Source organism: Sorex araneus, chromosome X (genome assembly GCF_027595985.1).
Source record: "Sorex araneus isolate mSorAra2 chromosome X, mSorAra2.pri, whole genome shotgun sequence".
In the NCBI taxonomy this organism is placed as follows: Eukaryota; Metazoa; Chordata; class Mammalia; order Eulipotyphla; family Soricidae; genus Sorex; species Sorex araneus.
The window spans coordinates 203,763,069-203,818,680 of NC_073313.1; the positions used below are offsets into that span (position 1 = coordinate 203,763,069).

The window sequence follows — 55,612 nt, forward strand, 5'->3', positions numbered from 1 at the left end:
ACTCGGCCAACCTGGGTTCGATTCCCAGCATCCCATATGGTCCTCTGAGCACCGCCAGGAGTAACGCCTGTGTGTCACCAGGTGAGACCCAAAAAGCAAAAAAATAAAGTTGGCTAATCACTATCACTGTCATCCCTGCTCGATTTGCTTGAGCGGGCACCAGTAACATCTTCAAGGTGAGACCTAAAATTAATATATTAACGTGTCAATTATAGCTGTTTTAAATAAAAGGTGACAAACCAAACATCGGTTTTGCCATATGATTTTAACTTTGTAAAATTTGTGCAGTGCATTTTTAACAAAGTTTTTAATTAAAAGAAGTAGGGGCTTGGGGCCGAAGCCATAGCACAGCGGGTAGGGTGTTTGCCTTGCGCGCAGCGGACCTGGGTTTGATCCCCGGCATCCCATATGGTCCCTCAAGCATCTCCAGGAGTAATCCCTGAGCATCGCTGGGTATGACCAAAATAGAAAAAAAAAAGGTAGGGGCTGGATATTAAAGGCTTATGCGGCCCACCCTGTTTCAGTCCCAGCAACTCATGAGCTCCTGAGCTCAGAGCCAGAAATAGCCCATGTGCACTGCCAGGTATGCTCCAAGCCATTGCCACTATCCCCTCCACCCCCCCCAAAAAAAAAAATGGGGGTGTGCAGTTTGTAAAAAGTAAATGTATCAGGTTTGTCATAGAACTACATATGGAAGAGGGGCTGGAGTGATAGCACAGCGGATAGGGCGTTTGCCTTGCACGCGGCCAACCCAGGTTCGATTCCCAGCATCCCATATGGTCCCCTGAGCACCGCCAGGAGTAATTCCTGAGTGCAGAGCCAGGAGTAACCTCTGTGCGTCGCCAGGTGTGACCCAAAAAGAAAAAAAAAAACTACATATGGAAGAATTATTTCAAGTGCCTCTAAAACATGATAATTTTCATACACTAGTAAAATATTAGCTAATTGCATACAACTCGTCAGAAATCACAAAATAGTACTAAATTACATAATCATTTTATTTATTTTTTTAATATGGAACGCTTCACGAATTTGCGTGTCATCCTTGCGCAGGGGCCATGCTAATCTCTGTATCGTTCCAATTTTAGTATATGTGCTGCCGAAGCGAGCACTACATAATCATTTTAAAAATAATTGAAAATGTTAAGCATCGAATAAGGTAACATACATAAATTTCTGCTGGAAAATGCTTTGGAATATTATTCATGATACCTGATACAACAGGGATGAGCCTTGAAAATATTGAATGAAGTAAGCTAAAAGTCCAAATCCATACCCCCAGTATGAATCTATTTCTCTGAACTCTCACAAACAGACAAATCCATCGAGGCAAAGTAGGCTAGTGGTTTCCATGGCTATGATGAGAGGAAGAAATGAGTGACACTTAAATAGGTGCAGGATTTTTATTTGGCACAATGGGAAGGTGGTGGAAAGGTTATGTGATTTTCCACAATAAAAGTGCCAGTGAAAACTTTTAAATGGGTAAAACCACACGTTGTATATAATATATTTATCTGTTGCTGCTTTGGAGCCATACTTGGTACTCAGAGGCTACTCCTGGTTCAGTGCCTGTGGGGTCACTCCCAGTGGTGCTGGGACTAAAACCTGGCCTCCGTGAATAGTATACACTTAGGGTCTTTGAGCTCCCTCCCACCTTTCAGTGTATTTTATTAAGGAGAGGGCTGGTGAGATAGAATAGCAGATAGGATGGTAGAGCTTTGCATGCCCCAGCTGACACTGGTTCAAATCAACAACATCACACATTGTCCCCCGAACACCACCAGAAGTGACCCCTGAGCTCAGAGCCAAGAGTAAACCCTTAGCAGCACAGAAATGCACCCCCCACACCAAAAAAATAAACAGAATCTGAATTAACTTTGGGTGGTGAAGAATCAGAACAGACATTATAATAATGAGCAGCTTTATTAACAAATTATAAGCATATAATCCTCTTACACTTGTAGATCATATGTTAGCTACAAATTAGTCTTCTGAATCTTAAAAATAAACTTGTTCTACCATATAAAACCTAGCCTTCCTTTGGATTTTTTAAAATTATATTTTGAGCCCTGAGAGTTATAAAAAGGGAGCTGAACTCCAGTAGCATCATTTGCCTGATAGCTGGGTCTTAATCCAGCTCTGTCTGCAAGAATTGGTCCATGGCCACCTCCAGATCCTTCTTGTACAGCTTTTACAAGAGGGTAAATATATTTATTTGTTGATTCAGCCTCAGATTTAATTACTTCTCTGGCATAATTCTGAAATTCTTTCTCCTTTTCATTCATAAGAGCATTAGTATCTTGCCAGTACTCTATTTCTGCTTGTTTTGCTAGTTTTGATTTCAACTTATTTTTGGCCTATTTGGGAAAGAAAGGAAAATTTTATGTTAGTAAACAAGTTAAACTTCTTAAGTACACAAAATGGTTAAGATTCTAAATATCTTTTTCTAAACTTAATGATCGTGTACAAGCTCTGACTTCAAAATATATCTCAGAAATTCCCACACTTGGTACCAGCTAGGCTCAGGGTCACTCACCACTCACTGACGCTGCCCTTAATGGCCAAATATGATACTACTTCCAAGAAACAATAGAACAAAACAGTTCAAGCATGACATTTAGATAAAAATCAACCAAACTGACCAAGTCTGTTTTTATAATTTATAAGATACTGATTTTGGCTAAAAAGAAAAAGTATTTTAGGGAAATAAGATATAGTTTTCATGATAAGTTTATCATGAAAAGTTCTCTGAAGACTTCATTACTGCATCAGAAGGAATACCAAATCAACACTTTTTCACTTCTTGTATTTAAAAATTTAGGCAATAATCATTACAATCATAGGAAGTGAGACAACAGTCATGTGCATGCTAACGAAAGTATACAAGCAGTACATCAGGGAACGTCCTGCCAAAATGTGCACTTGAAACTGACAAGAACCACATGAAATACAGGAATTAACTAGGTACCCAACCAGCAAAAACTCAGTAATAATTCTAAAAGATAAGAAACAGATTCTTTTAAATACTTTGTAAGAATTAACGAATAAAAGATTATTAATCAAATTGAGAAGGCAGACCTTATTTGATCCTGATTCAAACAGCAAATTTTAAAATTACATTCATGAGGCACTTTGGGAGAAATTAAAATGTTAATTGAATGTTTATTATGGATGTGATGATGGAATTTTGATAGTTAATTTCAGTAGTTTTTGAAAGATAATGCAAAATTATATTTGGGATTTGCTTCAAACTAATAGGCCACATCTTTCTATAATGATTCCATTGAGCCTGGACATTTCTCCTCAGAAAACAATTTTGTTTATGCAAATATTTTATATTTTAATTTGCATATTTTTTGTGGTACCAGGGATTGAACCCAGGGCCTTACACATGCAAGCCAAGTACTCTGACACTGAGCCACATCACCTAAGAAAACAAATTTATTATTAAAAATTATTAAAAGGTCTGAAGATACAGTTCACAGAAGTGGAGTACAGACTCGGCATATTTGAGGGCCCAACTTGGTATATAGAACCACGTGGCTCCCTTGACCATGGGTATCGCCCTGGTTGGTGCTAGCACTACCAGCACAGTATTGTCAGGCCGGCCCAGCACTGTTGGCCGGAGGATTGCCAGGAGTGGTCCAGGACACCCCCACCCCACCCCACCCAGCACCAAGAGCAGTAGTAGGTGACCACGTGCAAACAATTACCTGAGAAGTGGATGGTATTTTTGTTTGTTTTCCTGAGAGACTGCTATTAGTAAGAAGTGCAAGTTTAACCTTCCAGCTCAGGTGGTGATACAGATTAGATAGTGATGGCAGATTCCATTTGGGTATAGTGACAAAGCAACTAGAAATTTAAGAAATTTCTAGAAGTGAGAGCATTAGAAAGGATAATCAAGTCATTGTCTGTAGAAATCCTTTGCTTAATTTCGACACACTGACACAGGTGACCTGAGGGGAGCTCAGTAAGAGGTAAAAAGTTAAAAAGGAAATGGTGAATTTGATGTTCTTTGGAATAACATCTTTAACTCACAAGTGCATGTGCAATGGGGTTTTAAAAATCATTACTGGTTTAGGGTGCATGGACTTCAACTATGCCCACATTAGTGGTTGACTATCAAATGCTGACCCATACAGTCAAGAACCCTATGTAACCAGGAATTATAAAAAATATGCATTGAGATTATCAGAGACTTCCTAATATGGTAAAGAGGAATTTATAGCTTAATTCCTCGGAAAGCAATTTCTAGTAAAAGAAGCAGCAACAATTCTTAGGACAAAACAGATTCTACAACATATTCAATACAATGTCAGGTTTTTAACAAAAACCTGCTAAGTAACAGGAAAGTATTCTATTTTTAATTTTTTTTCTTTTTGGGTCACACCCGGCGATGCTCAGGTGTTACTCCTGGCTCTGCAGTCAGGAATTACTCCTGGCAGTGCTCAGGGTACCATATGGGATGCTGGGAACCGAACCTGGGTCGGTCGTGTGCAAGGCAAACACCCTACCCACTGTGCCATCGCTCCAGCCCCCAGGAAAGTATTCTAATGCTGTTCTCAGAGGGAAAATAAGTTCAATGGGAAAAAAGATCACTGAGTAGAACCATATATTGAATGATCAGATTTCAGAACAGCTATTCTGAATATATTCAATGAGTTAAAAGAAATGTTCTCAGAATGAGTGAATAGGGAATCTAAACAAAGTAAGTTTAAAGGAGAAGCCAATGACAGTTGTAAATATGAAAATTCAGTAATTGAAATGAAAAAGTGTACTAAGAGTAAGTTCAACATTAGAATAAGGATTTGAAGGTATATCAATAGAAATGATCTCCCCTGAATACTGGATAACCTTACTCCTATTCATAATATTAAGAAATATAGAAAGGGAGGGGCCAGAGAGGTAGAACAGGCGGTAGGCACCCCATAGGTCTGATCCCCAGTAACCCATATGGTCCTCGCAGCACAGATCCTGGAGGAACCCCTGAGCACTGCCGGGTATGGCCCAAAACCAAAAAAACAAAAGGAACATAGCAAGAGAGTAGACTATGACCAATGAACCCTGCCTGAGATTCTATAAACAGGACTGAGGCGGCCAGGAGAAAGTGGAGGGAAAAGAGCCTTGCATTCGTGGTGTGCAGGGGAATAGTGCACTCTGCCGGTGGGTGTGGGGTACTAACATATCAATAAAAAGTTTTTAAAAAGAAATTGCTCCACCTGAATGGGGAAAAAGATTGATGAAAAATAGAGCCTCAGGAATCTGTAGTGTAATATCAAATGTGTCCGTGTATATGTAAATATGGCCCCTGACAAAAACAAACTGCAAAGAGAAGCTGGAATTTGTTTTTGAAGAAATAAATGTCCAGTGGCTGGAGTGATAGTAAAGCAGGTAGGTGTCTGCCTTGCATGCGGCTGACCCAGGTTTGATTTCCAGCATTCCATATGGTCCCCCAAGTCCCTGAGTGCAGAGCCAGGAATAACCCCGGAGCATTGCAAGAAAGAGAAAGGGGGGTGTGTGGAAGGGAAAAGAGAGAGAAAATATGGAAGAAAAGAAAAAAAGGTCCAGATGTCCAGTTAGTTACAGCATAGCCTCACATGCATAAAACCACAGTGTGAAGGCCTGGTAGCACTAAGATAGAAATAGTGCAAAATTTCCCACATTTGTCTTTTATTAAGTCAAATGTCCAAGAAGTATCACAGTCTCCAGATAGGATAAACACAAGGAAAACACGTTTTTGCTAATCTGCTAAAAGCCAGAAATAGAGAAAATCTTAAAACCAGAAAGAGAAAAATGGCACCTCACACACAGGAAACCAACGATGTGATGAATATTTCTGATATTAAACAGTAAAGGCCAGTAGATCATGGAATAACATTCATTAAAAATGGTATCTAATGATTTTATATCCAGTAAGATGAAAGCAAAACGAAGACATTTCCAGAAAAATAAAGTGAAAGAAATTGTGCTATAAGACATGCTAAAGGAAATCTTAAGACTGGGCTAAAATAGACAAGAAGCAAAGAAAGTTGTTCAACATAATTCACTATTAAAGAAATGCAAGTGAAAACCACAATGAAATGCCACTTTACATCCATTAAGATAACTCCTGTAGAGAAAAACAGTAACAGGCCCCAAAACAAGTGAGGGGAATTTAAAGAAATGGGACAAATGTAGTCACTGTAGAATTGTGCATTGTCCTCTCAATAAATTGAATATAAGGGCCTGAACAATAGTACAGAGGTAGTAAGGTGTGAGGGTGTGCCTTGCACACAACTGGCTGGGTTTAGATCCCAGCATCCCCTAAGGTCCCCCAAGTCTGCTAGGAGTGATTTCTGAATGCAAAGCCAGGAGTTGTCCCTGAGCATCGCTGGAAAAAAATTGAATACAGATGTGCCCTGTGATCTAGCACTTCCACTCTGGGTATATAAACAAAAGACCTCAAAGCAGGAACTGGAAAATTCTGCATCTTCATGGCATATTTGTAGTAGTAAAGGATGGAAACCACCCAAATGTCTATTCATGTGTACATGATAAGCAAAGTTAAATACAGTATTTACAAACAGTGGAATATTATTCAGCCTCATTAAGGAAAAACACCTCTAATATTTGCAGACATTATGCTATGCTAAAAAAGACATACACAGGGGCTGGGGTGTGGCTCGGTGGCAGAGCACATGCCTCATATGTGGGACTTGGATTTAATCTGTAGGAACCCCCCTGAAGATAAGGCAAACATGAAAGGACAACTTTTGTATGATTCCACTAAAATGAAATACCTGGAAAAATCAAATCATTAGAGACAGAAAGTGATTACCAGGGCCAGGGAGGAAGGGAGAACAGAGTAAAGAGTACAGTTTCAGGATGAAAAAAGTTATGGAGATGGATAATTGTGAGAACTGCACATCAGCGTGAATGTATTTAACCCCCAAGAGCTGTACATTTAAAATAACTAAAACAATTTTAGGATGTGTACACTTAAGTCATGTTAAAAAAAATTGGTTGGCACCTTTTCCAGATGGAGCCCTGGTGACACTGAGCTTCTACTAACACAGCTCCAGTATGTGGGACTGCGATATCTCTCTAAACTATGTGGCCACTCATGCGGCCATGCGACCTTTCCTAATATACAGAAAGTACACTCAGGAATGGCTTCACCACCCCTGAGAGGCCATTATCCCAGAGGCACAGAAACCAATCTCGGAAGGCAGTGGTTGCTGGCAGATATACTCCTGGACTGTGAACTAAGCTACGGCCCCGTGCAGCCCGGGTGGGGGGGAAGGGTTTCCGTCCCTTGGCCTTTTCCCCTATGCGGCAGCATGGCGACCGCCACCAGAACAAATTGGAGAGGTAGGAGCTTGCAGTGATGGGTTGCGTGGGGAATCTTGCGATGGGGGGAGGGGGGGTTGCAGAACCAGCCCTGCCTCCTGCCCAAATGAGACCCCGAACAGTTGCCCATGAACAGCTCCTCCACTCCTGAACAGCCATGATCCCAGTGCCACAGAAACCAATCTCGGAATGCAGCGGCTGCTGGCATAAATACCTCTGGACTTAATATCAGAATCCCAAAACTGGGTGGCCGCTTTCGCGACCGTGCAACATCATCTGCTTTTTCTTACTGACAATAGAAAACATACGAACTAATGATGTCATTCCAACAGGTTTGACTGGTGGGGGAAAAACTCCAAATAATGATCGTGAGTTTTCTGTCAAAAATTGAATGTAATCAAAGTAAGGAGAGAGTAAAGTGAAAATCATCTGCCACACAGGCAGAAGGGGAGTGGGAGGGGGGTATGCTGGGGTTCTTGGTGGTGGAACATGTGCACTGGTGAAGGGATGGGTGTTTGAGCATAGTATGACTGAGACTTGATCCTAAAAGCCTTGTAACTGTTCTCACGGTGACTCGATTAAAAAAACTATTAAAAAATAAATAAAATAAATTTGTTGGGTCTTAGCAATAGTACAGCAGGGAAGCCATTTGCTTTGTGCACGGCCAACCTGGGTTCAATCCTTGGCATCCCATATGATCCCCAAGCACTGCCAGGAGTAATTCCTTCATGCAGAGCCAGGAGTGACCCACCCCTAAGGGTTGCTGGGTATGATCCGGAAAAGGCAAACTAAAACAAAATAAAAAATTGGTTAAAGCTAACAATGAAACAGAGGTAGGGTGCTTGCCTTGCATTTCGCTGACCCAGGTTTGATCCCAGCATCCTATACAGTCACCTGAGCACTGCCAGGATTGATTCCTGATCTCAGAGCCAGGGATAACCCCTAAGCACTGCTAGGTATTGCCCAAATGCCAATTAATTATTTAAAATTAACAATAAATACATAAAACAAAATTTCATTATCATCATCATCATCATCATCATCATCCCGTTGATCATTTTTCTCGAGCAGTCTCAGTAACGTCTCCATTTTCCCTAGCCCTGAGATTTTAGCAGCCTCTCTTTACTCATCCTTCCCAATGGTGCCGCATTGGAGGCTCTTTCAGGGTCAGGGGAATGAGACCCATCATTGTTACTGGTTTGGGCATATGAATACTCCATGGGGAGCTCGCATAGTATTTTTATCACGTGATAAATTAAAATTTATCAATTTTAATTGAGAAAACTGGCACTGCCACTGTGATCCTGGCACCACATCTGAGGACACAAACCTGGGACATGGCAACAACAACAAAACTACAAAGGGAAGGAAAGGAAGAAACACAATAAGTTTGCAATTTTTCAGTTAAGTTTTTAATTAACCCTGTTAGCTACTTGTCAAAAGGTCTGATACCACGGCACTACCACGTGCCAGTGAGGGGGCAGCCAGTGGAAACAAGGGAGTGGAGGCCTGTGTCCCTGCGTGCACTGCTGGTTGGAACAGGTAGTGGTACAGCTGTTTTGGAAAACAGGTTTTAGAAACATCTGGCTGGATCCCAGGGTGTTTTTTATTTCTCTTTGGGTCACACCTGGCAATGCACAGGGGTTACTCCTGGCTCTGCACTCAGGAATTACTCCTGGTGGTGCTCAGGGGACCATAGAGGGTGCTGGGAATCAAACCCGGGTAGGCCGCATGCAAGGCAAACGCCCTACCTGCTGTGCTATCACTCCAGCCCCTAGATCCCAGTTTTGCCAGACTATGCTTTGAAAACTGACACCCTCACTCACCCCAAAGCTGCTGACTATGTGACTCCCCAGGTAATATAATCCGTTTAGAATTTTAAAGAGAAGTAAAGTGCGATGAACATCATGACCTACCCACATGCATTTGTATTTTCCTTAATGTCTACTGAAGCACAGTCTACACTAAAGATAATTTGTTGTGAAAAGTGACAAATCTACCATGAGGACTCCAATACTGATAAAAATATAGACTAGTTTGTCATATTTTTAATATATCTTCTTGTGTCATAATCATAAAAACTATCTGACCTTCCTCAACCAAGGCAACTGCTTGGGAAAGAAATTTTTCATTACAGGAGTTCTTCATTACATTATTTAGTGTTGAATCAGGTTGAAACATTTAAAGATACTTACAATATGCTGAATATGGGCCTCTTGAATATCTCTACGTTCTTTGGCAGCTTTGAGTTTTTTCTCCTTTTCATGCTCATGGAAAATCTGATCTGCTTTCTTCATGGCTAGCATGTGTTCTTTATCCTCTATTTTTCTTAGTCTTTCTTGTTCCTCTTTATTTTTTATCTAGATGATCAAAAAGCAAAGAAGACTACTAAAACCAGTTTTCAGCAACAATGTTCCCTTATGATGCACACAGTTAGACAGGAGCAAGGCCAGCACAGTCCCAAGGGGCCAGTGTACTTTTTTTCCTATTTTCTAAAGATCAGGAAACACCTAATAAAAATGCAAGTAAAATGTTATTGGTCTTAAAAGGAAAATTACAGGAAGAGAAAAAAAATAACAAGGAAAATCTTTGAAAATATAACTGGCTAACAACATTTGTAAAACTTTTCAGTTGAGATGTTAGAACTACAGGGGCTGGAGCGATAGCACAGCGGGTAGGGCATTTGCCTTGCATGTCACCGACTCGGGTTCGAATCCCAGCATCCCATATGGTCCCCAAGCACCACCAGGAGTAATTCCTGAGTGCAGAGCCAGGAGTAACTCCTGTGCATCACCGGGTGTGACCCAAAAAGAAAAAAAAAAAAAAGAAATGTTAGAACTGCAGCCATGTAGATTAATTTTTTTGGCTTTTTGGGGCACACCCAGTGATACACAGGGGTTACTCCTGGCTCATGCACTCAGGAATTTACTCCTGGTAATGCTCGGGGGACCATATGGGATGCTGGGAATCGAACCCTGGTCAGCCGTGTGCAAGGCAAAGACACTACCCACTCCAGCCCCTCATGTAGATTACTATCGCTCCAGCCCCTCATGTAGATTACTTTTGAAGGACTAATATGGAAATGGGAAGCAGAGATACGGTTAAGCAGTAGAATACATGCTTTGTATCTGTGAGGCCCCAGGATTTGACCCCCAGCACAACAAACAAACAAAAACCCTGATATGGAAATACAGAAATATAACTTTCACTTGGTGTGTCTTAATAGTATTCAAATGGAAAGTATATTAAATGGGGGCCAGGGACATAAGTCAGAATCTAGGGCACATGTCTCACATGCACAGGGACTCTAGTTTAAATCCCAGCACCACATGGCCCCAGAGCACCACTGGGTGTGACCCACCCTGATTGCCCCCAACACCATCAAGCCTAGACATGAACTTAGAATTCCTATGGCCTCTGAGTGCTGCTTGGGCCCCTCCCCCTCAAAAGTATGTAGCATTGTAGCACTGTCGTCCCATTATTCATCGATTTGCTCGAGCGGGAAATATGCCCTCAAAAGTACACAAAGAAAAAACATTGTATTTAATATTATTATGAAATAAATTATTACTCTGCATTTATAAATATTTCATTTGACAGTCACATTTTATTTACTTATTTTTGCTTTTGGGATCACATCCGGCTATGCACAGGGGTTACTCCTGGCTCATACACTCAAGAATTACTCCCAGCGGTGCTCGGGGGACCGTGTGCGATGCTGGGAACCCAACCTGAGTTGGCCGAATACAAAGCAAACGCCCTACCCACTGTGCTATCGCTCCAGCCCACATTCACATCTTTTGTTAGAACTACAGAACTGTTTCCAAGACTGCAGAAAGATTATTTGTTCACTGTTTTTCAAATCTCTACTAATTTTTTGTGAGAAAGGTTTTTTGTGAGAAAGGGAGTGGAAACTCTAGGGGTAAGAGTTTAGGTTTCTGTTTTTTTGTTCATTGAATTGCTTACTGTAATGTCCCTATGTTCTGCAATCGCCTTTAATTCTGCTTCTCTTTGTTCCTGTTTTTCTCGTTCTCTTTTTTCCCATTCAGCGTCAGCTTCTGCAATATCTCTAGCAATAATCAAATCTTCATTGTCAAGTTTTTCCTTCATTCGTGCAACCAGGAAGTTATTTATTCTTTCTCTTCGTTCTTCTTCTAGCCTGTAACAAAATACCCATCACTTGTCAAATATTCATAGATTTATTGTGTAGCCAAGATAAATTAGTCAAGAAAGAATCTCATAGTCTTTTACAAAACTCAAAGAATCCCCATTGGTCCTTATATATGTTGAGTGACTTTTGTATTTTTGTGGTGCTTGGGGTCAATATATACTCCTATGCATATACTCCCAATGCATGTATAGGAGACCATCTAGTGCCAGGAATCATTCCTGCTGCTCCCATGCAAAGCATGCACTCCAGCCCACATATAGACACAAGCATGTGCAAAGCATGCACCCACAACCCTATATTGAATGTTTTAAGTAGATTGCTAAAGTGATTTGTTTTATATTTTAATCTTTATTGAAGTACCATGATTTATAATAATGTTAATGATGGATTCATGCATACATTATTCCAACCACACAGGTACCTCAGTGCCCACTTCCCTTCACCAAGGCCTCAAAGGTTCCTCTCATTCATTACTTTCCCCCTACCTTCAGCTCAGTTTTGTGGAGCAACTCTCCAGTTCTGTTTCTTTTGATATTTGTTGCACCCTTATTATGTATCTTTAAATCTCACCTATGTGAGAAATTGTTCTATCTGTCCCTTTCCTTACTAACTTCATTCAACATGATACCCTCCAGTTGCTTCCATGTAGCAGCAAATTGCGTGATTTTGTCCTTTCTTATAGCTGTATAGTATTCCATCATGCATATATACTGCAATTTCCTGAACTATTCAACCATAATTGGGCACTTGCATTGTTTCGATATCTTGGCCATTGTACTAAGCACTGCGATGAACACAGGGGCACACATATTCTTTCAAGTTAATGTTTTTGTGTTTTTGGAATAGATACTAAAAAGTGGTTTTGCTGGGTCATACAGGAGCTCTATTATTACTTTTTTTTGAGACATTTCCATATTATTTTTCAGAGGTTGAACCAGACAACATTTCAACCAACAGTGAATGAAGGTTTCTTTATCATTGACTAAATTTTGGAGGGCTTTTCTTTTTTTTGTTGTTATTGTTATTTTGTGGCAAAATCCAATAGTGCTTGAAGGCTACTCCTCACTTTGGACTTTTGACTATGTAGCATCAGGAATTGAACCTAGGTCTCCTATATGCAAAGCATGCAATTAATCTGCAAAGCGATTTCTCTGGCCCCTTAAGTGAAAAAATCTTTAAAAATATACTCTTAAATATATATATATATGTATATTTTACTCTTAATATATTTTATAACTCCAAAGGGAACTATACATGTAATATAATCTTGGGTGTGTACGTGTTAAATGTGAAAAAGTGTTAGTTGTATGTATGGAAATGAAGTGTTTACTTTCACATTTCACAATAAAAAATTTTAAAATACTTATTAGCTCCCTTTACTTACTGTGACATTGGAGACTTAGCTTATAAAGCAAATTAAGGATATTTCTTTAAATAAAACCTTAGAAATGCCTAGTAAAAATTATCAAATGCACACTTGAGAGATTTGACTGGTCTCTTTCTCTTTACTATATAAGAGTCTCAAGGTCCCTCTTAAGGCGAGAGCCAAGGATGGATGCCTAGCAATTCATCAATAATAACTATATATTTGTTGAAGGACATTTTTATTGGAAAAATTTGGCCCAAAACTTCTTTTAAAATTAATTTTAGTGGGGCTGGAGTGATAGCACAGCGGGTAGAGCACTTGCGAGACCCAGGTTTGATTCCCAGCATCCCATATGGTCCCCTGAGCACCGCCAGAAGTAATTCCTGAGTGCAGAGCCAGGAGTAACCCCTGTGCATCGCCGGGTGTGACCCAAAAGGCAAATAAAGTAAAATAATATAAAATAAAAATAAGTTGCAGATGACCCAGGTTCGATTCCTCTGCCCCTCTCATAGAGCCCAGCAAGCTACCAAGAGTATTCTGCCTGCATGGCAGAGACTGGTAAGCTACCCGTGGCGTATTCGATATGCCAAAAACAGTAACAAGTCTCACAATGGAGATGTTACTGGTGCCCGCTCAAGCAAATCAATGAACAATGGGACAACAGTGCTACAGTAGAAAATTCACTAATTTCTGGAGTGAATTGGCAAAGCAAGGTGAACAACACCATGAGAATGTTCATGGTAAGTGACCCTGAGGAAACCAGAATCAAATAGACAAAGGACATTTCTGCAAACAAACTAAACTAAACTAAACTAAACTAAGCAAAGGATGATAAATACCATGGAAAGTTAAAAAGTGATATGGGGGATGGGAAGGAAAAAAGGAAGTCTTCTAGAAAATATAACAATTTGTCTTTATTTTAGTACTCTAGAACTGCTATTGACTGGCTCCTATATGCCAAGTGCTATTCCAGGTCCTACATATCAGAGAACAAAACAAAAGCTTTTCATGGAGCTTTCACTGTAGCTGGGGTAAAAAGACTGATGACTGCTCTCTTCTTTCTGAAACTCGGCTCCCTGTCTGTTTCTCTGTTTTTTTCTCCAACTCAGTATACTATTCTTTGATTTTCACAATACCTTCTTTCTCCATGTGACTCTTAAACATAGACTTCCCTCAGGACTATACCACCTTCATTTCTTACCTACCCACTCGAGATTAGTTCACCCATATCCACAGCTTCTACTTACACATGAATGTGTTATAAAGCCATCACTACCCCATACCCTTCTTTTAGAGCAGAGATTCCAGTATCTCCAGCTATCTACCAGACAGATGCCCTAGTTATTCCAAGGGAATCCCAACTCACATGTCCCAAACTTAAATTAAACTTAAATTGTCCCATTCACATATAAAATAAGCCCTTAATTCTCAAAGCAACTCTCATTTCATTTCTGATGTATTTAGTGATGCCAGGGCTCAGACCCAGGACCACATACATAAAAATGAACTTCACTCTTAGTCTTGAGCTAAAGTCCCAACCATAACTTCTGATTTATAAAACACCACTTTAAGACAATAATTTTTTTTTAGTTACATGTACTGTTTTAAAGGCCTACCTTTGTTTTTCAATTTCTTTTTCTAACCCTACTTTTGCAAGATACTTTTTTGTTTTGATAAATCTTCTAATCTTTTCTTCTTCATCTTCTTGCTGCTGTTGTTCTAGAGCTTTAATGATATTTTTATCATTTATATGTTCCTGGAGGAGAGAATGTGTATCAATCACACACACACAAAAAATACCTTTCAGCATACAAGTATCTAATAAGAACTTGCCTAATGGACACAGCTTATTTATTTATTTTTTTATTTATTTATTGCACCCGGCAATGCACTGAGGTTACTCCTGGCTCTTCACTCAGGAATTACTACTGGCGGTGCTCAGGGGACCATATGGGATGCTGGGATTCGAACCCGGGTTGGTTGCATGCAAGGCAAATGCCCTACCCGTTGTGCTATCGCTCCAGCCCGCACAGCTTATTTTTCCCTTGGAAATTTATCCCCTTGAGATAATCCAAATGTGCATTGTTTTATGAATACATGCTTCATTTCACTTTCTTATAGTAACAAAAAATGAAAACTATCTCTAAATATACAATAATAGAGAACTGATTAAACTCTTACTGACACAGTAAGATATAAATAATATGTGAAAATATACATAGCATATTCCAGTTTTCTGGAGTAAATACCAAAGTTTTCTTTGGTGGGGTGGCCAAACCCAGCAATGCTCAAGGGTTACCCTTGGCTCGGCACTCAGGGATCACTCTTTGTGGTGCTCAGGGATCCCATATGAATGCCAAGGGTTGAATACAGGTACAAGGCAAGTGTACTACATGCTGTACTTTCTTTCCAGCCCCAGGAAACATACAAAATTTTAACAGTAGTTACCTCTGAGGTATGAGATTATGGGTGGCTTTTATATATTCTTAATGCTTTCTGTATTTCTTTTCAAAGATCTCATTTCTTTAGAAATAATGAGAAAAATCACATTAAGCAATACCATTTCATTAACCGTTGGACTAGTTTAGAGTTACATGAGATACAAATCAAAAGATATTTAAAAGATATACTTTATGTAAAATATCCTGCTAGGGTCAGCCTGGTGCCTGTCCAAGTATAGCCCCTGGCAGCCACTTCTTCCACAATCCAAAATTGCCACCATGTCCCTTATCAAACCTCACTGAGATATCATCTGCTGAAAATTTGGGTGTGTGGATTTTGTGACTGAAACCTCCAGGCTTACTCAGGGTCGGGATGAGCTACCTTCCCCCCATCTCCCTGTACTTCCAGTCACATCCACACTCAAAAGCTGCCAACCAGTTAAAAAAGCTACTCCAAAAAAATAATAATAAAAATAAATAAATAAATAAATAAATAAATGGGGGCTGGAGTGATAGCACAGTGGGTAGAGCGTTTGCCTTACACGCGGCCGACCCGGGTTCGATCTCCAGCATCCCATATGGTCTCCTGAACAGCTGCTGGGAGTAATTCCTGAGTGCAGAGCCAGGAGTAACCCCTGTGCATCGCCAGGTGTGACCCAAGAATCTAAATAAATAAATAAATAAATAAATAAATAAATAAAAAAGCTAGTCCAGCCTTACCTTCCCAATGGAAATACTTACCACACTGAGCAAACACGATGACCTTTTAGTACCTATATTGCAAAATATCATGCACAAAAGAAGAGAGAGAAAGAAGAAAAGTGCCATCGAGGGAGACTGAGGGTGGGAGGGGGAGGGGACATCATTGATGGGAAATACACTAGTAGAGGGTTGAGTGTTGGATTATTGTATGACTGAAACCCAATCATGAACAGTTTTGTAATGGTCTATATTATGGATATTTAATAAAAAAAAATTTTTTTAAGTCCTGCCTATTCTATACCCTATCTGCCTATTTCTAATTTTTTCCACTGAACTTAAATGCTGTAAAACTTGTTCTTTATCCAGATATTCTTTTTGTATATTTATACTAAAATGTATAAATATATGTCTTGATTAAGTGCTTAATTATTTTTTAAAGAAAAATACAAAACTCTTCTCATATTAGCATACCCTCAATGAGAACACCTGACTGAGCACACAGCCAACCCTGGTTTTATCCCTGACGCCACATAGTCATCATCAGCCGTGGCTCTGGAGGCTCTCAAGCACTGCTGAAGTGGCCCAGGCAATTCTCAGGTCTGCAGGGCTCAAGAAACACCACATCCTTGTACCCTAGATTTGAACTGCAGCCTGGTTGGTAACAAATTGTTGGGAGGAGCCCCTAGGTCTCCTGAGCACAGTCTGAGTGCACCCCTCCACTGGAGAAAAATAGGTAACTATAAACAGGCTGGTGTATCTTATTCCCTTTTATTCATACCCCTCTCTCTTCTTTTATTTCCTAAATAAGACTATTTTACTTCAAAGTAAATAAACACTGTATCACTGTCATCCGTTCATCGACTTACTCGAGTGGGCACCAGTAACGTCTCTATTCCTCCTACCCCTGAGATTTTAGCAGCCTCTCCTTACTCATCTTTCCCAATGATTGGAGTCTCTTTTAGAGTCAAGGGAATGAGACCTATCCTTACTATTCTTGGCATATCGAATACCCATGGGTAGTTTGCCAGGCTCTGCCCGTGTGGGTGGGATATTCTCAGTAGTTTGACGGGCTCTCTGAGGTGTGTGTGTGTGTGTGTGTGTGTGTGTGTGTGTGTGTGTGTGTGTATATATATATATATGCATATATATATTACTATCTATGATTTGTTGCCTACTGTCTGAAGTCCATCAAATATGGTGTGGTAATTATGGAAAATGGGTAGGAAGTATCTTGTAATGTGTCTCCTGGTTCTGAAAGTGGCCTGGAGTGTGGCGGCGCTTACGTAGTGGAGGCCAGCTGGGGCTGGGTCCCTTGGGGCGAGCAGGGTACTCGTTCCCCTCTGGGGTGCCCTGTGTGAAAACAGCCTGGCACAGAGTCCCCCTGAAAATAATAAAATTTAAAAAACCTACATATTTCCTATCTCTATCCACAGAAAAGTGACCAATCCAATATAGGTCACTCCAAGTGCCCAAATTGTGGTTCTTTATTCACATTTAAAAAATTTTTAAATAGGGCTCTTAACATAAATGACCTATATCCAGGGACACAAAAATCAAGATATTGACATTCTGTTACTGTAAGTGGAATCCAATTCAACATGAAAGTTACTATACGAAACATTTAATTCCCCAATGTTTGGGGGTAAGGCTGGACCACATCTGATAGCGCTCAGGGTTCTGTTCAGGCATTTCTCATCACTCCTGATAGTCATTAGGCTCCCCCAACCCCTCGTCACATGCAAACAATATGCAAATTAACAGATGCAAATGAAGGGGGAAATCCCATCAGATCACATAGGAAAGATGAAAATCGTAAGCGACACCATTATTTCTCAGTAGCAATACTGGAAGCACAGGATTATGAGGCCATGAATAAAGAATGCAGATTTGTGAGCTCAGAATTTTATATACAGTAAAACTATAAATCTTAGGTGACAATGACTTTAGGTAAGAAATAAAAAAAAAAAATTACCTCCTGTAAAACGTTTCTTAGGAAGTTACCCAAACACGTCCTGAAGCAAGATTAAGGACTAAACCAACAAGGAAGAAGACATCACATTCAGGAAAGAGGCACTGCCTCTTCAGGCTAGTGGCACAGGACATTCCAGAATGACAGCAGAGAAGCAGCCTAGAGACCACAAGCAGTCTGAAGGAGAGAAGGATGGAAGATTCCAGTACGGGCAGAAACTAAGAAAACCAGTTACAGAGACCATTTCATATTATTTGATTGAAGTTTTATTTCTTTCCTTTTTTGGGGGGTGGTGTTTCTGGGTCACACCCAGCGATGCTCAGGGGTTACTCCTGGCTCTGCACTCAGGAATTACTCCTGGCAATGCTCAGGGCACAATATGGGATGCCGGAGATGGAACCTGGGTAGGCTTCATGCAAGGCAAACACCCTACCTGCAGTACTATCCCTCCAACTTCTTGACTAAAACTTTAAAATCTAGTAGCAGTATATACTTGAGTGACTGATGGAACATATGGGGTAAATGAGGTCTACAGTCATCAAAGCAAATGGAAGAACTATTTTTTTACCATAAAACAATTACGCATGTAAAGAAATATAATCACAGTATATTGCTCAGCAATCCAGAGAATAATATACAAATATAATCCTAGTGACTTAACAAAAATGATGACAATTATTTTAGAGAAAGGAAAGATGAAAAGGTGACTGTCAGAAAAGAATCAAATCTAGCACAGCGGGTAGGGCGTTTGCCTTGCACGCGGCCGACCCGGGTTCAAATCCCAGCATCCCATATGTTCCCCTGAGCACGGCCAGGGGTAATTCCTGAGTGCAGAGCCAGGAGTAACCCCTGTGCATCGCCAGGTGTGACCCAAAAAGCAAAAAAAAAAGAAAAGAGTCAAATCCTCAATTGTAGGGCAAAAAGATATAAAATGTCTAGAATTGATGGGCCAGAGAGAAAAAAAGAGTACAGCTGGTAGTATATTTGCCTTGTATGCGGCTGACCTCATTCAATCCCTGGCATCCCATATGGGTGTGGCCCCCAAACCAAACCAAAACAAAAGTCTAGAACTAAAAAATCAAGATATAGATCTTTAAAAATCAACATGTATTTTTAACTATAAACTTTAGGTTATTTACATTTTAATTGTAAATAATCTAAAGCATGAGCTAAAATGACTTAGAAGTGGTTTCCTCTGTGAAGCAGAAGGGGTGGAATAAAGGTTTTTGGTGCTATTTGATATTTTAACTGTGCATGTATTACTTAAATAAGACCCTATTTAAGGGGGACAGAGCCAGAGTACAGCAATTAAGGCACTTATCTGAGTTTGATCCCTAGCACCCACATGCTCCCCTAAGTCTGCCAGGAGTGATCCCTGAGTGCAAGCACATTACCCATTATACTATCTCTCTAGGTTCTCATTGTCTTCACTTTTTCCTGTTCATGCATAAGATCACATCCATGAAAAACTGTAGCTACCCCAAATGTGTAGTCTCTTAGAAATAAAACTTAATAGTTATTAGTTTTCTACTTTACTATTATTTCTAAAAAAAACAAACAAAACAAAACAAAAAAAACCACTAAAAAGTTAGGCACTAACAGACCTTAGGTGGGAGTGTTAAGGAAGCACTATAATTTCAAAACTATACTATGGAAACTTGGAAACCACATTACCTCTATCAATATGAAAACCAAAGCCAGGGCCAGGGAGATAGTACAAAAGGTACTATTATATGTATGCCTTTCATGGTTTCCTGAGTCTACCAGGAGTGGTCCCTGAGTGCAGGGCCAGGAGTAAGCCCAGGTATGAGGTTACTTAAAAAAAAAAAAAGAAAAGAAAAGCCAAAGTTAGGTACTTTGACCATTCTTTGTAGAGATGCTGATTTTTAACTTACAAAAAACAGTCTCCTGTTCTCAGCAATCTTTTCTCTTTTCTTTTCTTTATTTTTCTCTATTTCAATTTCATATAATGCATGCTGCCGCTTTATTTCCTCAGCTTCCTTTTCTTCATATTTTTTTCTTACTTCTTCTTCCTCTTCACGTTCTCTTATTCTGAAGCAAAACATCATTAAAATTGAGAACAAACTAAAACCCAGGTTATGTGTCTATGGTGGAACCACCCAAACCAAGGAAGCCATGGGGAGAGGTAGGGGGCACTCACCAGCAATTCTCAGTCAGTGAGGCCAGTGGTCTAAGGATGCAATATTGCTTGGGCACTGCCATGCTGGTGAGAACTCAGGACATTCTGGCAGTGACAGGGCCACCAGGGCTGCACCCAGCAATGACTGGGGGACCATGTACTGCTGAGGATCAAAATTGGTTCAGGGTATGCTAGGTATATGCTCTAACCACCAAATTATCTCCTGGTTCCATAATCCTTTTTTAACTTGGTTTTTGGGCCACACCCAGCAAAGCTCATGGTTACTTTTGGCTCTGCACATAGGAATAACTTCTGGCGGCGCTTGGGGGACCATATAGGATGCTAAGGATCAAACCTGGGTTGGTTTTGTGTAAGGCAAGTGCCTCACCCACTGTACAGTCTATCCTCTGCACACAGCTCAAGCCTATTCGTCTATACATCTCTGCCAGTCATCTAATAGTGCAAGCTGTTCCAGTGCCACCCTCCCTATTTTTTCCCCAATTGGGTCAACACAGGTTAAAATCAACAACCTACTTAATCTTTCATTCATATATACAAAGTAAATTTAAAAATTGGTGTATGTGTGGGAATCTCCCAAGTGGTGGTCAGGAAACCTCAGGGGATCACTCCGGTTGGCCAGCAGTTCAATGCGAGGGCCTAGAATCCAAGGTTACATTACTGCTCAGGCCTCATGGTACCATCAGAAGTGATCCCTGAGCAAAGGGCCAGATGTACTCCCTGAGCACTGCTAGATGCTTCAAAGCAATATACAGAAGCTCTCAAAAAAAAGAAGTCTCAAAAGTACAGTGATTTAAAAAACCAGTAACAGTTTTCTATGATGGGTTAGGATTTCTTTCTCATGCCCCACTCCTAGAGGAGTCTATTTCTCTGCTCCACTCAGGTTAAGTATGGCTTGCTTTAGGCTCACGGTAAGGCAGAGCTTTTTCTTTGACCTTTAACAACAGAATGTTGAGGGTAGCAACATTCTCACAAACTTGGCTCATTCTTTGCATGTCTGCCAGTATCATGGAAAATGTTTCACTCGGAAGATTGCTTCTTTTTAACCTGGACTTGACTCAGAATGAATATGCAGGTAGCACATCAGCGCTCTCCCACAGCAACAGAGCAAACTCAACCAGCCCTGGGTCTGAAGAGCTTTTAAGGAAATGCTACAGTGCTACAGGCAAATCCGGAGAACTAAAAAAGTAGTGACTCCCAGGGTAGGGGAATAATGAGAGGTGACAACTAATAGGACTGTTTCTCTGGGGTTAATAAAAAGCTTCTGGAATTAGATCGTGATGACAATGAAAATCCTAAAATCATTAAAGAATATATATTTTATTGTTGCTGTTATTTTTTTGAGCCAAACCCGGCATTGCTCAGGGTTTACTTCTGGCTCTGCACTCATCATTCCTGGTGGAGCTGGGGGGACCATATGGGAAGCCAGGGATTGTACTAGAGTCCATCACATGCAAGGTAAGTACCCTACCAACTGTACTAATGCTCCAGCCCCTAAAATATATATACTTTAATTGGGTAAATTGCTTGAGATGTAAGTTATATCTCAAAAAAACAAAAAACAATGTTTATACAAACACATATACACAAATATTTATTGCCAATTCAATCAGGGCAGGAGAGAATAAGAAAAAGAGGGGCAAGGAGTAAATGAAAATAAAATAAACTAAAAAGCTATTTGGTCAAGTTCAACTTAGGTTATTCAGGCAACAGTTGCCTGTGAAGTAAATGTTCATTGTTGAATGTCATTAGCATATCATTATGCAGGATTACAGTGACATTAGTAACTAGTATCTTGCTTCTATAACCAGGTTAAAAGATATATTCATATCTCTTATGTGTATATTTGTAAAATGAATATCAATAAAATGAATACATTTTTTAAAACATAATTTGCGTATACATACTGTTTTAATTGGTCAAGGGCAAGAGCTATTCTATCTCTTTGTCGTTTTTCTTCTCTTTCTTTTTCTTCTTTAAAAGCTTTTTCGCTGAGTATCAATTGTTCCTCCCATTTTTTATCTGATTTCATTCTGCTCTTTTTGAATTCAATCTGTGCATCCCGTTCTTTCAAAACTCTACTAAGAAGAAGTCCTGACTAAAAAAAAAAAAGTTACAATATTTTAAGAAAATAGTCAAGTTATATATATTAAATATATATATATACAAATATATTTTAAAAATTCAAGAGATGCCTCCACACCCTGTACCAGGCTGAGTCCACCTGGGGTTTCCCAGAGTGGGGCAGGTGAGCAAACCGCCCACCCCAACAGAGCTGCAGCAGCCGAAAACCTCCAGAACTCAATCGCTGCCATGCTCATGGCCAGATCCCACAAGCTAGGGAAAAGCCTCTCACATGAGAATGAGTCTGCTGAAACACTCAGGTAAGCAGGTTTTGTGACCAAAATCTCCAGGCTTGCAAGGAGTCGGGAATAGGCAACCTACCCCCATCTCCCTTTTCTTCTGGGAGCATGGCAGTCATACCCACGAACTCCCTCTGGCACCATATAAGGTCACTAATGATCTAGAGACTCACAACTGAAGAGAGCAACAAGATGCAGAGATGCCTCTGGACCCCAAAGTCATCACCTAGTTAAAAACTTAACTCCAGCTCTATCGCTCTATTTAAAATTTTAGAATTCCTGGAGTGACATCTCATACTCTACCCAACTGATGTACCAAGAGCAGCACACCCATTTGATGGGATGTAAAGTAGAAGGCAACCGATCTCAATCAAAAAATATATATATTAGCACACAAGGCTCAACTTGTAACAACATGTTAGTGATCTCCTTACATAAGGGCTTAAAGGCTCCAAGGTGAGAGATACAATAATCTTCACACACTTTCCTCTAAGGGAAACTTTTTGCATCATTTTCAGTAGATTGTTCATAACAAGCAATACAAAATAAATTATTTAGGACCTGCCTTTGGGGCAGGCTTGGGTGGTGGTGGGAAATTTTGGAATAATAGTGGTGTGAAGGTGTAATGGTAGTAGGATTGGTACTGGAATATTGAATGTAACAAATTATTGAACAACTTAATAAAAATAAATTAAAAAAAAGAAAATCCAAATAGTACATGAAGTTTTTTCACTCTTTCTGTTTGGTAAAATTGATATTGTTTTGCAAGTTCAATGGCTTTTTTCCTTTCGCCTTGTTTGTAAATTTCATCTTCCAAATCAAGAATTTTTCCTTCTGCCTCTAATTCTTCAGCACGCTTCTTTTTCGCTTTAAGATTCTGATCTCTAATTCCCTGTTAAAAGAAAAAGACATTCATCTATTTTCACTTTGAAATTTAATTTTACCAAATTTAACATCATAATGTGGTAATTTGGGTTTTCATTAATAGGAATTATATTTGATTATGTCATTAATAAAACATAAGGTTATACTTGGGCGGGAGTGATAGCACGGCGGTTGGGCGTTCGCCATTCACGCGGCGGACCCAGGTTCAATTCCTCTGCCCCTCTTGGAGAGCCCGGCAAGCTACCGAGAGTATCGAGCCTGCGCGGCAGAGCCTGGCAAGCTACCCGTGCATATTGGATATACCAAAAACAGTAACAATAAGTCTCTCAATGAGAGACATTACAGGTGCCTGCTCGAACAAATCAATGAGCAATGGGATGACAGTGAAGGTTCTTAGAAATTTTTTTTTTGGCTTTGGTTTTGGCTTTTGAGTCACACCTGGCAGTATTCAGGGGTTACTCCTGGGTCTGCACTCAGAAATGACTCCTTGAGGGACGATATGGGATGCCTGGGATTAAAACGCCCTATCCACTGTACTATCGCTTGAGTTCCAATATATTTACAAATTTCTATTGAATTTTAAGGCAAGTAACATATTTACTTGGTCCAAAGTCCCCCAAATTATAAAAATTATATAATTATATGTACAATGAATCTCTCCCTACAATTCTAATTCCTATATAAAATATCCAAAATAATCAATAATATTGGTTTCTTTCATCAACCTTCATAATTATTTTCTACACTTGCAAACATTTACTATTTTTTTCTGAACCAGAGCAATAGTACAGTGGATAGGACACTTGCCTTGCATGCAGCTGACCCAGGTTCAATCCCTGGCACCCCATATGGTCTCTGGTGATCCATGATTGCAAATCCAGGAGTAAGACACTGACAGGTGTGACCCCCAAATCAAAAACATATTATTTTTTCTTCTAATTTCCAGGAACATATTTTACATGTCCTACTCCATCTTGAAGGATCTATGTAGTACTTCATGTTACGGAGATTTGTCTTCTCCTTTATAGGTCATATTTTCAGATCTAAGTAATGTTCTTACTCAGAAGTCCTGAAGATATCCTACTTTACCTAAGCAATTTTACTCTTTATTGTAGGTCTACAAATAATTTCTGTGTAAAAAGGGAGAGGAAAAAGATTCCACTCCCCTCACTTTCTTATGGACACAGGTCTTATTTAAAAATCAAGGTTTTTGGGTTACATATACCCTTGTTTTTTGTTTTTGTTTTTTTTTTGGGTCACACCCGGCAATGCACAGAGGTTATTCCTGGCTCTGCACTCAGGAATCACCCCTGGCGGTACTCAGGGGACCATATGGGATGCTGGGAATTGAACCTGGGTCAGCCACGTGCAAGGCAAACGCCCTACCCGCTGTGCTATTGCTCCAGCCCCACATACACTCTTTTAAGTGTACAGTTTTACAATATATAGTCACATATAGCATATTTTATTTTCAAAAAATTCACTCTATTATCATTAGCTACAACCCCTAATCCCACTTGAACTGTTTTCTCTTTCTATAGTTTAGACTTTTCCAGAATGTTATATACTATATAACTATGGCATCAGTCGTGATATAATTCTTCCCTCATCTAGAAAAATAGAATAAACTAAGGATATTTTGAGTCTTTTTTTAAAAAATTATAGAATCACTGTGAGATAGTTACAAGCTTTTATGTATGGATTACAATCACACAATGATCAAACACCCATCCCCCCACAGTGCACATTCCCCATCACCAATATCCCTGGTATACCTCCCCTTTCCCACCCTCCCCCTGCCTCCACGGCAGACAATATTCCCCATACTCACTCTCTACTTTTGGGCATTATGGCTTGCAAGACAGACACTGAGAGGTCATCATGTTTGGTCCATTATCTACTTTTGGCACACATCTTCCATCCCAACTTATTTTTCCAGCCATTATTTTCTAGTGATCCCTTCTCTATTCCATCTGCCTTCTCCCCTCGGCTTATGAAGCAGGCTTCCAGCTATGGGGCAATCCTCCTGGCCCTTGAGAATACTGAGTCTTAAGCAAAGTACCACAAGTTTTCTATGTCCCTTCCCAAAGATAAACATATAGTGACAAGTAAGGAAACAAGCAATGTTCAAAACCAGAAATGCTTGCTGATATGGCTCAGTGGCAGAGTGCCTGCCTTTCAAGCATGAAACTGTAAATTCAATCCCCAGCACCACTCCATGCACCAAGTGCAATCCCATCAGACTGCCATTTGTGATCCTCAAGAGGCACAATAAAGAATGTGATTTCTGGCACATCGCAACAAAGTATGTGAAAGCACAACAACTAAAGTGAAGGGGAGGGGCGGTTGAGCCCTCCACTCCCTCCAGCAGAAACCTGGCAGCTGAAAACCTCCAGAACCCAATCACTGCCATGCTCACAGCTGGACCCCACAGGCTTGGGTGAGTCTCTTGCATGAATGCATCTGTTGAAAAACTCAGGTATAAAAAAATATAAACGAGTGCTCGAGGAAGGGGGTGATGTGATGTGTTGTTCGAGGGCTCTCGGGGCAGTGCTCGCTCTCTCTCTCTCTCTTGCCACTCGCATTCAGTGCTCTTGAGCCGCTGTGTATGGACCAAACCAGGATGGCTCCTCCTTGTGCTCTCTTCTGTGTGTGCCACTGTGCTCTCTTCTGTCTCTCTATCTCTGACTCTGTCTCTGTAGTCTCTCCTCCGGTCGCTTCCGACCTCTCTGTCTCTGTCATCTCTCCTCTGGTCTCTTCCGATCTCTCTTCTTCTGCTCTCTCTCCGGAGCCTTTCTGCTTCAGTCTCTAGAGCCCCATTCACTCTCACTTCTGACTCTGACTCTGACGGATTCTCACTCGCTTTGTGCTCTTTTTTCCTCTGCTTCTGGCTCCGATGATTCTCTTTCGCCTTGTGCTCTGCTTCTGTGTCTTCTCCCTTACTTCCGTGTCTTCCTTTTTACTTCCCATGAACTGCCTCCAGCATGCACCAAATAAGCTCATTAATCGCCATGATTCAGAGACTCATAAATAAATCTCGAAAGAGATAAGAGAGCTGCAGAGATGCTTCTGGAGTCCAAAGTTACCATCCAGCTAATAATTCAACTCCAATTGTATCACCCCATCAAAATTTTAGAATTTCTGAAGAGCACAACCGCTTTCATAGCTGCATGACATCTCATACTCCATATCACTGACATATCAGGAGTAGCACACCACACTGGATGAGATGTAAAGTAGAAGGCAACCTGTATACAAGGCTGAACCTGTAAACAACAGGTTAATTGTTCTATAAAAGAGCTAAATGACTCCAGGTTGAGATACAATTTTCACACTTTCTTTAAAGGAAATCTGTTTTGATCATTTTTAGTGAATTAATCATAACAAGCAATACAAAATAAATCATTCAGGGCCTACTATTAGAGTGGGAAGGTGCAATGGTGGTGGGATTGGTGTTGGAATACTGAATGTAATAAATCAATATGAACACTTTTATAAAAATAAAATTTTAAAAAGAAGATAAAAATAAAATTAAAAAAAGAAAAAATGTGTTTGAGCCCATGGTTGGAGCAGCAGTGCAGCTAGTAGTTGCATTGCACAGAACCAACCTGGGTTTAATCCCTGGCATTCCATTTGGTCCATACTTCCATCTGCGTACTTCCAGAGTACAGAGACAGGAGTAACTCCTGAGCATCACCAGGCATGGCTCAAGAACCAAAATAAATAAATAAATTGTATGATCCCTGGGAAGCATGATTACCAAGTGGGGGAACACCAAAGTCAAGTGTGTGCTCCAGTCACTGAATGCCACAAAAACACAATTTCCTGGGACTGAAGAGGTAGAAAACACGGTTTAAGGTGCTTGCCTTGTGGCCCTGGCTGACTCCCCCACACTACATATAGTCTCCCCCAAACCCATCGGCACCATCAGGAGTGATCCCTGAGCACAGAGCCAGGAGAAAGCCCTGAGCATGCTGGGTATTCTTTTGGTTAATACTTACTGCAGATGTATTAGTCCAATGTTTTACAACTTCTTGGGATCGAATATGCAATTGTTTTTTTGCTTTCCTTTCTGCACGAAGGCGAGCGGCTTCTCTTGTCAAACTATCAAGGCTGTCTTGAATCCTCTTCCATTCATCATGTGGAATTACAGTGATCTGCTGGAGATCTACTTTGTTAGATAGAGGTGGGTAGCAAACTTGATCTTCATGGTTCTTTATTGCTAATAAAATTTAAAAATAAATATCAAAGACACTCAAGGACAGGTTAAGTTAAATTTTTCTCAGATATTTCTATAATGACATGATATCAGAAACTGTTTCAAATAATTAGTAGCACTGTAGTACTGTCGTCCCGTTGTTTATCGTTTTGCTCGAGCAGGCACCAGTAACGTCACCATTGTGAGATTTCTTACTGTTTTTTGGCATATTGAACAAAATTAACAATTTTAAACAATAGGGTTACCACAGGTAGCTTGCCAGGCTCTGCCATGCAGGTGGGATACTCTCAGTAGCTTGCTGGGCTCTCCGAGAGGGACAGAAGAATCGAACCCGGGTTGGCCGCATGCAAGGCCCTACCAGCTATGCTATCGCTCCAGTCCAAAAAAATAATAGTAAAAATAATTTTACTCTTCTTATTAAGAATAGCTGGAATTAGGTAAAAAATATAGACCTTAAAATAAAATGACAACTATGAATCTTGGTTTGGTTCATTTCTTTACAAGTAAATTTAGGCAAGTGATTTAAATTCTTGGCACCTTGGTACCATCATTTTTAAAGCTGATAATATTACTGATAATACTACAATAAGTTGTTAATTAAGGGACTTTTCAAAGTTAATCAATTGGCCATTAATAAATGGATAACTTTGGGAATGTACATATTTTAGTAATAAAGAATAACTCCTTTAAAACCCCTTCCTCAGGCCAAAGAGATAGTACAGGGGGCAAAGCCCTTGCAATATGGCTAAACCCAGTTCAATCTCCAGCACTCCATAGTTGATCTCTAGAACTTCCAGGAGTGGTCCCTGAGTACAAGGCCAGGAGTAAACCCTAATCACAACCAGGTATGGCATATAAATAAATTCTTTCTAATTAAGCAATAGCAACATAATTTGGAAAGCTAATTCCAGGATAAACCTTATTAGTTTAATAATCTCATTTTAATTGCTAATAATTATTTCCATAAGAAAACGATAGGAGAAAATACCTACTTGAGATTTGGGGGAGGGAGGGGGCACTGGAGCAATAGTACAGTGGACAGGGCATTTGTCTTGCACGCGGCCGACCCAGGTTCAATCCCTAGCATCTCATATGGTTCCCTGGGCACTGCCAGGAGTAATTCCTGAGTGCAGAGCCAGAAGTAACCCCTGAGAATTGCCAGGTGTGACCTCAACCCCCCTGCAAAAAAAAAAAAAAAAGAGATTTTAAGGAAAGATCTCTTTTATTCTCCTATCTGATACATCTAAGGGTGACTTTCAAATTATATACGAGAAGCATAAAGGCCAGGTAGGTAGCCATTGTGTAACCACAAGAAGCAGCAACCTTAGGATGACATTAATGTGAACTGCAAAGAAGAAATGAAAGCAGAACCTGAGACAGTGATGTTTTATTATGGTTTCATTGATGCTATTAGATCAATCCACCATTCTTTTGTACAAGCAACTAAACTGGCTGAATTTTGAGGACCAAAGATGCAGTGTGGCTCTTGTCCTGCAGTGTTGGGAATCAGCAGAGTGCCTCTGTAGGCCTCCAGGGTCACACCTGGTGGTGCTCAAGAGGCTTTGTGGTCCAGAGATCCGAGCCAGGTCATATGCATTCAAGACAAAATCCCTAATCCATGTATTATCTTCCCAGCTCTTGGGCCACGCTCAGGAATGCTCAGAGATTATTCCTGGCTCTGCACTCAGGAATCAGTCCTGCTGGTACTTGGGGTGGTCATATGGGATTGAATGCCGGTTGGCCGCATGCAATACAAGTGCTCTACCCATTGTGCTATGGCTCCAGCATACTGAATTGGTTCTTCATTATATAACTTCAAAACCATCCCAACTTATATAGTGAAACTCATAAAAGCTCTTCTTTAAGAATGCTTCTACCCTTTTAAGTTCTTTTGCTTCCCTTAATGTTTTTGTTTTCGGGCCACACACAGTGGTGCTTAAGGCTTATTCCTGACTCTGCACGCAGGGAACACTTCTGGTGGTTCTTGGGGAGACCCTCTGGGGTGTTAGAAATTGAACCTGGTTGGCTGCATGCTAGGCAAATGTCCTATCCACTGTACTATTGCTCCAGTCCCTCAAACAGAAATTCCTTATTATAAATAGACAATCTTAATCTAGCCATGGTGCTCATGGTAGTTGCTATGATGCTTCTGCAATGCTTGATGGAGTTCATACTCCTAGTTGCAATGCTTGAATATTCTTTTAATCAGTAATTGGAAGGCATTGCATATTTCATTTGTGGTGCTTTAACACATCTATCTTGCTGTGGTTCTTTGGAGAACACACACTGCTGTTGTTGGGGTGCTGGACCGCAGAGTCACTAGGGCCACAAATAGAGTATGTGGGCTCTGGGGATCAAATTCATGACCTCATAACTACAAGATGGGAGCATTTAGAAGAGGTATGCCCCAAAGCTTGGAAACTGGCCTCACATGCTGGGGGAAAAGGCAGCTCAGAGAGAGAAGGGAACATCAAGTGGAGGATCTTGGGAGGACCCACTCAGGTTGGAAGATGTGTGCCGAAAGTAGACCATAGACCAAACATGATGGTCACTCAATACCTCTATTGCAAACTATAACATCCAAAAGGAGAGAGAGCAAAAGGGAATACCCTGCTGCAGAGGCAAGGTGGGGTGGTAGGGGTTGGGGTGGGAGGGATACTGGGAACATTGGTGGAGGAGAATGGGCACTAGTGTAGGGATGGGTAAACGATCACCATATGACTGAAATGCAAACATGAAAGTTCATAAGTTTGTAACCGTAACTCACGGTTATTCATTAATAAAAATAAATAAATAAATAAATAAATACAAATACAAGTTAATAGAAAAAAGATAGGAGCATTTAGTTCATGAACCACCCCCTGGGGACCTATCTCAGTCTCCCCCCTTTCTACAAATCTTCATTGAGTCTAATGATGGAAAACTGGCTGGCTTCCATGTTTACTATGATCTGTTCCTATGTTTACTATGCTTTAAATTCAAAGGATTTTATTGCTCCAAAAGATGTGGCAGGAATGTGAAGACAGTATGAAATCCCAGTTGTCACCATGGCAGCATTAGCTGGGAATGTGTAATTCTAAACAAAAATGGCTTAAACTGATAGAATCCTTGAGATGTCCCATTCCAATTCTATTCCTATTCCAAAACCAGGGGCTGGAGTGATAGTACAGTGGGTAGGGCGCTTGCCTTGTATGCCACCAACCCGGGTTCTATCCCTAACAATCCATACGGTCCCCCAGGCACCGCCAGGAGTAATTCCTGAGTGAAGAGCCAAGAGTAACCCCTGAGCAAAACAAAACAAAACAATTTAAAATTTTATACCAGGCCATCTATGTTACAATACATTATGCACACTCAAAGAATCTACCATAGGGAGAGACCTAATCTTCACTTCAGAGGTGAGAAAATTTGAGACTTTAGGAACTTTTTTCAGAAAATTCAGACTTTGATAGGAACAAAGGAGGAAACAGGCAGGGGAAGATTAGGAATATGACCCTAAAAGAGAGAAAACTAGTTAATGGCGTGCCACAAGAGAGGCCTAGATGGTATCTAATAACCTGGATGACCTAGACTCTGATAATCTATATGACTGAACCCTAGAAAATAATCATCTCAGCATCCTCTCCCTTAGTTTTTTGTGTTTTTTGGGGCCACACCTGGTGATACTCAGATCTTTCTTCTGGCTTAGGGATCACTCCTGGCAGGGCTCAGGGGATCATATGTTGTGTCAGGGATCTAATCTGGGTTGGTTCTGAAGCAAGGCAAGCGCCCTACCCCCTGTGCTATTGCTCCAGTCCTTCTCCCTTGTTTTAATAGCCCACATGCTTGGAACACAACAAAGAAATGCTCACAACCTGCACCCTCACCCCCAACTGTTTTTATGAAAAAGTTATAAAAGGGAATCTATGGATTCTATGGAATCCTTTAAGAGGCCCCTTCCATAACCTGGGAGCTTCCCTGCACTTCTTTCCCTTCTTTTCCCTTCCATTAGTCTTTCCTGAATTTGGCCATTGGATCTCTGATCGCTTGTTCTCAATCTTAACTGCTTGAGGACAAGAACCTGAGCGGCTGTGCCTGCTACATCAACTTCAGGACCTTTTCCAAGACCACCTGCTTAGAGAAGAGCCAAGGCTCTAGAGATCATTAATATTTCCCAAATCCAGTTGATTCACAAAGCTCAACAGCTCAAGAATGTCAGTGAACACTAGGCTGGGAACCGCACTCGGACTGGACCAGCTGATCATCTGGGAGTTTGTGACTTCTTTTCTCCACCCCTATTTTTTTTTCTTTTTGGGTCACACCTGGCGATGCTCAGGGGTTACTCCTGGTTCTGCACTCAGGAATTACTTACCCCTGGCGGTGCTCAGGGGACCATATGGGATGCTGGGAATCGAACCCGGGTCAGCCGCGTGCAAAGCAAACGCCCTACCCGCTGTGCTGTTGCTCCAGCCCCTCCACCCCTATTTTTGTGAAATGTCCCCACCCATTCCCACGTTCCCTTTTTCTCTTTTCCACTCTTTCACCTGAAGACCAGGTGGTCTAATTTGCGCAAAGTCTAAACAGGGTCCTCTTTAGGCTCGAGGCAGCCCATTTCAAAACTCAACTGAAGCACTCACGTGTTCTCTGCTCGGCTCTCTCCCTACCCCGAAGGGCCAGAACCGATCCCTGTACCCCGAGCTCACCCGTGCCTTCCTTCTCCTGCCCGCAGCGCCTTCCGAACCGCACCTGCGTCGCGGACGAGCCCATTGCACTCTAGACTGCAAAAGGCCAAAGCTCCGCTCAGGAGCCCGCGGAAGGTTTGTCCCGCAACGCGCGGTCGCTTAGCAACAGCACCGGAAGTGACGCCCGCGGTCGCCGAGGAACGAGGAAAGCGTCGTCGTCGGCCCGGGCGCTGGAGGCCGGACACTGCGCCTGCGCGGAAGCGGGAGGCCAAGGATTAAATTACGGGACGTTGACTGGGCTGGCGCCGGGCGAGGCCGGGGGACGGAGTCCACGCGTGCGACGCCCGGCTCGGCTACCGATGCCTCTCCTGGGTCCGTGAGGAGTCCCCCGGACCAGGCCCCGATCGGGGGCCCTATCCTCGCCCCAGGCGCTTCTCTAGGGGGACGACCCCCCAACTGCGTCCCGGCATCCCCCTCTCCCCACTTGGGGGCGGACCCGGCAGGTGTGTGGAAGGACGCGGCCTCGGGCGGCCGTTTGCGGCCCTCAGACTTGTGCGTGGGTGGACAGTGGAGGGCGCGGTCCGCGGTGAGCCGTGGTCGTCCACGGACAGCAAAACTTTTTATTTATTTATTTATTTATTTATTTTGAATACTTCGGGCCCGCGGGTTCGACGGGGCTTGGTTTTCTGAAGCTAGGAATGGCCCGGAACCCAGTCAGGCTTGAAGACGTGCTAGCCGTCGGGTTCTGTAGCTGAAGCGGGTGGTGTTTGGGGACCCCCGAGACGGGCGCGGAATCGGAAGTGTGCGGGGCGGCGGCGGCCTCGCCTTCAGGATCCCCCCCCCCCGCCCCCGACTCCCGCCCCCAGGGCGCACGCAGCCCCGCGGGGAAGATTCCGTGACGAGTTTTCTTCGTTCGCTCCGACCCGCACGCTTTCGGCCCGGACTCGCCTTGGCTCCAAACGGAGGGGCGCGAGGTCCTGGGCTGCCCCCGCGCCCCTCACCCCCGGACGTTCTGACGCCTCGTTGTGCTGTTTTTCCTCCAGGTTTTCCATCAGATGTTCCACTGCAATAATGCTGGTAAGCGAGAAAGGATTCACAAGATAATCGTTGGCAGGAATAAGTGTTTTTAAGTGTTTGCTCGGACGACTTTGATGGGTTTTATTTGTTTTGTTTTTGCGGATTTTTTTTTTTTTTTGTGGGGGGAAACGGCTTCCTTAACCTGCCAGTTGCATGTGGTTGGTTAGACAGTGACTGAGCCCAGCCCTTCCCGGTGAGCTTTCGAACCTTCGCCGACCTTAGCTCCTTCCACCCCCCCTTTAAGCTGTGAATTGAAGGTTGTAGACACTTTGAAATGAAACAGCTTATGTGACTGGGGAAACACGTTTTGTGATAGCATCCAGGTGGAAAAAGAAAAGGACAGCGGAAACATCCACAGATCCACAGCCCTTTCCAGAGTGCACATAGATATTTATTTAAAAAAAAAAAGAAGATTCCAGGTTTTCGCACACACAAACACACACACACACACACACACACACAGAGATAGGTTTATGCTGTGGATGGTGCCTTGCTTGTTTATTTGAACGGAGCATCTTTTACTGGCTAAATAAATACTCCATTAGAGGCTATCACATACTTGCCTTTCCACCCTTTTCCACCCCCCCCCACCCTCACCCTGGGTTTTTGGCACACCCAGCGGTGCCTAGGCTTTTTGGCACACCCAGCAGTGCCTAGGCTTACTCCTGGCTGTGTGCTCAGGAGGGAACACCCCTGGCGCACTGGGGGAACCATATTGGGAGGAGAGGGGTTTGAACCTGGATCAGCTGACTGTAAATTTAGCACTTTACCAGCGTGGCTCCTATCACCGACCTCTTACCTAACCAATTCTACCTTCTTGGATGTCACCATCGTTTCTAGTTTTCACTGTTGTGAAAAACACCAGGGTCATTGCTAGACTATGGAAACATTGAAGATATTCTAAATATACATTGCTCTCACTTTTTGCAGACAAAAACTGTTTTGGAGATTTGAACTGGTTTTAAAGTACATTCACATCTTAAAACACACCTTTAGTTGTTGAGAATTTTATTTCAAATTTTTTGAATGTTTATTGACAACAATGTCGTATTTGTTTCACAATTTAAAAAAATAAAAATCGGGTCAGAGCAATTGTAAGATGGGTAGGGTTTTTACCTTGCACACCACTGACACAGGTTTAATTCTTGGCATCCCATATAATCTCCAGAGCACTGCCAGGACTAACCTCTGAGCATCACCAGGTGTCACCCAAAAAGCCAAATAGCACAGCGGTAGGACGTTAGCCTTTCACAGTCGACCCGTGTTTGATTCCTCTGCCCCTCTCGGAGAGCCTGGCAAGTTACCAAGAGTATTCCAACCGTGTGGCAGAGCCTGGCAAGCTACCCATGGCGTATTCGATATGCCAAAACCAGTAAAAATAAGTCTCACAATGAGAGACATTACTAGTGCCCACACGAACAAATTGATGAGCAACGGGATGACAGTGACAGTGATATTATCCACTGTGTAAGAACTTTATTCCCGTGTATTCCTTATTTTATAGTTAATGGTATTTTTTTCCAGTGAAGATTTTATTCCTTTCATTACCACTAGAAATTTTCATTTTTAGTAATTTTATATACAGATTTTTGTCTTTGGGGACCACACTTGATAGTGCTCAGGCCTTGCGGGACCACATGTAGTCCCAGAAATTGAATCTGGGTTGGCTGACTACATGTAAGACAAGAACCCTACCTTCTGTCCAATAGTTCTGACTCTACTTATAAATTTCTATTCCACTATTACTGATATTGTGAGTTTCAGGTGCATCACATTATAATTTGACACTGGGTAGACCACATCATCACCACTTCCAAAATTCTTGTTTCCTTTCATACAGTTGATCTTTTATTATTATTATTATTATTATTATTATTATTATTATTATTATTATTATTATTATTGAATCACCATGAGAACCATTACAAAGCTTTCAGGTTTGAGTATCAGTCATAAAATGATCAAACACCCATCCCTTCACCTGTTCCATGTTCCACCACCAAGAACCCCAGTATAAAAATAATAAATTAAAAAAAAAAAACAGTATACCCTCCACCCTGTCCCACCCCCTCAATTGATCTTCTTGACCTGATTCGTTTACCCCTCTCCCAAAACATTTCCTCTTTGATAATCAGTAATGTTTTCCATATAATAGATGCTTTTCTGATAAAAAAAAAAATAACAGCATGGCTAGAAAACTATTTAAAAGTTTTAAAATATTTTACTTTTATTAATTTTAGGAGTTAAGAAGTCTACAGTGCTTTACTCCAAACCAGAAGATTTTGTTCCCTGCATATAGACTAAGAGTAATGTTGTTTAGAAACTGGCTTGTGTTTAAAACTGAAGATTTTTATAACAGTTTAACCTAAGCTCTGTGCTGAAGTAAGCTCAGTTATTGTGCAGATACTAAAACTGGGTAAGTATTTCAATAGATTAATATTGTGATAAGGGGGTAAAAACTAATAGACAAAGACCTGAAATTAATTTATTTCTGGTTTTTGGACCACATCCAGAAATGTTCAGGTCTTTCTCCTGGCTCTGCACTCAGGGGTCATTTACAACATAAAGTCTTGGCTGACTCGGGGGTCTCTCCGGGGTGCCAGAGATCAAACTTGGTTGGCCATATTCAAGACGAGCTCCCTATCTGCTGTACTATTGCTCAGACCTAAATAAAACTTTAGAATAGAAATTAATAGCCAGCTTTGAAACTAACTTCTAGATCATGGTACATTGTCTTATTGTTGCAGCACCTTAGATCACACTTGTGATTATGATACATCTTATTTTGAGGTCAATTGTTTAGAAATTTTGGTAGTATGTGGTTAATTAAGTCTAGCTTTTAGGCAGTTTCCAGTTGTAGGCAATAGTTAATAACTATTTTGAGATTTAAAAAAAAGTTTCAAAGTTTTGGTAATTATATATATTTTTAAAAGTCATTTTTAATTCATTAATTTGGGGCTGATATGGCTAAAATTTAGAGTCTCATACCTATGAAGTGTGAACTCTGCTACTGAGCTACAACTCAGCCCTCCACAAATATGCATGAATTTAGAATCCTTGAAAAGCATGTTTAATTTAAAATGTGCTTAAGGGCTAGAGCAATAGTTCAGTGGGTAGGGCTGTCAGTGCTCAGGGGACCACATGGGATACAAGAGAATCAAACCTGGGTCAGCCACATGCAAGGCAAATGCTCTAGTTGCATGCAGCAGACTTGGGTTCAATTCCCAACACCACATACAGTTACCCAAGCCCGCCAGGTCTGATCGGTGAGTGCAAAGCCAGGGATAAGCCCTAAGCATCGCTGGTGTGACCTTAAAACAAAACAAAACAATTTTAAAAATCAAATGTGCCTTAGGGGGCCAGAGATAGAGTTCAGAGGTAGAGCACTTTTTGTTTTGTTTTTGTTTGTGGACCACACCAAGCGAAGCTCAGAGGTTACTCCTTGCTCTGCACTCAGAAATTACGTTTGGCAATGTTCAGGGAACCATATAGTATGCTGGGAGTCAAACCCAAGTTGGCCTCGTGCAAGGCAAGTGCCCTACCCATTGTACTATGGCCCCTTGACTTGCTTGGCATTTGTGAGGTCCTGGATTTAATCCCTGGCAGAGAAAAAAAAAAATGTGCTTAATGTTGCCTGAGAAATAGAACAAAGGGCTGGAGCACATATTTGGCATGGACAAGATACAGTTAATTCCTAGCAGCACATATACCCCTGAGAGCCACATGGTGTAACTTGCCACAGTGGCCCCAAGCATCTCTGGGCCTGAGCAACACAGTGACTGAGCCAAAGGGGGTAAGGGCCACCAGTTCTGAGCATTCAACCATTTACCCGTCACAGATAAAACAAAAGTGCTCTGCCACTGAAAGCACACTTGGTAGATTATGATATGGGTAACAGAGAATGCACTGAGAATATTTTTATATGAGTCACAGCCTTGTTCTCATCCTTCAACTACTAAGTATTTATTGTTATAAGCCAGATGGCACATATAATTAAAAAACCATATTTTCCATTTTTAGTTGATCTCTTTTATTTTTCTTTGTTTTGAGGACATACCTAGCTCTAGCTCAGGACTCATACTTAGCAGTGCTCAGGGCCTATATGTAGTACCGGGGGTCAAACTGGGGATGGCCATGTACAAGGCAAGTGCCTTAACCTCTGTACTATCCCATGTTCTATTTTGGACTTTTTTTAGAAGCGCAGAATAGTTAAAAGGTAGAACTCACAGATGCTCTGTTGTTAGTACATACTTTTATGAGATTAATTAATATTTTCAGGTATTGTCAGTGCAGTGACTAAGGGTCACAAACGCACACACATGCCTTGTAATGTTCCCACAGTTTTTGATCTTGGTACATGCTGGAGTCTCGTGTGTTTTTGCTGTGCTTGCATACTTGGCTGCAGTACAACTACAGGTTGCACTCCTTTTATTTTGTGGTACTTTTTGGCTGGCCACACACTAACACCTAGTTGTGATGTAGTTGCAAATTTCTTGTATTCAGGAATCTTAATCAGTTGAGCCAACAAGCACCAAAAGACATTGAATGGGAAGTTGAGGGTGGTACTGGGGGCTAGCATTGAACTGTGTGACCTTGGCTGGGTATTCCAGGAATGTCCTTGGACATCCCTAATAACTATTTAGGAGGCTCTCCCGCCCCCTAACCTGAAAAAAAAAAATCCACCTTTGACATTTTCTATTTGTTTTGGGTTTTTGGACCACAATTGGCTTAGTGTTCATGCCCAGCCATACTTCAGGGACCATATAGATATGTGGTGCCAAGAACTTAATCTGAGCCTCTGATATGGAAGGCAGGTATGCCAGCCCTTTTAGTTGTCTCCCTTGCCTAGCTCTGCCACTTCTTTTGTTTTTTAACCCACTGTACTCTCCCCAGCCCAACTGTTTAAAATTGAATATTATTACTTTTTGTATTTGAGCCATACCTGGCAGTGCTCAAGAGCTTATTCCTGGCTTTGTGCTGAGGAGTGACCCCTACCAGCTCTACCAGTTTATTTTGATGTGGTGGGGGAGCACACCTGATGATACTCGGGGATTAGTGGCTCTTTACTCAGGAATTCTGTCAGTGCTCAGGGGACCACATGGGATACAAGGGAATCAAACCTGGGTCAGCCACATGCAAGGCAAATGCTCTAGTTGCTGTACCATCACTCCAGCCCCAATATTAGGGATCTTTAAAAAATTTATTCTCTTAAAAATTATTCTGTGTATACATACTTATAACTTGTCCTAGTTACATAATTCTGGGTATTTTTTGTTAGTTTTGGTTTGGTTTTGGGCCACAGTTGGTTATGCTCAAGGGTTACTCCTGGTTCTGCACTCAGGAATAACACCTAGTAGTGCTCGGGGAATTATATGGGATGCCGAGAATCAAATCCAGGTTGACTGTATGCAAGGCAGGTGCCCTGCCTGCTGTATTATTGCTCCAGCCACGTTACTTCTCTTTTTTTTCACATGATACTTTCTACTATTAATTGATAATAGTCATCATTATCATTGAATGAAAACAGACCTGTAATATGTGATTACATGTATATTTTTATCTCCAGATTATGTGGCACAGCAGAATAAACTAGAGAAAATAGAAATGTGAAAATTGTTAACAAAAGCTACTTTTGGTAGAAATAAGTTGACCTTATGTAGATCATAAAGTAATCATTTAGTTATAAATTGGCACTAGCATTATAAATTCAGACTAACTACTCTTATTTATTTATTTTGGTTTTTTGAGCCACACCTGGCAATGCTCAAGGGTTAATCCAGGTTCACTTGGGAATTACTCCTGATGGTGCTCACAGGACCATATGGGATACCCAATCAGATCCAGTTTGGCTGTGTAAAAGGCTAGGACCCTACCCTGTGTACCATTGCTTTGGCCCCGAAGCTAACTATTTTTTTAAAAACTTAAATTTTTCAAGATTTTGTCTTATGTTAGATTTAGCTAATTTTGGTTAATACACAGAAGTTTTATGTTGTAAATGACACTTATTTGATCTGATAATTATTTAATTATTTTAAATAATTGATTATGGTTGACAATTTGAAGATAATTAAATGATTAGCTTTCTTAAAAATTTTTGTTGTATACCATGGACTGGAGCAATAGCACAGTGGGTAGGGTGTTTGCCTTAAACGTGGCTGACCCGGGTTCGATTCCTCCATCTCTCTTGGAGAGCCTGGCAAGCTACCAAGAGTATCCCGCCTGAATGGCAGAGCCTGGCAAGCTACCCGTGGCATATTCAATATGCCAAAAACAGTAACAACAAGTCTCACAATGGAGACGTTATTGGTGCCTGCTCGAGCAAATCGATGAACAGTGGTACGACAGTGCTACAGTGCAGTGCTACCCTTTCCAAATGAGACTGTAGAAAAATAATTGTTTCAATACTTCTCTCCTTGGATAGCCCAATAGTCAAGGACTTATCTCCTCAATAATTAAATAATATTGTGAATATCCTGTTTTCCATTTACCTAAAGTACTCAAAATGAACTAAGCTTCCAGGGTACAAGTGCTTAATTAAGTTGTAATCTTTTTGTTTGTTTTTGTTTGGAGGTAATACCCAAAGGTATTCAAGGCTTACTCCTGGTGGGGTGGAGAGATAGTCTAGTGGGTAGACTAGGTCTCAGTTCCTGCCACCCCATATGGTCCCCCAGCACCACCAGGAATAATTCCTGAGTACAGAGCCAGGAGTTACCTCTGAGCACCACTGGGTGTGGCCAAAAAAATGTCTTAACTCCTGTCTCAGGGGATCACTCCAGGGATCAAACCCAGGTCTTTTTTCATACTGGGGATCAACCCAGGGCTTTAACCTCTAGCACACAAGGCATGCATTCTACCAATGAGCTATATCCCTAGTCCATAAAAATGCTTAATTAGGGGCTGGACTGATAGCACAGTGGATAGGGTGTTTGCCTTGCAGGCAGTTGACCCGGGTTTGATTCCCAGTATCCCATATGGTCCCCAGAGCACCGCCAGGAGTAATTCCTGAGTGCATAGCCAGGAGTAACCTCTGTACATCGCCGGGTGTTACCCAAAAAGAAAAAAAAAACTTAATTATTTTAACTTGCATTACTGTTGTTTAGGAAAATAGATATATAAAACACTATGTTTAGGGAATAATATTTTTTCTTTTTTCAGGGTAACTCAAATCTTTCTGGAACCATGAAGATTTTGCTGGCTTTTGATTTTGACAATACAATCATAGATGAAAACAGTGATACCTGGATAATACAGTGTGCTCCAGAGAAAAAACTTCCTAATGACCTACAGAATTCTTATAAAAAGGGATTTTGGACAGAATTTATGGGTAGAGTCTTTAAATATTTGGGAGATCAAGGTATAAGAGAAGAAGAAATGAAAAGAGCAGTGACGTCAATGTCTTTCACTCCGGGGATGGTGGAACTTTTTAACTTTATAAGAAAAAATAAGGATAAATTTGACTGCATCATTATTTCAGATTCAAATTCAGTCTTCATAGATTGGGTTTTAGAAGCTGCAGTTTTTCTTGATGTGTTTGATAAAGTATTTACAAATCCAGCAGCTTTTGATGGTAATGGTTATCTCATTGTGGAAAATTATCATGCTCATTCTTGCAAAAGGTGCCCAAAGAATCTCTGCAAAAATGTAGTTTTGGAAGAATTTATAGATAAACAGTTAAAACAGGGAGTGAATTATGCCCACATTGTTTATATAGGAGATGGTGGAAATGATCTCTGTCCAGTAACCTTTTTAAAGAAGAATGATATTGCCATGCCACGGAGAGGATATACTCTACAGAAAACTCTTACCATGATGTCTCAGAATCTTGAACCTATGGAATATTCTGTTGAAACTTGGTCTTCGGGTGTTGAAATAATTTCTCATTTACAATTTCTAATAAAGGAATAATATGCCAACAACTGAAATGTCTTATCAGTTAAAATTAAATGCAAGAGCTTAAAACTAAAATTCAGAGGCCAGAGAGATGGCTCAGCTGGCTGAAGTGCATGCAGCTCACCTGGCTTTATTGCCAGCACCACGTGGTCCTCACCCCCCACCTCCATGACTAGCTCCCAAGCACATAGCATTGAGTAGTCCCAAAGAACCACTGGATGTGGCCCGCTCCAAAATACACACAAAAGTCTAAAGCCCTAATTACCATTGGCTTAAAGCAAAGATTTTTTTAAAAATTAAAAAATAACCTCCGTTTCTGGCTTTATTGAGATGTAATTGACATACGAGCACTGTGTAAGTTTGATGCTTTCATGTATACTGAGAAATTATTACTGTTTAGTTAGCATCCTTCAACTTAACAGCTATAAAAAAAAAAAGCAAAGATTTTTGTCTTTGTTTGAAAGACTAATAGAAGTACCTTAAAACTGCTATACTGCTCTGCTATTAAGCACTTCATGCTTCCTCATGATCCAAAATGCTGTTAAGGCTTTGGCCACCAATATTCTAGCCAAGAGTTGGAAATGTGGCTCAGTGACAAATCTCTGCCTCCCATGCATGAGGCCTTGGTTTGATCCTAAGTACTTTAAAAAAAAAAAAAGATAAATTATATTTTTTAAGTTATATTTTTAAATTATAGAAAAAATAGTCATTTTTCTTAATTATAAGTTATATTAATACTCTCTAGTAGATATAACTACTGTATACAGTAGTTACAGATCTTAAAAACTTATCTGCATGCTTTATTTACATTCTAAAAGTTCCCAAATGCATATCATATTCTACTCCCTAAATCAGTGCTTAAGATATCTTAAAGAAAGGGACTTGGGGGTGTCCAGAATGGTAGTACAATGGTTAAGAGTGTTTGCCTTTCAGGTGGCCGACCCAGATTCTATCCCTGGCATCCCATATGGTCCCCCAAGCACTGCCAGGAGTGCAGAGCCAGGAATAACCCTTGAACATCACTTGATGTGACCCAAAAAAGAAAAAGGGGATAGGGATTGGAGGATTGAATATTTGTCCAAGTTTCTTCTTAATTTTAAACTTTACTTTTAAGAAAGGAAAATTAAAATGTTCTTTTTAAAATTTTTACTAGCATCATAGACTCTAACCTCCAGTTTGGTAGTTTAATGCGTGTTTTAACTATTTGGCAGGGCAGTCTTGAATGATATAATATGTAATTTATAAGAATACATGACATTTAAGAGACAAGGATATTTACAAAATGCAAATAGATATGATTCCATGCTAATTTCTAGACTCAATATCTGAGTCATGTATCTATTATATAAAAATATGAGGAGTGAGGGATATAGCTCAGTGGTAGAGCATGTGTCTCATGAGAGCTTGGGTTCAATAACCAGAAACACCAAAAAAAATTAGAATTTTCTCTTCTGAATCATGGGAAACCTCCAGAAATAAATTCAATATAATTTAACAGGAAAAATGTTATTTTTCCAAGTTGAAAAAGTAAATTTTATTTAATAGTTTTTAATATTTATTAAGTTGAAGCACAATTTTTAAATAGTTGATTACTTCTGTATATGTTGAGGCCAGTAACAAATTATAGAAGTAAAAACCATGATTGAAGTTATGACAGACCATGTAATTAGGAGTAAATCTTCTATAAGAATGAGCCTAAAGAGGGCCAGCGTTATAGTACAGCAGGTAGGGCATTTGCCTTGCATGCGGCCGACCCGGGTTCAATCCCCGACATCCCATATGGCCCTCCAAGCACCACCAGGAGTAATTCCTGAGTGCAGTGCCTGGAGTAACCCCTGAGCATTGCTGGGTGTGACCAAAAAAGCATAAATAAATAAATAAATAAATAAATAAATAAGCCTAAAGAGATCAGAATAGGGTGCTTGCTTTATACAGGGCAGATTCGATCTTGGCATCCAATAGGGTCCCCAGAGCACCACCAGTAGTGATTTCTGAGAATAGAGCCAGGAGTAACCCCCAAGCAATCCCAAGTATAGCTAAAAAACAAAAAACAAAACAAAAAAGAGTCATCAGACTAGATCAAGCTGAAGATATATAAGTACTGGTAGAAACAAATATAAATTCTCTTAGGAAGTTAACGTACTTGTTACTGTAATAAGTCTCTACAATGGCACCCCTTGTTCCCTGCATCCTAATGCTGTGTGTGTATGTATGTATGTATATATATATATATATATATATGTATATGGAAGTAACATAGATATAAAAACATAGTTAAAAACAGTAACGATACGTCTCATTCCCCTGACCCTGAAAGATCGTCCAATTATTGGGAAAGACGAATAAGGAGAGGCTGCTAAAATCTCAGGGCTGTGACCCAGCAATACCACTCCTGGGAATATATCCTGGAGAGGCAAAAAGGTATAGTAAAGTGACATCTGCATTTGTATATTCATTGCAGCACTGTTTACAATAGCCAAAATCTGGAAAAAACCAGAGTGCTCAAAAACAGATGACTGGGGGACTGGGGAGGCAGGAGGGGGCGGGAGGTATAATGGGGTGGTTGGTGATGGAATATGGGCACTGGTGAAGGGAAGGGTGTTTGAGTATTGTATAACTGACATAATCCTAAGAGAACTATGTAACCCTCCACATGGTGATTCAATAAAATTTATAAACAAACAAACAAAAAACAGATGACTGGTTAAAGAAACTTTGGTACATCTACACAATGGAATACTATGCAGCTGTTAGAAAAGATGAAGTCGTGAAATTTGCATATAAGTGGATCAACATGAAAAGTATGTTAAGTGAAGTGAGTCAGAAAGAGAGAGACATAGAAAGATTGCACTCATCTGTGGAATATAAAATAACAGTGGGAGACTAACACTCAAGAGCTGTAGAGATAAGGACCAGTAGGTCTGCCCCACAGTTTCGAAACTGGCCTCAGATGCCGGGGGAAAAGGCAGCTCAGATAGAGAAGGGAACACCAAGTAGAGGATGTTGAGAGGACCCATTCAGGTTGGAAGATGCGAACTGAAAGTAGACTATAGACCGAACATGAAGACCACTCAATACTTCTATTGCAAACTACAACACCCAACAGGAGAAAGAACAAAAGGGAATGCCCTGCTGCAGAGGCAGGGTGGGGTGGTGGGGGATGGGGTGGGGGTGGTGGGAGGGATACTGGGATCATTGGTGGAGGTGAATTGGCACTGGTGGAGGGATGGGTAAATGATCACTGTATGAGTGGAATACAAACACAAAAGTTCATAAGTTTGTAACTGTACATCACAGTGATTCTCTAATAATTTTTTTTTTTTGCTTTTTGGGTCACACCTGGCGATGCACAGGGGTTACTTCTGGCTCTGCACTCAGGAATTACTCCTGGCGGTGCTCAGGGGACCATATGGGATGCTGGGATTTGAACCCGGGTCGGCCGCGTGCAAGGCAAACGCCCTACCCACTGTGCTATCGCTTCAGCCCCTCTAATAAAATTAAAAAAAACATGAATAAATACATTTGCTGCCCCCCCAAAAAAAAAATCTCAGGGCTGAGAGGAATAGAGACGTTACTGGTGCCCGCTTGAGTAAATCGACGAACAATGGGATGATAGTAATACAGTGACGAAAGTAATCCAATCATGCTGCAAAGATAATAGGATGTATGTGATTATATTAACATAGCTATACTAGGTCTGATACAGGTCTTGCTGAGGAAATCTCTCATTGATTTTGAAGAAGCAAGTTGCCAGTTTGTGAAATGACCTCTAGAAAATACCAAAGGCTGGAAACTAAAGACTTTTTTCTGTTCTTTTGGTCTGCAAGGAACTAAGTTCTGTCACCGTGTGAACTTGGAAATTGATTTTTTTCATTGTTGTTTTTGGGTCACACCTGATGGTGCTCAGCAGTCACTCCTGGCAGGGCTCATCTGAGCATATAGGGTTCCGGGAATCAAACCCAGGTCGGCCACATGCAGGGCAAATGGCATACCCACTGTACTGTTCTGTACTTGGCCCCAGTGATTTTTGCTTAATGGAACCTCAACTAAGACCTTAACTTGGACTAATACTCTGATTGCAGCCTTGTCACATGACCCTAGCTGAGCTGTGTTTAAACTCCTGCCCCAGAAAACCCTTGAGATAATAAATGTGTGCAGTTTAAGATGCTAAATTTGTGATAATGATTCTATGTTGCAGCAGAAAGCTAAATCAGTAGGTCTCAAAATAAATCTGTGAACAGTTTTGCAAGTACATTGTAGGGCACACAATTAAAAAACAACAAAAAATATGAGCAAATCCCACTAGGAGCTCTTATTCAAAACAGACCTTTAGGACTTGCATGTATTGGAGTATTGTGATATAAACTAAGTTCATGAGAATTTTGACTAAGTTGAAAAACATACAGGGATAGAGTGGTAATACAGAGAGTAGGGCAGTTGCCTTGCACACAGCCAACAGGATTCTATCCCCTGCATCTCATATGGTCCCCCAAGCACCTGTAGGAGTAAGTCCTAAGTATTTTTGGGTATGACCCCTCCCCAAAGGAAATTTTTATATAAACAATATATGAATACTAGATCTAAAGATTACCATGACAGAATCTTGATGGATAGACTTGACACTAAAATAAGTATAGCTGAAGAGAAGAGTGAACACAAATCAGCAGAAAATATTCAAAATGATGCAGAAAGATAAAATAATGAAAATATAGCAGTTAAGAGAGATGAAAGATCCTTGTAGGAAAATGGGGTCTCTGAAGGAGAGAAGAAAGAAAATGAAATGAGCAGCATTTTAAGAGATAATGGCTGAACTACAAAATTGTGGGAAAACATGAAGCCAGAGTCAAGAGCACTTAAGAATAACAAACAATATAAACAATCAAATGAATTCACAACATAATTCACATTGTAAACTGCTGATAACCAAAGATGGAAAAAGTATAAAAGTATAAAAGTATAAAAGTCAGATTAGAAAGGATTATTTTGAAAGGATTAACAAACCCAAAAGAAGGCATTGTCTTCTTTCTTAAATGTTTGATAGAATTCAACTGTGGGGGTCTGGAGAGAGTACAGCGGGTAGGGTAATTGCCTTGCACGTGGCTGACCTAGATTATTCGATTCCCGGGATCCCATACAGTCACCCCAAGAAATGTCAGTAGTAATTCCTGAGTGCAGAGCCAGGAGTAAGCCCTGGGCACTGCCAGTTGTGACCCCTCCCCACGAAAAGAAAAAAAAAGACAACAAATAAAGAATTCAACAGTTGGGGTCATTTAGACCTGGATTTTTCTTTGTTGGAGGGGTTTGTATATTTGCCAGGGATTGGACAGAGAGCCTCATATGTAAAGTATGTGTAATGCCTCAGATCTACATTCTGTCTCCTACTAAAAGAGTTTTACCAATTCAATTTCTCTTAAGCTTCATTACTTTTCTCATATTTCTGTTGGTCAGGACTTCAGGAGGGCTGAACTGGGTAGTTTTGATTCTAGTATTTAATTCTAGTAATTTTGTTTCTCAAATGGGTCAAGATATGGGCCATGGTTATAGTCACAGAAGTCTGATGGGTTGAGTGATCTGTCTGAAGGTGGTTCACTCAGGGTTTTAGTCAGAGGCCTCAGGTTCTCACTGATTGGTATCAGGAAATCTCAGTTTATTTCTGGTTGTTGAAAAGCGGTCCTAATTTTCCACTAGATCAGCCTCTTCAAAAAGTTTATTGAATGTCACAAAGTCATTATTTCTAGAACAAGGATTCAAATGCTTATCTTGGTTGAATCTCACACACTACCCTGGTTGGACCCCTTGCACCCCATATGGTTTCCACAATTCAACCTGGAGTGATTCCTGAGCACACACCCAGGAGTAATCACTAAGCATGCTGGGTATGATCTAACCCTCCCTCCTCGGTGGAAAAAAAAAAGAAAAAAAGCACATGATTTTCCATCAAGTGAGCAATACAAGAGAAAGGGCAAAGAGGAAACCAAAAAGTCTTTTGAAAACTAGTTCTGGAACTGATTGGATTTTAAATTTCAAATCCAAGTGGAATTGAAAAGTCTTCCAGCTCTTTATGAACTTCAGGAATCATTTCATTTCATACTTCCTAAGGTCAGTCGGTGCCCAAACTTAGGAAGATTTGCCCTATTCATGTGTAGCATCATATTCAAACTCAGACTCAAGGGAACATCATCTCTGTAGACTGAAATTCTAATTCAGTTCTTTCCCATCTAGAATCAGAACTGAATTGTATACTCTGCATTACTGAGTACACAATTTGTGCTCCCCACCAAGTGAGTTCCATCACCTCCACAAGTGAGATCATGGTGGTTGGTATGACACTCCCCTGGCTGCTCTTACAGCTGGTAAGTGTCTCCAGACAGAAACAGTTACTCTCTGTGAGGGATCATACCTCTGCACAGTCTGTGGTCCCACTGCCTAAAAGCTGTTATTTTATAGGCATTATCCAATTTGCTTCTTGTTTACTGTGGGAGGTCCCAGGTTCTTTGGAAGCAAATATTTGAACTTCTCATTTTGTATTTCACCTGCAACATAGCAGTGAAACAAAAACAAAACAAAACCATACTCTCTAGTAGATAGGTCTACATGTGAATTACAGCCCTGGAGTGATGAATTACCAACCTCTCAATACTTCAATTTATCTCCTAAATGAAGATAATAGTACCTACCTCCTAAGATTGTTGCAAAGCGTTACTGAGTAATAGGATATTGCATTAAGTTTACTGCTATAACAAGTTAGGTGACTAAAACAATCGAGATTTGTTATCTCACAGTTCCAAATGTTAGAACAGCTTCACTGAAATCAAGATGACCACAGGGCTAATTTCCACCAGAGGATGTAGGAGTAAATCTCTTCCTTGTCTCTTCCAGCATCATCCAGCATCTAATACTCCCTGGCTTGTGGCTGCATAATACTCATCTCTGTCTTCATGGTCTCATTAATTCCTCTTCTGTCTGTATCAAATTTCCCTTCATGCCTTTCTCATAAGGACACAGTGATTGCATATAGTCTCCGCTCAGATAATCCAGGGCATTCTTAAAATCCTTAATTTTGGGACTTGAAATATAGCTCAGCGGTCTGGCGCACAGGCTTTGCATGCCAGAGGCCCAGGTTATCTCACCCAGGCCCAGGTTGATTCTAGGGCCTGCCTGGTTCCCCGAGCACCACCATTAGTTACCTCTGAAAACAGAGGGAGTATCCCCTCAGCACTTCCAAGTGGGGATTTAAAATAAATGAAAATTTTTCTTAATTTAGGAGCCTGGGAGAAGACTCATAGGGCTGAAGCATATGCTTTGCATGAGGGAGCACAGGATTTGATTTTATGCAGCAAAATGGTCCCCCCGAGCACTGCTGGGTATGGCCTTCCCCCCAAAATATCCTTAGCCTAATCATACCTACACAACCTCATTTTCCTTGCAGCACTTAGAGGTTCCAGGGATTAGGACTTGATATCTTGGCCCCCTTATTGAGCTTACTGCACTGTAACAAATAGGGTACCATCAATGACCATATCCAATATATTCAGCAGCCGCCCTAGCATAGGTGCTAACCCGTCAGAGCAGAAGCGCCAATCAACAGAGTGATGCTGACCACTAACACCACTAACATAGTAGTCCCTATAACTAAACAGCAGCACTACACATATGTGCCAGCACCTCACATTCTTACTATGCACTCAGTAAGTGCTAGTTCACTATCAACTTAGTCACCTCACTTTCTCTTTTTATTTTTGTTGTGGTGGTACCAAAGACTGAACCCAGGGCCTCACACATTCAAAATGTGTCCTGATGATCTATATCCCTGGGCCCGATTTCCATTTTTCAAATGTCTGTATTTGTCACTTTCTAAGGCCTTCTGTTTTACTTATTTGTCTTTCAGAATAACTGATGCTTGGGGGCTGGAGCGATAGCACAGCAGGTAGGGCGTTTGCCCTGCATGCGGCTGACCCGAGTTCGATTCCCAGCATCCCATATGGTCCCCTGAGCACTGCCAGGGATAATTCCTGAGTGCAGAGCCAGGAGTAACCCCTGTGCAGAGCCAGGTGTGACCCAAAAAGCAAAAAAAAAAAAAAAAAAAAAGAATAACTGATGCTTGCTATGTTTGTGCATACTATGTTAAACTTCTGTGTTGGATTATTTCTAGATAATCTGGTCCTCATCTTCAAATATAAACACCTTGGGGCTGGAGCAATAGTACAGCAGGTAGGTAGGGCGCGCTTGACTTACACACACAACTGACCTCGGTTCAATCCCTGGCACCTTATATTGTCCCTTGAACACCACCGGGAGTGATTTTCGAGCACAGAACCAAGAGTAAGACCTGAGCATCACCAGTGTGGCCCCCAAAACAAGAATAGATAAATAAAAATAAAGATGGATGAAAGCCTGTGGTAAAGGAAGCCTCGATGAGCTGAAAGCAATCTCTAGCTAACAGTCTACAAACCCAAAAAACTTAGATCCACAATCAACTGCAAAGGAATTAATTTTGCTAACAGCCATGTGACTTTGAAAGGAGACCCTGAGCTGCAGATGACAAATAAAAACCAGACTGACACTTTTTTGGAGAGTTTTATATAGAGTTTTATTTATTTTAAATAGAGAGTTCCAGAGCAGAGAATTAATTCACATAATTCTCAAAGCTCAGACCTGCAGAAACTGTCAGGTCATACATGTTTTTGGTTTTGGGACCAAATCTGGTGGTGTCCAGGAGCTATTGTCAGTCCAGTGCTTTCAGAATATGTTATGTCAGGGATCAAACCCCGGCCTCCAGCATCCAAGACATTCACACCAGCCTGTTAAACTATTTCTTGGGCCCGAATGATAAATATTTGTAAGATGCTATACTTTTGTTAATTTGTTACGTAACATACAAAACAAATGTGGCTATTCACTCAATCAAGGAAGTGATAGTCTAATTTTCATATGACCACTTTTAAAGCTTTTATAAAAATATTTGGGGGGGAAGGGGTGCTTTTTTTCTAGCTATAAGCTTATAACAGACCTGAAAGCAAGTTCAAGAAGATTCTCCTTTGCAGTCTCAGAGGACACTGTCTCAACGGACAGCAGCAGTAGATGGCTGTGGGAACTGGGTGGAGCGGAGCATCTCTGTCTGTAGTGTGAGTGGGATGGAATTTATAGTCCCTTCCTTACCCCCAGCATCAGATGTGCTTTTTCTCAGCCAGAAGATAAATGTTCTTTCACTGACCTCATGACCGATAGTACACTTTCAGATGATGCCAGTTTTAGAGAATGTATAAATATATTGTATTTACCAAACTCTTTACCTCATACCATATCATTTTTATGTACTCTGTTGGGTTTCTTCTTTTCTTGTTGACAGTGAAATTTCTTTTGAAGATATATTTTTGATGCTTTCAATAAGGGCTTATGTAGTCTAGGCCAAAAGTTAAATCTGTCCTATTTGTTTGTGTTGGATAAGCTGATGTCTGTGTGATGATGGTTCATATGGAAACAAAATACTAACATGTTTCCTAACACAGGAATTTTCAGAAGCTTTTTTATTTACAGAAGATGTTACTTAGCAAAAGAGTAGTCTATTATAATGAAATAATAAATTTTCTGACATGAAACTAAACAACTAGCAAAAAAATATTTACAACTTAACTAAATATCATTTACAACATGGGATTTTATAATCAGAACAAAATGGAAACCTTTCTCATTCACATTTATCTACCATTCTACAATACTCCAGATTTTTTTATGTGTTCACATCACAGCTTTCTTCATTCTATGACCAACAGATATTTTTTGAATCTTCAGTTCAATATGAAAGAACCTTCTTTTCCAGATTTATTCTATTTTTCAGGAGCCCATCCTGGGATGATTAACCGAGGCCCTTAAGTCTTTTTTTTTCTTTTTGGGTCACACCTGATGATGCACAGGGGTTACTCCTGGCTCTGCACTCAGGAATTACTCCTGGCAGTGCTCGAGGGACCATATGGGATGTTGAGAATCAAACCCGGGTCTGCCGTGTGCAAGGCAAACGCTCTCCCCGCTGTACTACCGCTCCAGCCCAGTTCCAGATTTGTTCTATTTCACAATTTGGAGGTTAAGATATTTCATTAAACAAATATTTAGGGGTACATATTATGTATAAACAATCACATCAAAACAAAACAGAAAGCTGTAGAAGTCTAAGAAGTGTAATACTATGCTTAGCAGAGAAGGATGTCCAGCAAAGTATTTATATTTGGGGACCTGGGAGATAGATCAGGAATCTGAGGTGCTTGCCTCGCATGCTCAAGGGCCCATATTCAATCCCCAACGCTGCAGGGCCCCAAACACATCTGAGTGAATTGTAGGTCCCCTGAGCATGGCCAGGTGTGACCCTGGTGGCCCTAGCACTTCTGGGGTTAGCATCGAACCATCTAGTCCTTAGCTGAGTGGGTCTGGAATGGCCTCTGTGCACCCTGAGCACTCTTTGGGACTCCTCAGAGAGATCCAGGAAGACTGCCCATGCCCAGTGCTTTCATATGTAGGTGGTCGGTGAATACTCGGGCCTTGTGGGCATGTCCACAAGCAGTGATCTTGATAGCAGCTGATCAATAGGTCAAAGAATCAAATGTGTGCGTGCATATGTGTGTGTGTATATGTGAGAGAGAGAGAGAGAAAAGAGAGAGAGAAAGAAAGAAAGAGAGATAGAAGAGAGAGAGAGGAGAGAGAGGTTGGAGGTCGTTTGGATCCTTTCCGGTGGTTACAGTTTCTGCTGTAGCTACAGTGCTGGGATGTATCAGTCAGACACCAGAGCTGGAGCTGATGGAGATTTTCTAACGAACCATTTCTCTCTTCCCCACACAATGGGAAAATGAATAAAGGTTTTTCAAAGTCTAACCCCTTCTCTCCCCCAGTTTCCTCATTCCCCTGGAGGCCCTTGTAAGAACAAGCCATCAAACCAAGATGCATGTCACCGCCTGTACCCGGACCCAGATCCAGAAAGCTCTAGAGACCTGCTGTAGCGCCTCCACCTTGGGAACCAACAGTAGGTCTGGGTCTCCCCACTCAACTGTTCCCTCTTAGCCTGGAGAAATAAACCAGCTTTCCTGTGCCCCTGTCATGTTGCATGGTTTTTATCAAACAAAAGGCAAGAACTCCCAGTTGCAGGATTTCCTGATGACATAAAGAGATTAATAATGGTGACCTATAATTTTCAATTTTACAGATTTTTTTGTTGCACCCATTCTGTTAAGTTAGAGAATTTTAAATTTCAGATGCTTTTTTTAGTTCTACCATTTTTATTTGGTTCTCTTGAAATAGATCTTATTCTCTGCTGACATTTCACATATATTCACTTGCTATTAGTTTATTTTCTTTCTCATCATCAGTAAATGTAGCCATAGAGATCCCAGTATTATTTCATTCAACATTTGATTCAATTCAGGTTGGTCATTTCTTTTGAAAATGGTTCCTATTGTCCAAATTCTTCCTTTACTTGTTTTTGGGCCACATTAGTTGTATTCAGGGGGCAATTTCTGACTTGGGGCTCAGGGATTGTTCCTGGTGGTACTAGAGAAGCTTTGTGGTTCTGGGGATAGAACCTAGGCCTCTGACATGTAAATCATTGTTCCAGTCCTTTGAGCTGTCTCCCTCCTCTCCTAATTTTTTTTTGTTGAATAATTTTTGAATTGTATCTCAGCTATTTTGTCTTTTTTTTTTTTTTGCTTTTCAATGGTGACACTTTAGTCTCATTAAAAAATACTATTTTTATGGGGATAGAAAGTTAGCACTGTGAGTAGGGCACTTGCCTTGCACATGGCCGTCCCAAGTTCAATCTCCAGTACCCCATATTGGTACCTCACTCACCATCAGGAAGATTCCCTAAAAGCAAAGCGAGGAGTAATCCCCAAGCACCACAAGGTATGGCACAAAGCCAAAAATAAAAAGGCTATTTTTGTAATTTAAAACTATCCTTTTATTTTTCTGTGTCATACTATTACATTTTAAAAAGTGTATGCTTTGCATGGGGGAGGCCTGGCTTTCATTCCCAGTACCTTCTAGTCCCCTGCACATCTCTTGGAGCAATCCCCTCTAGCACAGAGCTGGGAAAAGTTATTGCGGACCACTAGATGTAGCTCCGAAACCCAAACTAACCATAATCATAACAAAAAGAGATGATGACTTATTCTACTGCCTTTCCCTATTTCCTCCTGCTTTCTGTGAGCCTGTTCCTCTGCTGGTGCAATCTCAGCTGCATTTTTTTACATATCCACTTGTACTTTCAAACTGCACAACCCTTTTAATTAATTATTAGATGAACCTATGCTTTCCAGAAAGTTTTTCTTTTCCTGGAGTTGCTTCATTATTTGAAGACCAGCTTCTGGGTTTTTTAAAATTAAATTTTGGTTTACAATACTATTAATAATGGTTTTTCATGGATAAAATTCCAGCCCCACACCCATCACCAGTGTACCTGGCTTTGCTGTTGAAACACCAAGAACTGTCACTTGAGGGCCTGCATTCTTGTTATGAAAACTGACCAGATGTCTGGCACCATACTCTCACTAAGAATTTTGCTCAGAAGGTGGTGGTTTCTCTGGAAGTGGGCTGTAGCTCTATGCATCATTGAAAGCTGCCATTATACTCAATGGGATCTGCAGCAGGCTGCTCCTATAGGTTCTCCAGGACAGACTGTCTCCAAGAAGCTTCTCATAACTTTGCAGTTATGTAAACAGGCTCTGGGGTGGGGGATAATTGCAATAGACTTTTGTAAATTCATGTACTCTTATTTTTTTCAGTTTTGTATTTATTTGCATATTTATCCTTCATCAGCAAGATCTCACCACGTGCCACCAAAAATTTGTACAAATCTCTTACAACTTTAGGTCAACTTAAGGGTTGGATGTCTTTACTTGGTCCCAGACCTTTCTTCTGCCCTCACGTAGGACACCACTTACACCGTGGCTTATCTGGTCAGAGGACACCCTGTCTGTCTGTTAATACCGCATTCCCCCTAACTTGTGACCACTGTAGGCATTATGACTGGATAGATGGTATCCCCCGCAAACCCTGGTGTGCTGGGCATTTTTGTGTCTGGAGCTGGGTGGAAGGTGGAATGCAAGATGGTCTTTTTGAAATTTTAGAAGATTCAGTTCTTATTTTATTTTATTGACTAACCATGAGATATATAGTTACAAAGTTGTTCATGATTGAGTTCCAGTCATTTAGTGTTCCAAAACCCATTCCCCCATTCCTTCACCGGTGCACACTTCTCACCACTAATGTCCTGTTTTATTCCTGCCCATCCCTACTCCCCAATGCCACAGCCTGCCTCTATAAAAGACACTTTTCTTCTCTCTCTCTCTCTCTTTCTCTCTCTCTCTCTCTCTCTCTCTCTCTCTCCCCCCCCCCCCGTCATTTTCCTTTTTGGCCCTGTGCTTTGCATTACTGCTATACTGTTACTGAAAGGGTATCATGCATATCACTTTACCTCATTTCAGCACTCAGTTTTTGTCCAGTGTGATCATTTCTAACATTGTCGCAGTGGTCCCTTGTCTCTCCTACCTGGACTCCCCTCCCCTTTTGTGGCAAGCTTCCTATCATAGGCCAGTCCTCCTGGTCTATATTTCTACTATCTTTGGATATTACTTACATACTGTGGAGTTAAAAAAATTATCCTGCAAATAAGTGCAATCATTCTATGACTGTCTCTCTCCCTCTGACTCATTTCAGTCAGCATGATACTCTCCACGTATAAGCAAACTTCATGACTTCATTTTTCCTAACAGCTGCTCCAGGTCTCCAGTGACACTCTTGCTAGTTCTCAGGGGTCTCCATGACTGCACTCAGCAATACTTGGGGACCATAGGGACATTGGAGGTCAGGGATCAAACCAAGGTCGGCTGCATGCAAGGCATGCACTTCCCCCTCAAAACTCTCTGACCTCAAGAGTGACTTTATATCCAGTATGTAAATGAAGGATATAAAATTTCAATATATCTACCAGTAACACACATGAATAATGATATCACAATTAACATATCAAACATAGAAAGACAACAACAGTGGGAAGATGTTCTAGTAAGATAAAGATGATAAAGAAAATTATTAATTTTAGAAACCAAGAGTCCTTTTAAAGGCAAAGTGTTATGGCAACAAGGCATCTAACTCCATGCCAAGCACAGTATCTGCCAACAGTCATTTATGTTTCATCTCTATGGAGGCTCTTTATTTCCCTAGGACTTGGATTCACAAATGGCACATGCTGTCTTGAGCAGTGTCATTAATTGATTTAATTTATGAATGTTAATCATAGGTTTCTGAGTACATCAAATCGATAAAGAGTGGCAAAGAGGAACTGGCCTGGCAGTGCCCTTCAGGACCTGCTTGGTTCTTGGCACTGTGAACCTGTCTGA

General features: G+C 40.9%; 2 protein-coding genes and 1 non-coding gene across 3 annotated transcripts; 1 reads left to right on the forward strand and 2 right to left on the reverse strand.

Annotated features, from left to right (window-relative positions):
- Positions 1-1,008: 1,008 nt before the first annotated feature.
- LOC129400447 (U6 spliceosomal RNA) lies at positions 1,009-1,112 on the reverse strand. The gene has a single exon (XR_008627688.1). It is a non-coding gene; the product is annotated as a U6 spliceosomal RNA (small nuclear RNA).
- An 808-nt stretch (positions 1,113-1,920) lies between these two features.
- CFAP210 (cilia and flagella associated protein 210) lies at positions 1,921-32,404 on the reverse strand. The gene is made up of 9 exons (XM_004601351.2): positions 32,286-32,404; positions 27,386-27,606; positions 23,218-23,391; positions 22,044-22,234; positions 19,874-20,030; positions 14,483-14,622; positions 11,296-11,488; positions 9,525-9,689; positions 1,921-2,357 (listed from the first exon to the last, which is right to left on the reverse strand). Exons 1-9 carry the CDS (start codon positions 32,347-32,349, stop codon positions 2,016-2,018), a joined length of 1,647 nt encoding a protein of 548 aa, XP_004601408.2. The 5' UTR covers positions 32,350-32,404; the 3' UTR covers positions 1,921-2,015.
- A 70-nt stretch (positions 32,405-32,474) lies between these two features.
- PHOSPHO2 (phosphatase, orphan 2) lies at positions 32,475-41,257 on the forward strand. The gene is made up of 4 exons (XM_004601139.2): positions 32,475-32,767; positions 33,308-33,341; positions 35,582-35,757; positions 40,497-41,257. The coding sequence occupies exon 4, from the start codon at positions 40,521-40,523 to the stop codon at positions 41,244-41,246; it is 726 nt and encodes a 241-aa protein (XP_004601196.1). The 5' UTR covers positions 32,475-32,767; positions 33,308-33,341; positions 35,582-35,757; positions 40,497-40,520; the 3' UTR covers positions 41,247-41,257.
- Positions 41,258-55,612: the final 14,355 nt, after the last annotated feature.

Coding starts and splice junctions, on each gene's coding strand:
- CFAP210 (XM_004601351.2), bottom strand. CDS start 32,349: ATGGGCTCGTCCGCGACGCAGGTGCGGTTCGGAAGGCGCTGCGGGCAG. Junction 14,623..19,873: donor AGAACAGGAGACTGTTTTTT/GTAAGTTAAAAA, acceptor TCTCTCCTCCAG/GAACATATAAATGATAAAAA. Junction 2,358..9,524: donor AGGCCCATATTCAGCATATT/GTAAGTATCTTT, acceptor TTTCCCAAATAG/GCCAAAAATAAGTTGAAATC.
- PHOSPHO2 (XM_004601139.2), top strand. CDS start 40,521: ATGAAGATTTTGCTGGCTTTTGATTTTGACAATACAATCATAGATGAA.